Raw genomic sequence first — 72,089 nt, 5'->3', positions numbered from 1 at the left:
ATCATATGCAACCATAACCACACTAAAGAAATTTTTTTTATATCAATAAGCCACGGGAAATATTGAAACAGAAAACACGAACAATGATTTTACAATTTGTATCAAATTCAGTCGTCTTCCGGCACATTATACTCGCTTATCATCTAGCCATCTTACATTCAAGATAAATCGAGACTTTTATTTGTCCTTCGTACGCAAAATTTAATGTCGAATATTTATGATCTCTAACACTCCTTTTATCAATATCATAACATTAAGTTACAATCAAACATTGCTTTTAGCAAATCCGACGCTTATTACACTCAAATGGGAATTCTCAGATGTATTCATTCCTGATATATATATTATTTAGCAGAGCTGCCATGGCCTGATGGATATGGCGCTGCCTTGCAATCGGGAGGTCAAAAGTTCTAGCTCTGTCAGAGGCGGTACTTGTTCCTGAATACAGACCGATTGGAGAGCCGCCAGCTAGTTAAATAATGGCTACCGATTGCCTACCTGCCTGGTGCCTGACATTAAAAATAGGAATCGGGAAGTAGCGCTGTTCCGTGTCGCAAATGTCAACATGGCTGTCACTTTCCGTAGGGGTGACACTATAATGAAAAAAAAAACTTTACTTTCACTTTTACTCTTATACATTTAAATCTAAAGTGTGAATCATGTGATGAATATAATCGCAGTAAGTTCCTCCATCTCGTTTTAACTACGAACTTAAATTTCATTTTTCCAGTCAAGGATGCGTCTTCCATTCATTTAAATTTTGTTCCTAAAATAAATGAAATTCAGCAGGATTTTATAATGAAAATAAGTAGTTATATAATAAATTGTGTAAGAATAAAACTGCATTGCTCTATGGCTGTGTCTGGGGTGCTCCGTACTCTCGGGATATTAATCCTTATCTTTTAGTTTTAGGCCACCGTGCATATGACGATTGAACTGTCTGTTTGTCCGTCCGTACCATCTAGATTGCCTGCAACCCACATTAATAACACGATTTAGTTCATACTAACACTCATTAATCCTTTAGGCAAGACCATATATAAATGACCTTGACCCTCAAACTTAAAACCTTAATAAAGAACATTTGTGGTCATACATCCCACATAAATTACCCAAAATAGTACATTCTCTCACTCAACAATACCTGTTGCAAGACCTACAAACTAACCTATACTAATATATAGATGACCTTGAAATTCATCCGTCCGTGCCTACAACCCAAATTTGATGACCAGTTTTTATTCATACTCACACGCAACAATCCTTACGACAAGACCTACAAATTGACCAATACATGTACAGTAAAACACCGCTCGCTCGAGGTCGCAAGGGGATGAGCAAAATGCTCGAGTTATCCATGGTTTCGAGCGACCCGAACATTGACCAGCATAAGTAGAAAATAGAATTTTGTTTTACCAATTGTCATCGGGATCATTTGCAGAGTAAACGGTGATGCGTAATAATAACATACTTGTGACATTAAAAAAAACGTATCATGAACGTTATCTATGATAGACGTTTCAATAAGTAATTTGTAAATGGCACATATGAAGAAGCAACTAGGACTTTTTATTTTCATTTATCAACAAGTTCGAAAATTCTCCATATACACTTGCTCCGTTACAGATCCCTGTGGGATTTGTGTTTTTTCCGAGTGCAAATATCCTTTCGTAGATGAAAAGCTAACATGTTGTGCTAAAGCCCAGGCTATTTTCAAATCGTAAGAAAGTGCAGAAAATTGACTTCCCATTAGCAAAAACAAAAGAAAAGAAGAAGTCCAAGCGCATGCCTTTAGACGGGGCAACCCCTGAGCGTGAACCCTGACTATAGTGCAATGCAAATGCGACTTAATTTTCAAGCTTAGCCCGTTTACTTTCATTTTATTTACTTTAGGGAAAAGCTGTAGGTCGTCTGACGTCGTTTTAAAGGTCGTTTTAAACTTAAAACCTATAACAACATCTTTGGTCATACAACTTGGGGCACGATTTAACCTTTTGAACACTCACTTCCTTGTTCTTTTTTAATAATGTTTTGTCAAAATCATCCGTATCCCTGGCGAGATTGTACAAAAATGTGCCGGCCCTCCTAAGGATATGACCTTCATCTTTAAACTTCAAACCTTAATAAACATCATTTTTGGTCATACACCCAATTTAGTTTATACTCACACTCAACAGACCTTGTGGCAAGACCTACAAACTGCCCTCTTTATTGATCACATTGACCTTCATATGATCTTCACCTTTAAACTTAAAACCTATAACAACATCTTTGGTCATACAACTTGGGGCACGATTTAACGTTTTGAACACTCACCTCCTTGTTTTTTTTCAATATTTGTCTCTGTGTAAAGATCATTTTGGTACGACAAAATAATATCTAAATAGTATCCCATTATTAAAGCTGTTAATTTTATTTGACAAAGCGAATGCACAAATACAACATTATGTACGTGTTTTTACAAGTTTCTTAGAAAAGATCACAGATAATGTAGCTATAATAAACGTATATTCACCCGACGAATTATATAGATATAACAGGCTGTTTTATTTTAAACTTAGATAGGACGGAGTTTGAGTTATAAATAAAATGAAACTTGTTTTTAGTTAAAAGTACGCATGAATTATATGTAATTGCCCTTTTAGGCGTCTTAAACCGTGGATGAAATGTGACCATGTAAACACTTATGACACATAATTACAGAAGCATATCACAGGAGATATGAATTATCAGAAAGCAGACGACATTTAGAAAAAGAATATCATATTTTATAACTGGTTAAGTGGTGTGCAGGCACCACTAACTGACTTAACAGTCAAGATTATGCTTACCACAGACATTTTATGTCTGCATTTGCTAATATGAGATTTTTACAGTGAAAAGTACATTAAACAGAATAATTTTGTCCTTTTAAATGCATTAAGACATTTGACTTTTCAAAATAGTGGTTGACAAAACGTGTTTAAAAAACATAAAAATAATACGCAATCGAGCGGAACTTGCAGATTGTCATTATGGAGTAAATACCTTAATATATTACATACATGGTAGCTGATTATTTTCAAAATTGTAAAAGAAGCTGGCTCGTAGTATAAACTGTTATTATTTAACATATTAAAGAACGCAATTTCCTCGCAGAGGCTTAATAATAATCTATTAAGGGGAGCGGTGGTCTAGTGGATAAAGTGTCGGCCGCTCAATCCAGGGGTCGTGGGTTCGAGCCCCACTGGGGTCACGACCATGACTTCTCATATAGCACCAGTACTGGTTTTTCCAGGAGGCGGACTCGAGAGTGGTTCCAATAAGCTTGAAGCTTTCATCACAATCGAGCTAAAACAAATTAGTATAAACTAATAATAATCTATTAACTTGGAAAGCACAGAATTACATTATATGTTTGTCACATTACATGTATCCATATCAAAATAGGTCAAAGCGATATCAATTTCAGCTCGGTAAACAATGTCCATGACGTAAGAAATTGCGTGATTAATTTCTTCCGTCACATTATGTCTTCCTGATCTCTAGGAAAAGAATTTATATCGCAGCTGCTTCTCAATATCCGTAACACGAATCCTAAATATAGCTTTAATGGATAAATGCTGCACTACAAAATTATCTTTTGGTATGTCTGTTTCATGTTTTAGACAAGCTGTAATTCAGTTTCAAAGAAATTGTAAAAATTCTCATTGTTAGGACTTTACAAAGTTTTGATGCATATAGCTTTTTAAGCACTTTTAAGAACATCATCATTTAAATACAGCAAAACAGCCTCAATGCTCACGCGCATCTCGTTTACTAGAACAGAATGGCTCAATTATATATGTTAATACCAGACGCGATTCCAAATAAGCACAAAAAGTTAAGATATTATTCATTTGTTTAGCGAAAAGTAAATATAAGTTTATTCAGTATGCTGAACTGTTCCATGCTTTTCAGTAGATTAACGAAATATAAATATTGATTATGTTCAACTTGTTGCTTTGTATGCATTTATCAAAATTACGAACACAGCAACTCTATTAATGAACTTAAACTTTTTAAGTCAAAGTTTCAAAATTATCTTAAAATAAAACATTGATTATTTTGCATGAACATGAAATTAAACGCTGCTTTTAATTCAGATCAAGCTTTGAATTTTAAAGGATTGTATAATATTATTTTTTTAAATTTACTTTGTATGTTGACATGATGTTAAGGGTTATTTTTGGCAAATAATGAAATAAAAAGACATGCAAGAACAATGATATGTATGTTTAACATTTAAGGTCAAATCCTTTTCTCTTGTGAACATATTTTTTGTATTACATTTACCTACCACACAACTAGACATGTGGCGTGAGATGTTAATTTTATATTTCTTATTTTAATCTTAATTATTTAGCTGAATTATATTGAATTAACGGAAAATTTTAATCGAATTAATTCTAGTCACATTAAGTAGATTTAAACTGTTATGAAACTGTCCGTGGCAGGGGTACTGAAAATATTGTACTTACTGAACAAATATAGATTATTGTAAAATTTAAATGTTTTGTTGTATTACCAATAAAGACCATAAACTTTGTCTTGTATTCGTTACCATACTGAAATACTTTCATTTTTTGATACTAAATATATTCAGATGTAAAACTTCGTATCTTTTTGTCTTTTTAGGTACTGTTAAAATTAAAAAAGTTGTAATCAGATAGATTAAATAATATTTCTACTGTGCCTGTCATGATTCAAAGATGTGGCAAAAATATCAGAAGAATATATTCGAAAATAAGATTTAACACGAACACTGCGGAAAATAGTTTCATATACGGGAGTGTACGCATTCCGTATACTCCTAATAAACGGGCGTATACGGAAACATTTTTCCCGTATATGGAACATTCCATATACGGGAATCCCGTATTCTTTTATTGGACATTCATGTTTTTCTCACATGGATCCGTTCAATCATACTTAGCATAAATACGTTTCAACAGTTTATGTCAGTATTCAATGTTAGGGATTGTCAAGGTCCAAAAGTATGTTTAAGGCGTAGCTTTTAATCATACTTTCAGGAAAGATACCTTTTATATGGTATTCGTATATTAGACATATACGGGACCGTATACTCCCGTTTATGCACATATTTTTCGCAGTGGAAGCGGGCATATTTTATGTTCATAACAAATGTATGGCAATCACTTTATAAAGAATGGCATAATAAGTGTGTGTCAAACAAAATATCTGTATAGCACATGAATTAATAGAGTTCATACCATAGCAATAGTAATGTTCGTTTTACAAATCATTTTTATTGAAATTATGATTAAAAAAGTAACAAAACTAAAAAGCTAAACCTTTACTAAACCAAAATGGTTTCAAATTGTGTTTGTGTTTATATTTGACAGAACAATATCAGAATTCAAATATATTTTTGATAATAAGCATTTGCAGTATGTTGAGTTTTGCTTTGTAATTGCGCATTTCAGATCGCGACTTTAAACATGGTGTGTCGCGACGTCTAACACGTGGTATCGCGACTTAAGACATGGGGTGTTACAATATAATAGCAATCAATGTCATGAAAGTGCTACTTTCCCTACGTTTTCTTTTAATTATAACTTTTCAATTTGTTTGTTTTCACGGCAGAGAATAAATTGCTTTATGTGTTACATTTAGAATAAAATGCGTCGGTGCGGCGTTTGCGTTTAAAAACAGTGTGAACATATTTACTTTATATTTTTAGAAGCTTCTGATACAATAAAATTATCTCTGTGACGGTATTACTCTTGATTACTAAAAAGGCGAGAAGTTATGTAGACAATCGATTGAATCAAATAATAATTTATATATTGAATAATATATGAGGCTTAATTATTTTTGAAAAAGTTGAGTCCGAAAAAATACATGGAACTTCTACAAAAAGTTCAAGCACTTTTCCTTGGTTTAAGATTCCAAAGTTCGTTCACACGATATGTTTTGGCCTGACAAAAGAGTCATTATGTTCTGCTTGAACAGACAGCTGCCAATAAACCTAATTACAATGGCAAAACACTAGACTGAATCCCAGGAAACAAATTTTATGAGAACGAACAGAATTTAACAACTACCATTTGGTACTTGTTATAGCAAATTGAAATTGACAAAAAGTGCAGTATTCTACAAAGATTGCGAGAATATAAAATACTTAATAAAAATAAAAACCAGGACTCATCGAAAACAAATACCACGCTTCAATCCAATCGACACCGATGACAATGCATAAATATCCCTTGTAAACGTACTTGTGTTGGCACAGTGTCATGATATCACAAGTATATGGACAGCGTACTCTTATCGGCCGATCTTGATCACGTAATCGACTGCGTATAGCATGGGGACAAGCTTTAAACAGAAGAGCCGTGAACGTTGTCGAACTAAACCTAACACGACGTAAAAGCACCCAGACAATAGAACAATCATCAAGTCGGCTAGCTGTACGTGGTCTTTCTGACCGGGAAAGATCATGCCCATTTCCCAAGAGCTTTACACGTCTAGTCAGTTCAAACACTTTCCTTCTACAACAATCAAATGTCCTACTAACGTCAACAACAGAAATACCCCACGCAAAATCCCAATGGCTCTATTTTGCCCTACCGCTGACAGGCTAAGAAATCTTGCTGATACATGAACCAAAATAATTTAATCACATCAGTAACGAAAACGCATGCTTATTCCGTAGTGCACATTTAAGATTGGATCAACATGTAAACAGCAATGCAATATTAAAATTGTAATTAATTCTGATCTAAGTAATATGGTAACTCTCCATTATAAGCGTGCTAAGTATACTGTACATTTTTAATAATTAATTTGGTAATATCTGTGGTTGGCGTGCTGAGTAAAGTGTAATTTTTGAACAATTATAGAGCATTTGCAAGACTTTGAATGTTCTGTTGTTTTGTTCTAAAAAGCTTTAAATTTAAAAGCACCCAGGCAATAGAGCAATAATCTAGTCAGTTCATACACTTTCCTTCTATAACAATCAATGGTCCTACTCTTAAAAAAGGTACTGTAGCGAAAAGCTTTTGCAGTCGGGGTACTTCAGATACAAATCATCGGGATTCTTTTTTAATTATGTAACCATTTCACACCGACTTCTGAGATATCCAGAACTCAGCTTCTATTTCGAAAAACAACAGTCAGGATATATCAAACGATTGTTGCTTGCAAAACAAAATAAAATCACATAGATCTGTTTGATAATATTTGATGACAATTGAATGTATTTACCTTGCAAGTTCAATTATGAGGAGTTTATATAAATAGAAAGTCATTACAATGAGATCAATCAGAGGTGTGCATAACGACTTTGAGAGTTCATACGTAACATTGTTCAGCCTGTCTTTGGCAAATACATGTAACTTCAATCAATTTACTTTCTTAAACTAATGAATGCAACTTTCAGCGTGGTTGCTCTTAAACGATTAAGAAGTTGCAGGTCACAAAGTAATGTTACAAAATAGCCAGTGACTATTTACAGTTTGCATACATCTACTGTTATACATGTATATAGCTTATTATTCAAAGATGAATTATCAATGATCATTTTGAATGTATTGTTCTGCATTTCACACTTGTATGATTTTACGCCGATATTTGACATTAAGCATTTTGCAATTAGCATTTGCCATGTGGCAATTAGCATAGCCTTCCATAGGTCACATTAACAACGGCTCCCTGACTGTTTAATTATATACTGCTAGTAAATTTTAAGCACATGTTTACCTGATGGCTAAACCATACAGCCATGGGCAATAACAATGCCAATATAGAATGAAGCTTTTTGAGTTACTTCTATTGTTAATGAAGAAACGTATATGCGGTGAATATAACAGAACAAACATAGAGACGGGAGCCAGTCTAAACAAACCTTTATCGCTGCGTTATGATCCAAAGGTCTATATGTGTCTTGTTTGTCAAAACGCGTGACTGAAATTAAAGACAATTCCATTATTTTAACCTATAAAATATGAACAGGTCAAGACATTATTATCACTGAAGTGCGACTGGCCTTAAATCCCACTGGCGGCGTTACCAAAGGCGTGATACGTAAAATGACTAATGTCCTTCAAATCAAAACTCGGTGAATTTAACAAGGAACAAAATGTTTGGACGTCTCTAAATTTGTTGAGGCAACTTTAAGCATCGAGAAAGTGTCGATTTCCTCAAATGCGTTTCACTTTCTCGAATGAAAGGACATCCTCTGACCACTGGTAGATCCAGTCCGTCCCTGAATCTGTATAATATTTAAACTAGAACTTCAGCACCGCATTATTAATTGCTGTTCTTAAATATCACAACAACTGGGGGTAACCATGAAGGTTTTTATTGCAGCCATTTTGATTGCGTGTGTAGGTAAGTGGAAGAAATACGTCACGTGTAAGTAGTTCATTTTTCAAATAGAAGCAATTATTTAAGACTTTTGTAAAATAATTCCGAAAGAGTTTTCAGTACACTGAAAAACATTTTTAACAATTTAAAGCTGATGATTTGTTAAGGTAATAGAAAGAGCAGGGACTGTGGAAAATAAGTAGGCTATTTTATTTCAGGGCGTCAACCTCCGAAAAAAATAACCTAATTATTCGAGTCAGCTCCTTCATCATTTTAATTTGTATCTGGGCCACAAAATGTAGTGCTACTTATTCAAGCGGAAGCGGATAAAGTATTTTCCGTCTGCGATTTCAGCATCCTTTGGCTATATCAGGAAAAAAAATCAATAACTGGAGAATGTCGAAATCACATATGGGGAATACGTAAACAAATTGCCGATTGTCTTACGTGCCCATTACCTTAAATAACCACGCCTCTTCGTACTTTGGGAAATGCCATGATGTCTGGTCTTGTAAATACCAAGTAGATTTATTGATTTAATCAAATTGCGGGTAAAGTATTTGGTCATTTAACATGTTTAATCGCTTTGCAAAAAGTAGATTTAAATCATTTTGATACTTTGGGCTGATAAGATGGACAAGTCAAACTTCATTCGATCGAACTCTATGGGACCGGCAAAATATGTTCGATTCATCAGTAGTTCGAGTCATTGAACAATAAACTTTATACAGGGATTTTACCATGACCTGATGATGAGTTCGAGCGAAGGGCAGTGTTCGAATTATCCGAGTTCGAGCGAAAAATGTTTGACTATAATATTATTGTTATAGTGTCAACCACAGTACAACTGCAGATTACTGTATTCGTCTGACAATATTCATTACATTTTCAAAATATTAGATAATGAAAGTTTATTAATGCTACGATTCATTTTGTTGTGTAGCATACTTCTTTAGTGCCAGTGCACCGGTATGGTTTCTGTCCATTTTAAATTCACAACTCTTTGCCCTGTGATCCGTGTCTTGCGTAAAAAGAGATTCAGTTATAATTACTGTAAAACCCAATATGCCTTGAAACCCTATTGTAAAAATAACAGTTAAAAAATCTGTATCTCAAATCAAGAAAGACAGACACGTACTGCTTAAAGCTTTTATTGGTTAATAATTTGAGTTCTGTAAAAAAAAACACAACAAAAATACAGATGTATATCAATAAAGATCGTGAAGTTCTTGTGAATTCAGTGACATTCAGTGCCTATCAAATATTTGATATGGTAACTTAAACAGATAATTGTCGGAAAATTTCTACTTTTCCCCTCTATATTCTATAATGTAGGCAGTGCCTACAAACCGTACCTCTTACTAGGGAAGAGAAAGCCACGCCTCCTGGTCTGCTTGTGTAATGAAATGAAAATGGAATTTAACTATGATGTAACAGAAAATAAAATCCTTTAACAAGATATCGTGACTTAGGGTTGAAACAAAATGGTAAAGGTTCCATATTTAATGTGGGTAGTCAACGAAAATCCCTATCTGGAATGGATGGAACAATTTATTTACCTAGTGGAGACAACGGCATATATCATAGTTAACTCCAGCGTCTTGTCCGGGCACAACCAGCACAACACTGAACGCTAGCCAGTCTAACATTAAGTAGTGCTTAGTATCACCTATGTATCAAATTCACTAATAAATAAGTGAATTTGCCACTCAATTTTCAAATTAAATGTGATTGTATCTGGTGTTATTTGGTTAACTTGATTATACAAAAATTAATTATTTTAACTAAAACAATATTGAGTAATACTGAATAACTTCACTGAAAAAAAATATTGTTTACACGACAGCATAATTTCTGTTACAGTTTTCTTGCATATAGTTAAGGGGGAATAACCGTCTGCCATTGCACATAAAGGCATGAAATTAATTCGAAGATAGGTTTGAAATTCTGTGACACTTTACCCTCATGCAGGAACTACTGTTTAATAGGCAGATTTTGGTATAGGGATTAACCTTGTGTGTAAGCCTTATTCAAAAAGCGATGATAGATAAGGCACTTGATTTAATTTAGTGACCTGTATTTTGCAATCAAGATGACTAAGAACAGTTTTGTTTCGATTTCAAAAATGTATATATATGTATGTTTTCTAAATACAATTAAAAATACAAACCTTTGAAAATTTCAAGGAATGTAATTTCACAAAACATTATGCGCTACCTTAAATCAGTTATGGACTATTGACGGTAAGACACTCATAATAATACATCAAAGTACAAAGATAAGACATATTTGTACACCGGTGCTACATTGTTGTACAGGTGTAGCAAAAAGCTAAACCTCTCAAATTAGAACCTTTTACGGAACTATAATTGCTCCAGCTGGCTTACGGAAGGTCGGTGGTTCTACCAAAATGCTCGCTTGTGTTGAAATAATGCACAGAGAGGTACTTGGGATTTTCCTCCGCCACAAAAGCTGGAAAGTCGTTGATATTTTGTGCCGGGACTTAAAATTGTCGGGTATTAAGCGAGCACACAGAGGTTGACAAACTGCTGTCATAAATGTTCTTAACTATTTCATATCACAAGTGCTTAATACCTAAAATACATGTATGTACATTGTACTTATTTCTACCGCAGATTTTGGTATTGCCTTATTGATAAAAGTAACCTAGGCTACAAACCTGACTTAATCATGATACGTTAAAAATAATATTCCAAAACACAATTTAGGAATTAATTACTTTCATATAATTATGCTTGTATAGGAATTCAACAAACAATTAACAGTAAAAATGTCCTCTTCACGTTTTTCTCCGTTGATACTCATATAAATGCCTACTGTTATCAGACCATACAACAATACAATGTAGCTATGTAAACATAGCAATTAGTTTTAATAAAGAATAGCTCCTACATCGAACTGGATGATTTTGGAGAGGCTTATCAATGTTTTTGTCTTAATTTAGCGATCAAAATGAATAGGCCTATATGCAAATATTCTTAAGATGCTAAGAGTTCAGCGACCGACGAGAGGTTGTTACATCACAACCTGGTAATACAAGCAAATACAAGCGTTCGCCTTAATAAAACAATCAAGATGAACGGGCAGATATGCAAATATGCACAAATGCTATTAAGAGATCAGCGACCGGCGAGAGGTTGTTATTTCATGAGATTACCTCCTAGCAAAAACATGCGTTCGTCTTAATTAAGCGACAGATTTGCAAATAAGCACCAGATGCTATCAAGAGTAACAGTTCAGTGATCGGCGAGATGCTGTTATATCATGAGCTTATTAAATAGCAAATACAAATGAAGAAATACGTATTAATACCTATTGGCTTAAGTCAAAGAACATTACTACTTTTGGAAAGTTATTACATCTGTGATTATATATGCAGTCAATGTCAATGTTTAATGTTTGTTTCGAAATTCATCATGAAAATAAGATATTACTTTATATGAAAGTTTATAGAGTCTCTTATTTTGGATGGGAGACATTCGAATTCGAGAGCATCTGAGAAACTTCAACTGTCTTGACCGGGATTCGAACTTTAGACCGTTGGACTGGCAATAATCGAAACAAATTCGTCACAATAAAGTTTGAAAACACTGAATTTCTTAATGTAGCATAATACGAATTCCCTTTTTTGACAATAACACAGATGCCTTACACATTGAACTGCCATTGAAAATTGGACTAGAACTTGGTTTTATAAACCAAGGCACGGTTTCTCCATGCAATACTTTCGTAATAGGTTATCTTCTGTCTCCTTAAGTACCAATCTAAAACATTAGGCAGCAGTAACTGCCCCATATAAAACAACACCTTTGACCTTTTTAGACTTCTATGTGATTTACGGGTTGTGTTGATATTCGTTTCCATATTTCGTTGACTGTGCAATATAATGTATTTATCATGAGTAAGAACCAGACATGTAACGTTACGTCTTTTTCACATAAAGTATCTTCCATGTTTGCCTTAAAAAAGACAAAGCGTTGTAACGTGAATAAGAAAAACCGTAAACTTATTTTGATACCTTGTCGGTGTTGATCTCTGAAGTAGCATTTCATTTTCAAATTCCTTAAGAAAATGTCTAACATCTGTTTTCTATTCTGTATGTCAAACGCATGTCCCAATCAATTTGTTATTTCTATAATTAAACATGACAAGTTTACTAGCATTCCCTTCTAATTAGCTTTCTACTTTAAGAAACATTTTAATTACATTAAGCATCCGTAACTGAGGCCTTCACTTCTTAGACAAAAAACATTCGCAGAAAATCATTTGTTGTCATTCTAATTCAATATCTCATTCAAAGTCATGCGGATTAATTTAATCACATCAGAAACGTAACTTCCTACTGAAAGAGAAAAATAACATGCTCATTCTAGTGTGTACCCTTAAGGTAGTTCTTCATGTTTGGATTAAAATATTTTCTTCAATGTAAAATTTAATTTAACCAATAGTTATCAAAGCAATATTGTGTAAATAGAAATTCAACCAATAAAAAGATATATAGAGTTCTATGCTTGATTTTTCACTAGACCGACATAAACAAGTTGAACGAAAGCATGCTTTCATAATCGGAGTCTATGGGAAATCACAATTTTGATGACATTTTTGATTAAAGTAAAAGTCTAACAAAATGTAGATTTTAATAAAACTTCTCACAGTTGTAAATTTGCATAATACTATGTTCTATCATATGGTCAAATAAAATGCATAATATGTCTGTGTGTTTATATTAAGATATTCCCAGAGACAGAGATCCGCAAATTTCAAGCTTACTTGGAATAATTTCATGTGTCATACTTTTGTTCATATATATAATCTTATGAAAGGTAGAAACATTGCTGGTTTTATATACTAGTATAAACACAAGGGTTGCTATCTTTTCGTAAATTGATATACGATTCCTTTGTCAGGTAATGGCTTTATTTTGTATTTTATGGATAAATGACGTTATGCCATCACTTCCATTTTGTTAAACGTGCATAGCTACCTTAATTCAGGCGACAATATATTGTTGCTACTACACTTTAATCCTTTTGGTACAATTGCATTTGTAACGAAATTCAACATAGCTTCAAACAGAGCTTTTATTTCGTAAATCTAAGATGTGTATCTATTCAATAACCCAGTATGTGTAGATTTCCGTTTTGGAGGTCAAACGTTTTACTTACCTTCTTCTTGAACGAGAGGGTTGTTACGAATTATATTACTTCGCTTTCCTACGCCGGAAGTAAATCACAAGTTTTGACTTGTTTCATTCCAAACGTCCGCTGACAAAAAATTCTTCCTATAGTATTACATGGTTTCATTTAACAAAATATACTAGACTAATTTAAAACATAACCTAAATATTTTAGATTGTTTCAAACTGTCCTTAATTTATTTTGCATGAGCACATTCTTAAGGGTGTTTTATTTTCAGCTGCATGTGTACGCTTCCCAACACCTCACTTTCTACCCCCAGCTTCGACACGCATTGCTCTTAAAATCTTTTATATAGTCTCGCTAGAAAAAATAATGAATGTTTTGTTTATTCCTTAGTGTTGCCATGATGCAAATCACAAATGATCTAAATGCAACTGTCAGTTATCTGACATTTTATGCATTGCAAGTCAAAAATATGAACATAAAAATGAATCAATTTATCATTATTTGGACATTTGTCATAGAAATGAAAGGTTAAACAATTGTTACGGGATAAAATAATATAAATAAGACAAACATTGGCATTTTATGATTGAAGCTGGTGATAGAATGTATCGGATATTCGGAGTGAAATTCCACCTCTTGGCAGAATACTTTGACATTAAGTCATTGATGTTTTTTTTTCATTTCAAAAATGCAATCTACTCATATAGAAACATTGGTCAAGTATTTAAATAATTTTAAAATTGGACAAGCAGTAGTGAGACAACATTCTAAGACCCTTTCTGTATCCACCGTATGTTTTCATTTGTTAGTTGGGTTTGCTATAATTACTTTGCTTGGATTCTAAGCATCCAAAGTACAGTGTATCTCCTTTAGAGTTTATAAAATATTTCTTTTTAAAAATTAGTATATTCTAATGTATTATGTCTGATTCACAATGGCTTATGGCAATGCTAATGTAACAATATTGATACATAACAAACATAAAATAACTAAAAGAGTCCAAACAGTAATTATCTTTTATTTAAATTGTGTTGTTAAGGTTATAACAAGCGTATATTTTAATGTTTATAACGCTTTTTCTAATTGCAAATTAAAACTTTATCCTTATTTAGCAAAAAAAAAGGAAGAAAACATTTCCAGAATTGATTATTTGATAAATATCGCCGAGGATTTATATAGAACAATTATTAAGATATGTCGTCGAGGATATGTCAGCTAATGAAGCAGTATCTAGTTGGGCTAAGCGGTACAAACGTCTAAATTTGACCTCCCTAATGTTACGTTTTTATGTGAATTACTTATAACGTAAACGAATACACAGACAAATACACGATGACTAATTTGTATCAAACAAGGATAACACAAGTGATCACTCTGTGGGCAAGTAAAATTACAAACAGGAATAACACTATTGAAAACATTGCTGCAAAAGAAAAACAATGAAAGATTCACATGCAACATAGGAAACATCAATAAGTAAGGTTTTACGTCGAAATTGTTAAGTGCACCTTTCAATTACAATTATTCAAATTCTCAAAGTTATTGAGAAAAATAGACTGTTACTAATGCCATTTATCTTCCCTAAACATAAACACATCTAATGGCGCCGAGGGAGTTTTCTAAAATTGCAACACTTGAGCAAAAAATGAGCTTTGGGCATATGAACATTAAAACCACACAATGCAACACATCTGTCGTACATCATTATAAAGAAAATTGTTTCATTACGAGAATTATCATACAAATTCGTTTCAAAAGTATATAAGCTTTCAAGCAGAACTACATTGAAATGCAAATGGGCATGTGGTTGTCATGAAACAAATATTTGTTCTCAAAAAAGCTTCATTCAATTTGACACAAAGCATTTTAGAAATATTTTTATCTTTCATATTTATTTTAATACTGAAACGCTATTTCAGTTTATTCTATGTCGCTCAATCAGTATTAGATCTGTTTCAAAGCTTAAAATGATTCTGTATTGGTTATATTTACATAGGTCAACATTTTTGCAATAACACTCATCGCATGGTAAATGGATTAACTTAATCATCAGGTTCTAACGCACATACGCATATATTTTTTTGTCAACGACAATTGTACCGTAATAAAATGATGTTATCCTGCTCGTCATTGCACAATCAAATTTCAAGAAATTAGGTGTCGTTGGAAAAGGCATACAACAAGCTACAAGTTTTTATCATGTATTTGTGTCTACGTACCGATTCGAAAGCGCAGGAGAGCCTTATGCGTGCAAGAATTTAGAATTATTTAAGTCGAGATACTATTAAGTATTATTTTCAAACATAAAGTTTGGTCTATCATGTCATAGATGAAATATTTAGCTTTTTTCCTTTTACGAACAACCCTGCTTGACGCTCGAAATGTCGCTTTTTATATATTTTAACAACTGTATCCCCGGAACAGGTAATCCTGCAATCATTACTCGCACGGTAATGTAAAGAACTAAAAAGCCATATTTAATGTAGAAACAAGTGTTTGACATTGTATTTGTTAGTTACAAAAATATTTAGTAAACTAAGACATTGAAAAAATGATGTCAGCGTTCGTGATTATATTTTCATGTCGTCACCCACCTGTTACTAGGAATGCGGTTGCGTTAAATGCAGCGTCAGCAAAATCATTAGTCAGCGCGACCATTATTTCCTCATCTCTCTACATTGTGTGGGAAGCTTTTTCGGGATGAACAAATAATGACATCTATAACGAGACAATTTACCGCTTTTACAAGGGTTTTGCCTCTAAGCTCATTCGACAAGTTCTAAATAAGGTAACCATTGTGTGATATAACAGCAATGACTAACATTATCCTACTGAAGTCCAAATATGGTGTCGCTTCCAACTGTTTGCACAAGTACAAATTCTAGGCATCAAGATTATTTGTTAAGAGTACAAATTTGTAATAAATTAAGAATCGTCTTAGAAGAGGTAATGGACTTTTGACAGAAAACTGGACCTTGTATAATATATGCCATTTATTGTGATAATGGTTAATGAACATTTGATGGACAAATCATAGTGAGAGAATTTGACATTTTGATGTAGATCATTCGTAGTGATAGTTTAATAGACATTTGACAGGGAATGACATTGTATTTAATGTAAGCCAATCATTTTGATATGAAATAGCATTTAAAGTAGGATTCTTGTAATATTGACCTTTCGAGATTAGAAATGCCTTTCATATATTAACATTTCTGAATTTATTCATTCATAAAACTGCATTTTAAGCGTTACAATTTGAATAAAGATAATTTTCCTGTTAGCCTTTATCACTAAGAATAAAAGTCGACCTTCATGAGCCCATATGTTATTGTCATTTTCTTAATATCGTTTAAACATAAGAAAACATGGCCTTTAAACAGGAATATTATAAAACGACATCATCTCGAAACATTTTTACATTTAGTCAATACCTATATAACCTTAGTGATACTATTAACTTGCGATAATAAATCATTTATTGCGCTATACCTTTCATAAACATGCGATCATTACAAAATGTTAAAATGAACAAAGACGGAATTGTGCATTGGCGTTGGTCGAAAAATCGACTTGTGTAATTTTCATTGGTTCCAGGACTAGTTTGATTAAGGAAGGTTTGTCGATGTATTAACATTGTCCTGATCGGCGGATTAAATGAACCAGTAAACAGTTTTGAATCAAATGGCTCTCTGCCCTGTAAAATCAAAAAAGGAGCGGTGTTTTCTTTTCTTCCAGTGAGTGCAACTTGATACTTGTTGAGCTGACAGAGATCTTTTCATTACATTTTAACATTACATTTTAACATTACATTTTAACAATTTTAATATTTCAATGGATTTTCCTCACTAAAAGTTATCATGACTATAAATATACCTGGGCCTAGTTTACGAAAAATTCTGTTCTTTTTCATAGCTCATATCGTAATGTAATTATAAACGGCAAAAAGGTTTCTTTAATGAATTTAAAGTTAATGAATATTATAGCCATTAATCTGGTGATTTTTGCGGCCTCGATCAATACATCAGTTCTCGGTCAAATTACAAAGTCAATATGAAAGTTTGCTTTCACGACGATATCTTAGGAGAATTTTTTTTTTGGAAGTTGAAGTTTACTTTTGAATTCTGTAACATACACTTTCATAAGCTTTGGATTTTGTACTGTGATATTTTGTTTCCTGAGATGTACACAAAATTTGATTATTGATAATAAGTATTTTCGTCTTTCTTCTATAACGAAATAAAAGTTCTTTACAATTATGTCAACATAATTTCCCTCATAAAATTGTGAAATGTCTCATATTTTTCTTGGAAAAGGTTTGATGTTTCTACGAAAAAAAAGTTTACTGTAAAGAATAAGTTTTTTTTGTAAATTCTTACAAGTGTTTCTTGTTTTTACAATGCCGAGACTTACATTTACGTTTAGAACCACAAACTGAAGGAACACCTTTATCAAAAAAGGGTCCTTTAAAAAAAAACAAGATGTAACTTTAGTTTGATAGTAAAACCTGACATGCGCATTTGGGATGCAGACATACGAAATGATATTCATTGCTTCTTTAAATATAGTATAATGAAAGTTGACTTATCAAGATATTGAATTCGTATCAATTAGATTACGAAAATTCCTGTAAACCGTTTTAAATTACCAACGACATTTTTTACATCAAATGACATGGAAAGCTGATAGAAATTGGCTGTACAACAAAATTTGACATTAAGAAAATCATCAGTTTGACATTAAAATTCTTTGATCACAATGGCAGTAATTGCAATTTTAGGATATCTCTTTGAAGTAAGTTGATGACAGGCGTAATAACGTTATCAGATTACGTCTGCTTCATTGATTTGCTTTAAACTTGTTGGACAAAACATAACAGTTCTTTCAATACCCGTCTCTCTAATATATAACATGTGAGGGATATGTTGTTGTTCATCAACTATATTAAGAATCACAGCTGTGGCTGAAAAAAGAGAATCATTGTGTTTTATAGGTTTTCTTTGTTTTTCGTTATTCATATGTTATCGGTTTTAAAACATATCCTCTCCAAATTGATTCAACATGTTATAATGAAAGTGGTCGTTGTATAAGAATACTGATAAATAGGTTTTGTTAAAGGCGTATGCTAGAATTCCCTGTATATGAGATGGGCGAAAATTTTCCCAATAACAGAATTTCTTTAAACTTTGGATATTGAAGGACAATCATCTAAGAAACAAAAAAATGCAATAAAAATCATAGGTCACCGGATTCGAAAAAGAGTTATCTGCCCTTGAAAACGTCATTTTGTGGGGAAATGCCGTTTTCAAGGGCAGATAACTCTTTTTCGAATCAGGTGACCTATGGTTTTTATTGCATTTTTTTGTTTCTTAGATGATTGTCCTTCAATATCCAAAGTTTGAAGAAATTCTGTTATTGGGAAAATTTTCGCACCAAATTCTAGCATACGTCCTTAAGACATCCCACATTGCTTCGAAAGGAGATACATGCATTGACACTGTTTATTTGGTTATATAGTCAACATGCTGTTTTTACCAACAGTTCTTACCAGTTATAGCCCCTTCCTTAGTTTTCCTCAATTTCAGAAACGCATTGTATATCAGACTTTAGATTAGTCATGATATACCAAATAATAAACTCAGCTTTTTAAGCTACTTCGTCTTAAATTAATAATTTGAAGGACTCAAAATGTGTTCATTTTATACGAAAGTCACCCACAAGCCTTTCAAAACGATGAAATAATTTTTAAAATCAAATCACTATTAAAAATGATATGGCAGTTTGAAATTTAAGGAAATGACTGATCATGGAGGCAGCCATTTTAGTGTGTTGATGACGTCATTTGCATCCTGCTGAATTCTTTATTTAGCTAATAACCTTTTAGATAGATTAATTTCATATGTTTCGTGAGTGTAAGATGCAAAACATTTTTGTACCTTCCAGATGAAAAAGATAGATACCTTTTTTTTACAGAGATAAGTAAATGCAGTTTAAAATATGTACCTAGAAATTAAATAAATTCGCCATTTTGTTTCTTGTTGCCATGGAAACAAAATGGCTGACATTTTGATAAAATATTTAAATACTCATAAAATTCTCATTTATAAGCCGATTTTGAAAATTCTTTCACTTCTTTAAATTAATTGAAAAATCCTAACAGACAGATTTAACATAAGAACAACATTGCCTTTCCCTTTAAGTCAGATCAACAACGTCCCTATAAGCAAACATTATTACTCTGCTTTAGAGCGTATTACCAAACTTACCAGAAAATTTTGCTTTGAATAACCGGTATATCACTTGATGCAATGCATTCTGTTCCCCTGAGTGGAGTCAAACTTCTATATTGTCTTAAATGTAAAATCTGTGAAAAATGAAGTACAAAAAAGAAGATTAATATGTTTCATTACACATAGAGCTATTACTGTTACACTACACACTACCTTAAATTGCCAAATATCGTTGTATAAATTTCAACTAACATTTGTTTAAGAGCAATTAATGCCTTTCTCTTAACGGTTTTAAAACTATGACAGTTAAGTACAGAATAGGAAATATTTGAAATTATTCAAACCAGAGTTAACGTTCATGTGTTCTTATCATTTACCATTTGCAGGCAGTTGTATAACGTTATATTAAAATCGCATTCAGTATAGCCAAAGTCATTGTCATATGTAAAGGATAGATAAGAAAATATTATGATTTTGTATTTATTTTTAACATTAACTCTCTAATTCAAAAGTAGCTATAAAATCATTTACATTATTCTGCATAAAAATGATTTGCTATGAATCTAAGCTACATGGAACACAGGTCGCGGCTAGGGATCAAACACGCGAGCTATTGCTTAATCTTTTTAAGTGTAAATTATCTTATAAACCTACTTGGTCGATTTTATTCCAGTAATTTTGTTCATTTCATCGTTTTAAGCTCTGAGTTACTTTGCCTGTATCAAAGCGTAATGCACTGAATGTTCTTGCTGTAATCATTTCCTGGGACAAGATGTAAAATAAACCGTACGATATTATTTCACTCAAATCATAACGGATTGGTTTCATTTCATAATAACGTTTATGAGATATCTGAGGAAAAAAGATATAAATCACAATTTACCGCCTGCAACAAGAATTTTAATGAGCAAATCCAAACTAGGACATCATTTTGAAAAATCGAAGACGCTTGCACGTCTTATTACGTGAAATGGTAATGATTTATTTCTGTTCTAATACAACCTGGAATGCTTGAAACGGTCGTAAATATCATTGAGCATTTAAACACTTTAAGAGAAAGCAATTAGTGTAAAAAACCATTTCTTGTAACGCCAAGGAAAACTAGAATGATCTCGAAGAGAACGTTGTTTAAACATTAACACTAAATTATTTAGAGTTTAAATTGAACGAGTGTAAATGTTCGGTTTGGAGGGCTTCTTGGTTTTGGGAGACGTTTTGTCGATAATGTGCGCTACATAACAGGAACAGTTGTAAGATTAAGATGCAACTGGATTATTTTTTCATCCTGATTATGTTACTCTTGGTAACATCACTTTTCACAATTTTGACATGTCCGAGACATTGCGAAATGATGCAGAATTCTTTCCTTGTAAAATTACGTATCCTTTATGATATACGTATTGCAGGATTTACAAGTGATATATTTTTTTAAACTACTAATATTTAGAACGAAGACCTGTTCTTTACAACGGAAAAAAAACAACAACAAAACAAAATCAAAACAAAATAAAAATTGCCAGCGCCTTAGAAACATCAATACTTGTACGTAAAACCTTGTTTATTTTTGTAATACTTGGTGCTGTATGCAAGATCACATTCTACAAATCATATATTTTGTGTATGTTCTGCATTCTTATGAAAAAAAAAACGTTTCTAGCGGCACAAACTGTTCCTAGTAAATAATAGCTTTTAGCTGCGTAACAGAGAGCGCATATTCCAGATAACAGAAACTTAGTCTCAGAAAATGCATTTATCTCCTTTGATTCACAAGAAAAGCGACGAGGCATTGTTCTAACAGCATGAGTTATGCTTTGTTGAAACAAATTTCTGGGAGTATTTTGAATAACGATTGTTTATTTCTACAGCTGAAACAAATATTTCTAAAACATTACAGGCTGGAACAGATTCTGGAAATAAGCGAACAACTACAGACAACACGATAACACGATACACTTGTTGGCATCTCTGTCGATACGCCAACCAGTAATTCTAGTGACAATACAATAGAAATTGACTTGTGTTGCAGTAAGTGTTTATAAATTCACATTCAATTCAATAAATGGAAATCAAACAGTGCACTATAATAATAATAATAACGACTTTATTTATAGTGGATAACATATTTGGCTAAGCCAATTTACAATATGGTCCACATATACATGGCTATATACAAACATGAATAAAATTATGACAAAATAAAACACACAAAGTTATATGTTATCAGAAAAATAATATGAGAATGAAAGATTATATACAATACAGGACACTATATTTAATAATTGGAGTAACTATTAACAATGAAAATGGAGAGAGATGGAAGAGACAGTATTTCCTGACATTTAATTGCAATTATGACTTATTGTACTGTCAGAGTATTGCCTCTGAAGGTACGAACTTTAAAATTTCTCCAGGGTGTCTGAAGAACGTAAGTGTTTAGGTATATTATTCCAGATAACTGTTCCAGAGTAGTGCAAAGATTTGCGAAAAAATCCTTTTTTGGCATAGGTACTACTAGTTCATCATTTTCTCTAGATCTAAGTTCGCGATCGGATGTTTGCTTTTGAGTAAATTTTGAAGTAAGGTAATTAGGACATTGATCATGAATCGATTTATATACTAGGATTGCTTTTTTTTGTATTTAATTCGGTCAGAAAAAGTCATCCATTTCAATTTTGTAAATAATTCAGCAGATGGGGTATCAAATTTTTTGTCAAGAATAATTCTTGCAGCACGTTTTTGGAATTTCAAAACAGTTTCTAGAAGCTCGTCACTGCAGTTTCCCCATATAGTGCAGCAATAATCAAGATGTGGCAAAATATAGACATTGAATGTCAAAGATTTTCTTAAAAAAGACATTTTAGTCTAGCAGTTGTGCCAAATTTGCAAGACAGTCATATTTAATTTACTGTCACAATTGCAACTTTTAAGTGCTGTCTGGCTTCTCGTACTTAGACTTAGTGTTGTAATATTTTCTTGTCCTTTTTATTACAACAGAATTCTGCAGAAGGAAGCAAGCAGTTTAGAGGGCTGCTGCATATTTCATTACCTGTCATAAACTGACTCAATTCAACACAGTCTGCAGTTATGTCTATGATTTCAAATGATCTTTTAGAAGATTTTATTATGTTACAGTCTGTCGTAATCTCATATAATATTGTCAATTGCGCGCTATCATGCCTATTTCATGTTCTTCATTATGGCATCATTTTGTTTTCTGCAGTTTGTGCATATTTTGTTTCAGTTTTATTTATTAAAAAGATATGCCCTGATATAAGGACTTTTCATACGTACGCTTCATTTAAGTAGATACATATTTGTTCTGTTTCATTTTTGTGTGTATGTTGAAGATATAATAGATTCTACGTAAAGATACTTTTAGTAATATAAACGAAATCAAAAAGAACAATAGAATACCCAGATTAAAATTCTTTCTACACATTAATTTCCCTTTTCTTTCGCAACATTTTAATCTAAAATGAAGACAACCACTTCCAAACAGGGCCCTCTACCTCAGGAAAAGCCGCCATTGAGACAGCTTTTGTGTATGGAAACACATTTGGAATGCGGAAATAAATCTGAATACCGTTTTGAAGACTACCACTTAATTTAAAACTATATTATTGTCATTGGAGATAGGATTAAAACCATATTTTATGTGTATATTCATTCAACCGGGATATGCACTTTCTTCTTTATCTTCAGAAGTATGTTCATTTGTCCTAACGGAGAAAAGTGAATCTAAATCAAAATAATATATAATCAACAAAGAAACATATGAAATAATCTGATATAAGGTGAATGAAACAATGTTATGGAACCTAGGTATAAAAGACTTTCCCACATTTTTCGAAAATGTAATAAAATGGAGATGCTAAATTAAAAACAAGATTGTTATTTAAAATGAATAAAAAATATCTCTGCAGATATGATTTCTTATATAACAGGCTATGTGACAGTTTGACACGACACTATACTGCATTTCTGTTTCTGAATTTCATCTAAAATTGTCACTTATAAACTTCGTAAATGTCAAGGTAAGTTCATCGTAAATTTTTTTTCTTATATAATCAAGTGGAAACCAAAATTGTAGGATGGACCAGTAATAATTGCGCTTTCCTTAACATTATCATGACAATTGGTAATTGTAACATTTTTAAAGATAATTTCATCTATAATTGTTGATTATATTGAGGCTATCTTTAGTTTAGAAATACGTCGGAAATGAGATCTTAGTTTTTTATCGCAGCAAAATCTTATATTCAACGGCACATTGCCTTTCTTTATAGCGTATTTGAAAAACCTTAACGGAAGTGGTTCTTATAACAAGACAACGTTAGAGAACTAAAATGGCATAGATAAAGAACGCTGTAATATTGACACAGTTTCTAACAACAGCGATCACAGTAGTGCAAAGAGGGCGCTTTAAAAAAAGAAAGCGTAGGAGAAAATAAATAAGGATAAATAAGGAACATTGTAGTATTTAACATGTTTAGTCATAACGTGTTCAGCAACAGCAACAGTAGTACAAGGAGGTCGAATCTGTTGTAGAAATATATGGAAAAACATCAGTTTAAGTTGAAATTAAAGTTCAAAAATACCATGATCATGGGAATGACTGTAATTAAGTTTCCGTCATTCTTACTTGCATTCAAGAAGAATTAGTCTTTTCCTAGGAAATTGCTTTTTGTAGGAATTGTTTTTTATAATATAGGAAATTACTTTTTTACTAGGAATTTTTATATTTATTTTTCAAATAAATCGTTCTCTCTATTCTTCGCAATACCATTCTTCATACTTTATATGTTTGGCTGTTTATTAGTATATCTCACAAAACCATATGTCAATAGGTTTGTAACATTTTCACAGTAGCAACTTTATATTGGTTTGCAAGAGATATTTTTCGCTTATAATGTGTTATCCAGTAGATCGTTCAACAACACAGAAAAAATGATAAAAATTTAAGATATCAGGAAATGATTGACATATGTCCAAAGAAGGCTTTGACACGTAGTTACGGAAGCGCATGAAAGTTAATTGTTTTACTAATTTTCCATTCAAAATTTAAAAGCGTTTGTAACACAGTACTGATGGTAATCTGATTGAGTAATAAACTTTAAATAAACGTTCTATTAAATACAAATTCCTCTGTTGCGCAATTGTTAAGATTATTTGCCGAATCATCCTGGATTCGATTCTCTACTCAGAAATCGACTGCTTGAAAGTGTAAGGTCGTAAGTCAATAGAAACTATAAGGTCGTAAGTCAATAGAAACTATAAGGTCGTAAGTCAATAGAAACTATAAGGTCGTAAGTCTATAGAAACTATAAGGTCGTAAGTCTATAGAAACTATAAGGTCGTAAGTCAATAGAAACTATAAGGTCGTAAGTCTATAGAAACTATAAGGTCGTAAGTCTATAGAAACTATAAGGTCGTAAGTCAATAGAAACTATAAGGTCGTAAGTCAATAGAAACTATAAGGTCGTAAGTCTATAGAAACTATAAGGTCGTAAGTCTATAGAAACTATAAGGTCGTAAGTCTATAGAAATTATAAGTCGTAAGTCAATAGAACTATAAGTCGTAGTCAATAGAAACTATAAGGTCCGTAAGTCTATAGAAACTTAAGGTCGTAAGTCAATAGAAACTATAAGGTCGTAAGTCTATAGAAATTATAAGGCCGTAAGTCAATAGAAATTATAAGGTCGTAAGTCTATAGAAACTATAAGGCCGTAAGTCTATAGAAACTATAAGGTCGTAAGTCTATAGAAATTATAAGGTCGTAAGTCTATAGAAACTATAAGGTCGTAAGTCTATAGAAACTATAAGGCAGTAAGTCTATAGAAACTATAAGGTCGTAAGTCTATAGAAACTATAAGGTCGTAAGTCAATAGAAACTATAAGGCCGTAAGTCTATAGAAACTATAAGGTCGTAAGTCAATAGAAATTATAAGGCCGTAAGTCTATAGAAATTATAAGGTCGTAAGTCAATAGAAACTATAAGGTCGTAAGTCTATAGAAATTATAAGGTCGTAAGTCAATAGAAACTATAAGGTCGTAAGTCTATAGAAACTATAAGGCCGTAAGTCTATAGAAATTATAAGGTCGTAAGTCTATAGAAACTATAAGGTCGTAAGTCTATAGAAACTATAAGGCCGTAAGTCTATAGAAACTATAAGGTCGTAAGTCTATAGAAACTATAAGGCCGTAAGTCTATAGAAACTATAAGGTCGTAAGTCTATAGAAACTATAAGGTCGTAAGTCAATAGAAACTATAAGGCCGTAAGTCTATAGAAACTAAAAGGTCGTAAGTCTATAGAAACTATAAGGCCGTAAGTCTATAGAAACTATAAGGCCGTAAGTCTATAGAAACTATAAGGTCGTAAGTCAATAGAAACTATAAGGCCGTAAGTCTATAGAAACTATAAGGTCGTAAGTCTATAGAAACTATAAGGCCGTAAGTCTATAGAAACTATAAGGTCGTAAGTCAATAGAAACTATAAGGCCGTAAGTCTATAGAAACTATAAGGTCGTAAGTCTATAGAAACTATAAGGCCGTAAGTCTATAGAAACTATAAGGTCGTAAGTCAATAGAAACTATAAGGCGTAAGTCTATAGAAACTATAAGGCGTAAGTCTATAGAAACTATAAGGCGTAAGTCTATAGAAACTATAAGGTCGTAAGTCTATAGAAACTATAAGGTCGTAAGTCTATAGAAACTATAAGGCGTAAGTCTATAGAAACTATAAGGTCGTAAGTCTATAGAAACTATAAGGTCGTAAGTCAATAGAAACTATAAGGCCGTAAGTCTATAGAAACTATAAGGTCGTAAGTCTATAGAAACTATAAGGCCGTAAGTCAATAGAAACTATAAGGCCGTAAGTCTATATAAACTATAAGGTCGTAAGTCTATAGAAACTATAAGGCCGTTAGTCTATAGAAACTATAAGGCCGTAAGTCTATAGAAACTTATAAGGTCGTAAGTCTATAGAAACTATAAGGCCGTAAGTCTATAGAAACTATAAGGCCGTAAGTCTATAGAAACTATAAGGTCGTAAGTCTATAGAAACTATAAGGCGTAAGTCTATAGAAACTATAAGGTCGTAAGTCATAGAAACTATAAGGCGTAAGTCTATAGAAACTATAAGGTCGTAAGTCTATAGAAACTATAAGGCCGTAAGTCTATAGAAACTATAAGGTCGTAAGTCTATAGAAACTATCAGGCGTAAGTCTATAGAAACTATAAGGCGTAAGTCTATAGAAACTATAAGGTCGTAAGTCATAGAAACTATAAGGCGTAAGTCTATAGAAACTATAAGGTCGTAAGTCAATAGAAACTATAAGGTCGTAAGTCTATAGAAACTATAAGGTCGTAAGTCTATAGAAACTATAAGGCCGTAAGTCTATAGAAACTATAAGGTCGTAAGTCAATAGAAACTATAAGGCCGTAAGTCTATAGAAACTATAAGGTCGTAAGTCAATAGAAATTATAAGGCCGTAAGTCTATAGAAACTATAAGGCCGTAAGTCTTTAGAAACTATAAGGCCGTAAGTCTATAGAAACTATAAGGTCGTAAGTCTATAGAAACTATAAGGTCGTAAGTCTATAGAAACTATAAGGTCGTAAGTCAATAGAAACTATAAGGCCGTAAGTCTATAGAAATTATAAGGTCGAAAGTCAATAGAAACTATAAGGTCGTAAGTCTATAGAAACTATAAGGCGTAAGTCATGAAACTATAAGGTCGTAAGTCTATAGAAACTATAAGGCCGTAAGTCTATAGAAACTATAAGGTCGTAAGTCTATAGAAACTATAAGGCCGTAAGTCTATAGAAACTATAAGGTCGTAAGTCTATAGAAACTATAAGGTCGTAAGTCTATAGAAACTATAAGGCCGTAAGTCTATAGAAACTATAAGGTCGTAAGTCTATAGAAACTATAAGGCCGTAAGTCTATAGAAACTATAAGGTCGTAAGTCTATAGAAACTATAAGGTCGTAAGTCAATAGAAACTATAAGGCCGTAAGTCTATAGAAACTATAAGGCCGTAAGTCTTATAGAAACTATAAGGTCGTAAGTCAATAGAAACTATAAGGCGTAAGTCTATAGAAACTATAAGGTCGTAAGTCTATAGAAACTATAAGGTCGTAAGTCTATAGAAACTATAAGGCCGTAAGTCTATAGAAACTATAAGGCCGTAAGTCTATAGAAACTATAAGGTCGTAAGTCTATAGAAACTATAAGGTCGTAAGTCTATAGAAACTATAAGGTCGTAAGTCTATAGAAACTATCAGGTCGTAAGTCTATAGAAACTATAAGGTCGTAAGTCAATAGAAACTATAAGGTCGTAAGTCTATAGAAACTATAAGGTCGTAAGTCAATAGAAACTATAAGGTCGTAAGTCTATAGAATTAAGCGATAGTCATAGAAACTATAAGGTCGTAAGTCATAGAAACTATAGGCGTAAGTCATAGAAACTATAAGGTCGTAAGTCTATAGAAACTATAAGGTCGTAAGTCAATAGAAACTATAAGGCCGTAAGTCTATAGGCTATAAGGTCGTAAGTCTATAGAAATTATAAGGTCGTAAGTCATAGAAACTATAAGGCCGTAAGTCTATAGAAACTATAAGGTCGTAAGTCAATAGAAACTATAAGGCCGTAAGTCTATAGAAATATAAGGTCGTAAGTCTATAGAAACTATAAGGTCGTAGTCTTAGACATAAGGTCGTAAGTCTAGAAACTATAAGGCCGTAAGTCTATAGAAACTATAAGGTCGTAAGTCTATAGAAACTATAAGGTCGTAAGTCTATAGAAACTATAAGGTCGTAAGTCTATAGAAACTATAAGGTCGTAAGTCATAGAAACTATAAGGCCGTAAGTCTATAGAAACTATAAGGTCGTAAGTCTATAAAACAAGTCGTATATAGAAACTATAAGGTCAGTAAGTCTATAGAAACTATAAGGTCGTAAGTTATAGAAACTTATAAGGCCGTAAGTCTATAAATAAGTCGAATCATAATATAAGGTCGTAAGTCATAGAAATATAAGGCGTAAGTCATAGAAATATAAGGCCGTAAGTCTATAGAAACTATAAGGTCGTAAGTCTATAGAAACTATAAGGCGTAAGTCTATAGAAACTATAAGGTCGTAAGTCTATAGAAATCTATAAGGTCGTAAGTCTATAGAAACTATAAGGTCGTAAGTCTAATAGAAACTATAAGGCCGTAAGTCTATAGAAACTATAAGGTCGTAAGTCTATAGAAATCTATAAGGCGTAAGTCTATAGAAACTTAAGGTCGTAAGTCATATAGAAACTATAAGGTCGTAAGTCAATAGAAACTATAAGGCGTAAGTCAATAGAAAACTATAAGGCGTAAGTCTATAGAAACTATAAGGTCGTAAGTCTATAGAAATTATAAGCCGTAAGTCTATAGAAACTATAGGTCGTAAGTCATAGAAACTATAGGTCGTAAGTCTATAGAAACTTATAAGGTCGTAAGTCAATAGAAACTATAAGGCCGTAAGTCTATAGAAACTATAAGGTCGTAAGTCTATAGAAACTATAGGTCGTAAGTCTATAGAAACTATAAGGTCGTAAGTCTTAATAGAAACTATAAGGCCGTAAGTCTATAAAACTATAAGGTCGTAAGTCATATAGAAACTATAGAAAGTGCTGTCTAAGTTCCTAATAGAATTACTTCTATAGTTAAGTAGCATAGAACTATAAGGTCCTAATAAGTCATAGCAGCGCATAACTATAAGGTCTGTTTAAAGTCAATAGAAACTATTAAGGTCCGTAAGTCAATAGAAACTATAAGGTCGTAAGTCATAGAAACTATAAGGCCGTAAGTCTATGAAACTATAAGGCCGTAAGTCAATATGAACTATAAGGTCGTAAGTCAATAGAAACTATAAGGCCGTAAGTCTATAGAAACTATAAGGCCGTAAGTCTATAGAAACTATAAGGTCGTAAGTCTATAGAAACTATAAGGCCGTAAGTCAATAGAAACTATAAGGCGTAAGTCATAGAATAGAAAAAACTATAAGGTCGTAAGTCTGAATAGATATACTATAAGGTGTAATGCATCAGAATAGGAATACATAATTAAGGCCGTAAGTCTATAGAAACTATAAGGTCGTAAGTCAATAGAAACTATAAGGTCGTAAGTCTATAGAAACTATAAGGCCGTACGTCATAGAAACTATAAGGTCGTAAGTCATCTATAACTACTATAATGGTCGTAAGTCTAATAGAAATATAAGGCCGTAAGTCTTATAGAAATATAAGGTCGTAGTCTATAGAAACTATAAGGCCGTAAGTCAATAGAAACTATAAGGTCGTAAGTCTATAGAAACTATAGGTCGTAAGTCAATAGAAACTATAAGGCCGTAAGTCTATAGAAACTATAAGGTCGTAAGTCAATAGAAACTATAAGGCCGTAAGTCTATAGAAACTATAAGGTCGTAAGTCAATAGAAACTATAAGGTCGTAAGTCTATAGAAACTATAAGGCCGTAAGTCAATAGAAACTATAAGGCCGTAAGTCTATAGAAACTATAAGGTCGTAAGTCAATAGAAACTATAAGGTCGTAAGTCTATAGAAATTATAAGGTCGTAAGTCTATAGAAACTATAAGGTCGTAAGTCTATAGAAACTATAAGGTCGTAAGTCTATAGAAACTATAAGGCCGTAAGTCAATAGAAACTATAAGGCCGTAAGTCTATAGAAACTATAAGGTCGTAAGTCAATAGAAATTATAAGGTCGTAAGTCAATAGAAACTATAAGGTCGTAAGTCTATAGAAATTATAAGGTCGTAAGTCTATAGAAACTATAAGGTCGTAAGTCTATAGAAACTATAAGGTCGTAAGTCAATAGAAACTATAAGGCCGTAAGTCTATAGAAACTATAAGGTCGTAAGTCATAGAAATTATAAGGTCGTAAGTTATAGAAATATAAGGCGTAAGTCAATAGAAACTATAAGGTCGTAAGTCTATAGAAACTATAAGGTCGTAAGTCAATAGAAACTATAAGGTCGTAAGTCTATAGAAACTATAAGGCCGTAAGTCTATAGAAATTATAAGTCGTAAGGTCTATAGATACTATAAGGTGTAAGTCTATAGAAACTATAAGGCGTAAGTCAATAGAAACCCATTTAAGGCGTAAGTCTATAGAAACTTTAAGGTCGTAAGTCAATGAAACTATAAGGTCGTAAGTCTTATAAAATTATAGTCGTAAGTCTATAGAAAATATAAGGTCGTAGTCTATAGAAATATAAGGCCGTAAGTCTATGAACTATAATGCCGTAAGTCTATAGAAACTATAAGTCGTAAGTCAATAGAAGCTATAAGGTCGTAAGTCAATAGAAACTATAATGCCGTAAGTCTATAGAAATTATAAGGTCGTAAGTCTATAGAAACAATAGGTTGTAATCAATAGAAACTATAAGGCCGTAAGTCTATAGACATTATAAGCGTAAAGTCTATAGAACTATAAGGTCTAAGTCTTAGAAATTATTAGGTCTGTAAGTCTATAGAAACATAAAGGTCGTAAGTCTTAGAAACTTAGTGTTCGTAAGTCTATAGATTATAAGGTGAAGTCAATAGAAATAAGGGCCGTAAGTCTGATGAACTATAAGGCCGTAAGTCTATAGAAACTATAAGGTCGTAAGTCTATAGAAACTATAAGGTCGTAAGTCTATAGAAATTAGATCTATAGAAATTACATAGCACTTACGACCTTATACTTCTAAGGCATCGAAATATTGTTTTCTTGGTTTAGCATTTCTTAACTTTAAGATAGATTAGAAAGAAAATCCTATGTTTTAAAGTTCATGATATAATCATACTTCAGTTTTAATGAAAGATAATTTTAGCCATAGTCTGGTGCCCAGGCCCTTTAAACCTTCATTAAGCAATTTTATTTGTTTTCTAAATTCCATATATGAAACCAAATCTAATTGCATGTCCTTAAGCAATAATGGCAAACATTAATTGCAATTTCAAAAATGTATCTTTCAAAAGGTAGCTTATCAATTCATGTCAATTAATTCTAATCCCGTACTTGAAAGATTTTTTTAAGTGATTCCTTATATTTTAGTGCCAATGATCATTCAAATATGGACCTTGTCTTCAATGTGAGGAGAACAAATCAACAGCCGTTCACTTATTGCCACTAGATGGTGCTTTGGAAAAATAGTAAAATCATTATTACTTGGAACGTGTCTTACGTTCTTCTCAAACGAGCCACTTGGTCTTGCTTTGGCTATGAAACGGATTTCCACCAAAACTTGTGCTTTGCATGAAGTGTGTGCCTTGTGAGTGTACCCTACTGGCTTATGAAATAAGGAATACATAATAAGGGACCAAACTGATGTGGTACATAATAACTGTTGTTATATTTTCCTGTTTTGCATGTTCATGTTGTTATACTACGTTGTATTGCATGTATGGAGAAATTAGGCAATGCACATTTGTCTTCATTCCACATTACACTGTGTTTCCTCTTTCATCTAAAAGCACTGATTTTCTAAACTGACGTTCTTCTTCTGACATCACGACATTGCGCCAGTTAATAACTTTTTTTAAAATAAGGCAATGTAATCTACTGTTTGATCTACCTTCTAAAGAATTCCCGGTGACAGAGGGGAGGTGCGGCTGCGTAGCTGAATAGTTAAGGTCGCTGACTTCAAATTACTTGTCCATCGTCGATGTAGGTTCAAAACATCGATGGGGCGTAGAATTCTTCATGTGAGGAAGCCAGTCAACTACTATATGAAAGATAGATGGGACAGCTGCCTTCCTGTGCCAGAAATAACATCGAAAGGATCCCTTGTGGTCTTCCTCCATCATCCAAAGTTGGAAAGGTTTACTTTATTGTGTCGTTGTGACTCTAAACTTACCCACAACCCACCCTGAAAAAAAGCAAACCTGGAGGACTGTTATAGGAACTTTTAAACTTTTTATTAGTTTTAAATTTATCGACAGAAAGCGAATTTGTTGTGGGTGTTTTGCATTGAACATTTAAGGATAACATGGTGTAATAGCCATATTTCATATCTTGTAACTGGATGGTAATATTTAAATGAAATTTGGTTACTTTAAAGACATTCAAAATTAAAAACGTTTCACCGATAGATTTATCGAAGTTTATCATTTTTTGGGAAGATAATCGGTATTGAAGTTAACATTGATGCCTATGGGAAATATATAATTTCTTTGATCATGAGAATCTGAGCTTGAGTTTCGAGAAAATTTTGTGGTAGAAAGCTGCATTATATGATTCTGATACAAATATCAAAAAGAAATCTAAAATTCCCCGTAGGAAAAAGGAGCAAATAATTTTTTTCTAGATTTCAGGGGAGATAACTCATGAAAAAACAAAATTATCAGGGGAGGTAATCTAAAGGAACTTTTGGAGAACTTCTGTCACTATATAACTTGTCAACATTTCTATCGTTTGACATTTTCAAAGCTTACATTATCAAGTTGTATGTACGCTTTTGGTGAAATGGAGGCCTATTACGGGTAGTCATCCTTAAGCCGATATGGACAATAAAAAATAACAATTTTTACAATATCTTAGGTAGCATAAAGGCTATATTTCCTTGCAAGTAATTGTAAAATTTCAAAAAGGGAAATTGTCTGATTGCTTTCCACACTCGCAAACCTTTATAGTTTATAAATGGATACAATATAAAACCGCAATTTACGAAAATTATTGTTATTGATAAAATGGATCAAACATCCGCATTGGGATTAAATTAATTTAATAGCATTTCCTCATCTAATTTACAACTACACAATATTCTGGAAACTGGGCAAAGGGGTGACACTATATATATAAGTTAATCGAAAACAAAAGTGCATTTTCTGATACGTTTTGCAGAAGTAGGTGCGGTTCCATACTTACCTTGTCCCAGCGGGAATGTCAACACAATTAAATATATTTCATTTAAATATATAACATCAGAATTTAGTGAAATGCGATAATGTGTGGGATCTATGCATACTATACTTTCTCACACTTTCTGGAGAAGATTAAATAAAAGCAAAAAAAAAAAAACAAAAAAAACGCAACAAATAATATTTTCTATAAATGCATACCTCCTCGTATATGATAATAGATTTTTATAGACTAAATGTGTAAATAGTTCGACGGTGGTATATATAATTTCTGGGTGAATTTCATCTATACCCATCAATTAAAAGCTGCGTAAATATCTTTATTCATATATCGTCTATCACAAAACTGATGATTACCAAAGTAGGATGTTTGAAATCACTTGTTTAAAAAATGAAATCTTACATATCTTGATCGCTCAAGATAAGATGTCGTGCGCACGAGATAAGATGTTGATCGCTCAAGATAATTTAATCATAAAAAAATAATTGCATGTCCTAAACATACCACCGTACAGATGTGACAATTTTAGAAATAAGAGCTTTTGTCACTTATGCAATTAACAATTGGCAATTTATACTTTACAAATCATGGACGGGAAAATCCATTCATTCCATGGGAGACTTTCTTTGTCGAACAAAAGAAAAATAAATTTAGAGGACATTGCTATTTTCCGCTGGGTCAAACAAATTTGTTTTTAAATATAGGCTTAGTAATTCAAAACCAAACTTGTTAGCATTGTAAAGGGCAAAGTACTCGTGTATTTGTTCGTCTGTTATTTAAAAACGTTTGCCTTAAGCATTCATAAATACAAAATACGAATTTACCAGAATCCTTCACGTCATTTTAAAGGTCATCGATTATATGTGTTACAACTAAAAGTAGACTTGAACTTTAACTCTAGAAAGTTGATGAAACTCTTCTGTGTGACTTTATTCATTTTGTTTTTCAAATCTCCAATTGAATATTTATCGGCTGAAATGATTACTCGAATGCATAACAACATTACCGAAAACGAAACCATAGAATGCCAAAGAAAGAGCCGAGTAAACAATGCCTCGTAACTATTAATTGAACGGTCGCGAGTTAGCAACCCTATTGCGGCGTTTGCTTTCTACGATGGTTTGAAAGAATAAACCTTTCTTAAGTCCACATCTATGTCATAGAAAACAGAAACAGTGGTACAGTTAGCTTTGAGAAACCGAAACATAAGAAAATATCAAATAAAATAATAGCAGAATTTAAGATAATTGTCTGCCATCTTAATTAGCAATTCTTATTTCAAATTAGCTTTATAAATTCAACTTTGGAGATGTTTATAATTATGCTGTTACGAATCTTTGAGCTGAAACTAACCCCGTATTGAAACCTAACCAGAAATCGTGGCAGAAACATGTCGCGCTAAAATGCAACTGACTCACCTTTTACTTTAAAATGTTCGTGATCCATTTTTCATTTTATCTGACAAAAAAGTTACCCGATAACTCAGTATGAAGAGGAGTTATACACAAAAGTTTCTAATGTGTACCGCTTTCTGAAATATTTTCATTTTGAAAGCAAATAAGCTGTATAGAGTCGTTATTTATTGACCTTCTTCTTAGTGAATTTAAACCTTCTATGTATGTTTTTCATGAAGTTTGTTAAATAAAAGTTATATTTGCTATTCAACAAAATTAATGAAAATAGAAAATCCTGATCTTGATATTCGAGAATAACCACGTGCTTCGAACAACACGTGACATAATCAATTTCTCACGAGAGTTAGTGCCCAGATGTTGCGGTTCGACACTGGTTAGGTAACCAAATTGGGTTACGCCATACATTAATGGGTGCAACCATCACAAAATAAAAATATCGCCAGTTTAATTAATATAATAGCCAAAACTAATGTAAGACTAACTTTTATTAGCCGAACACTGCCCTATAATTTGGATTGATTTTGCGTGCGAACATATATGTCATTTTATGTATTTCTTTAGTACGATAGTAACATTGTTACATGTTTTCTAGTAACATTGTTACATGTTTCCTAGTAACATTGTTACATGTTTTCAGTTTACACGTTAGTTGCCATTTATTACACGGATATTGAATATACGTATGCAATGAGCAGTACATTACCTCTATTAGATTAATCTCTGACCATATTAAAATTACGCATAAATATAGGAAAATACTAACTTTTCGGGTCATATCGTTAGTACACTGTTATCGAAAGGCAGAATTGTGTACCTCCCTTTTTGATCGAGGTTTAATCATAGGATATGACATTTGCGCGTCAGAATGGGAAAAATATTGACGAATCTTGTCCTAACATTGGTACATGGCTATTGAAAATGCCTATGCAATCAGCAGTATTGTTTACCTTATTCACATATCTCTGATCGAGGACGTAGTCTTACACCCAGTATGAAATTTGCGCGTCAATATGTGCAAATATTGACGTCCCAGATCCTATCGTTAGTACATGGATATTGGAAAAATAATGAACTACCTTTTTTCACATCCCGTAGAATAATTCTGACACATGCAAGGTATATTTCTATTGAAAAATGGTTGTTGTAAAATTAATCTATTATGCAAATTCAACATAAAGACAATTTCCTCATTTCCAATGCACTGAAAAAGGTAGTAAATCATAATGATAAGTACTCTCTACCAAATCTAAATTGGAAAATTGCATACAAAAGACGTTGCGTGTAGACTTTAACGAATATTGAAACAGGTTTTCCAAGGTCCAAGAACAGATGATGTTTGGCATCAATAATTATTTCACAATTTTGTTTGGCTAATACTCATTTTTATATTGCGTGCTCGAGAGACAAGTCGGAGACGTCATTGGTCAGTACATGTGTGTTTCAGTTTTCATTGATTTGACCCTATAGCAAACCGAGTGAAAATGCACTGAATATAGTTTAACATCAGGTGAGTGATCTTTATGTTGTTATTTTGTTAGGTCTAACTGTACTTTATAACTATCTGGTAGCATTTTATTAAACTACTATACTGAATTTGCTATCTTAGTGGTAAGTTGATTAAAGACATAAAGACAATTTCTTGAAACAGTTGCCAACAAGATATGTACAATGGGTAAACAGAAAGTCATTAAATAACTCTGAATGAATGGTTACTGTTCAAAGTGTAGAAAATCTTAAACAATTTACTCCAGATGCCTACGTGGAAAGATGAAAACATTCATCACACTAATGTGTACGGACGTATGATTTGAGTAAAATTCGAAGAAGTAATTATATAGTAAACATACTTCGCGTTCTTGATACTAAGAGTCTCTTTTTGCAGCAGGTTGATAATTGAGATTATGACGGACAGTTTATGATATGCACAAAATATTAGATATGAATAACTACTGAAATAGATCCTAATCTTATTCAAAGGACATAGCAAGCAAACCTCTATCAATATATATAAATAGCGTTAGTATAACTCGCATTTTATGGATATCAGCCTACATTCAAAGCGGCATTGAAGATCCCATCCTACTTTATCACGGATTGATGATCACTACCAATTTTAAGACTGTTGGAAAATCTCATCCTGCATCTAGGCGGGCTGGAAAGTCCCATTTATCCCTCCAAGTATATCATCAAAAGCGGAAAAACTAGGTACATGTATATATCGACTTTTTATAATGCAGCTAGATGACGTCATCTACCCAGCTGCCCGCCCGTGACAAAATAATTCGGGAAGCGGCATCTGGGGTCTTCCTCCAACATGAAAAGCTTGAAAGTCACCATATGACCTAATTGTTTCGGTATCGATGTTACTATAACACATATCTGGTATTTGATTGTTAGCTATGACTAAAATCCATTTACTGTGATAAGTACAATCTGTGCGTCATTGAAACACAAAATATTTTAAATTATTCTGTATTAGATTTTTACCAAAAACGCTGTCATGTTCTGTTTAGGAAACTGATTTGACGTGAAGACAACTAAACATGAATTTTTTTATTTTTTTTCGTTACTAGTGCAAAAATGTTCACAAAATTGAGAAATGGAGAAATGACCTAACGCAACGGGAAATCAGACAAATCTGATAAATGCTAATTTGAAATTACAAGTTGCAATTTCCTCACTATTAAGTGCAAAATCAGTCTGAGAATTATCAGTTTGATACAGACAAGGTATGGAAATGGCACATATTCAAAAATACGATAACTTTGCTTTTATTCTTCTTGGTTGCATTCTATACTTCCAAAGGATCTTTTTACAGATTTTATTATTTTATCCTCCTTCTTTCCCATCTGTTTTACTTCGTTTATTTTATTTTGATGAAAAGTCTACCGTTTTCATTAATATACATTCACTGCTCTAAGATTTTTGTGTGTGTGCGGGGTGGGGTGGGGTGGGTATGGGGAATTGTGTTCGTGCCTACCTATCGGGAAAAGACAAAGTTATACGGGTAGATTTAGATTGGCACTATAGCAATCTCTGTACCACCAGGCACCTTGGTATGTAACAGTACAGTTGCCACTACTAGAATCAGCATCGTGATCGTAAGTAGTAAAGTTACAGCCATTATGATATGGACCAAACATGTTACTGCCGGAAACTAAATATATATAAAGAAACACACTAATGTAAAATATGGCTGTATTTATTTCAATGAATATGAAAACTTAAATAAGGCTTTAAAGAGGTACGTTATTTTTTATATTTTAAAGTATAAAACAACATAAAACCTTTAATATGATTATTGGATCACTACCCAAGATAATTGTAACTGCAGATAGATATAAGCTGCTTACATATGAACGTTGGTTCAATACCCAAAATATTTGTAAAAAGTACTGCAGATATATATAAGCTACTTACATATGACTGTTGGTTCAATACCCAAAATAATTGTAAAAGTATTGCAGATAAATGTAAGCTGCTTACATATGACTGTTGGTTCAATACCCAAAATAATTGTAAAAGTATTGCAGATAAATATAAGCTGCTTACATATGACTGTTGGTTCATTTTTTTGTTTGTTTTGGGTTTAACGTCGCACCGACACATTTTAGGTCATATGGCGACTTTCCAGCTTTGATGGTGGAGGAAGACCCCAGGTGCCCCTCCGTGCATTATTTCATCACGAGCGGGCACCTGGGTAGAACCACCGACCTTCCGTAAGCCAGCTGGATGGCTTCCTCACGTGAAGAATTCAACGCCCCAAGTGAGGCTCGAACCCACATCGATGAGGGGCAAGTGATTTGAACTCAGCGACCACTCGGCCACGGAGGCCCCGACTGTTGGTTCAATAACCAGAATAACTGTAAAAGTACTGCAAATAAATATAAGTTGTTTACATATGACTGTTGGTTCAATACCCAAAATAATTGTAAAAGAATTGCAGATAAATATATGCTGTCTTCAAATGACTTTTTCAAATATCTTTTGCTTTCCTTACAATTTGTTTTAGCAGTGAAGCTATCGAAAAATATGCAACCCCTTAAAAAGTTGAAAATTTTAGTGTTGTATCCTTAATGTGAGAGAGAATTTAACTAACTGTTTGTTGCTAAATGGTTATTGGGTACCGTGTTTATATATAAAACATGTAAGAAATAATTTACGGAAGATAATTGTAATACGAATGTATAACCGTTATAACGGAAACTCTTTTTAAGAAATCAGTGTAATACAGATGTATAAGGCCCCCACATTTGGAAGTAAGAAAGTACACAATGTCCTGTAAACCACGTACAACGTGAACATCACTTTTATACTCGTATAGTCTATTCTCGTTTTCTTCTCATCATCATCATGCTGGATTTCAAGGAAAAGATACCTAAAAATCTGTGGTAATTCATAGACTGCAGACTCACTGTCCCTGGTGTCAAGTAATTTCCATTTAGATTGGCACTATAGCAATCTCTATACCACCATCCACCTTGGTACGTAACAGCACAGTTGCCACTACTAGAATCAGCATCGTGATCGTAAGTAGTAAAGTTACAGCCATTATGATATGAACCAAACATGTTACTGCCCGAAACTGAATATATAAAGAAACAGACCAATGTAGTATATCGCTGCATTTATTTCAATGGATATGAAACCTTAAATAAGGCTTTAATCAGGTTTATCATTTTCTATATTTTAAAGTATAAAACAACATAAAACATTTATCATATTGGTTCAATACCCAGGATAACTGTAAAAGTATTGCAGATAAATATAAACTGCTTACATATGACTATTGGTTCAATACCCAGGATAATTATAAAAGTATTGCAGATATATATAAAATGCTTACATATGACTATTGATTTAATACCTAGTATAACTGTAAAAGTATTGCAGATAAATATAAGCTGCTTACATATGACTATTGGTTCAATACCCAGGGTAATCATTAAAGTATTGCAGATAAATATAAACTGCTTACATATGACTATTGGCTCAATACCCAGGATAGCTAACTGTAAAAGTATTGCAGATAAATATAAACTGCTTACATATGACTGTTAGTTCAATAACCAGTATAATTGTAAAAGTATTGCAGATAAACATAAGCTGCTTAAATATGACTGTTGGTTCAATACCCAGAATAATTGTAAAAGTACTGCAGATAAATATAGACTGCTTACAAATGACTTCTTCAAATGTCTTATTTAAACCGTGTTAGCTTTTCTTATAATTTGTATTTAGTGGTGAAGCTATCAAAAAATATGTAACCCCTTAAAAAGTTAAAAAAAAATTAGTGTTTGATCCTGAATATGAGAGAGAATTCAACGAACTGCTAAATGGTTATTGGATACCGTGTTTATATATAAAACATGTAAGAAATTATTTACGAAAGATTATTGTAATACGGATGTATAACCGTTATAACGGAAACATTTTTTAAGAGATCAGTGTAATACAGATGTATAAAGTTATGAAACGTTCAAGAATGGGAAGAGCTCTTTCAAAATTGCAATCGAAATGGATTAACACCAAATATAAATGCATGTTTATTAAGCATCTTTGCTGTGTTTTGTATAACAATAATCAAAGCAAAAGGCTAACATGTGTATATCCTATTATTGTCGCAATTGAAATCATGCAACAACGAATGTATACCTTTGTCTATGTTCTACTCGCGCTAAAATTAACTAGCAAAATCCAATTCCAGCTAGTTTAGGATGGTTTTAAGTGTCTTAATTCAAGATGCCTCGACCATATACCTAAAGAGCTGTTCCTTCCATTAATCGTTATAAAATGTCACCCTATATGGCTTCTGTTTTTGATATAAATGGGAAGAACATTTTAAAGCAAATGTCATTGCGTTACTATGTATACTTATACGACATGCCAAACATGATTTATAAGTATGCATGTCTAATGTAATAAAGGAAATAATGTGAACGGTTCCTTCAAAATGGCCAAAAAGATGGACATTTGGAATGGTCAATCTGGCCAACATATCATTCTTATAGTTCTTATTGTTCCCTGTAGATGTTGTTACAGCTGCCATTATCTATCAAGCTGTTGGAATGATTCTAATTTCTAATTTATGACTAAATTGGTACAGCAAAAACATACCTGACGCTAAAGCGGTAATTAAACACATACAAGCTTAATTACTGGAAAATGTTTGAAGAAGACTAAAGGAATTTAGTGAAATTTAATCAACATAGAGAGCTGAAATGATGAGTACAACATGTATAATTCGTCCTTGAAATTTTACATTGTTTCCATATTTCTGTCTATCAATGTTGCTACTAAGTGGAACCCGACGAGACCCGAAAAACTGATAAATAGTAACAAACTCACCTAGTGCATGCAACAATTAATAAATTTCGCATAACTATACAATTTTTTTGCAATATTTTTTATTCTATCTTAACAGAATGACACTAGGTATTGGCATAGATTTGTTGTTTTGTTGGTGTTTAGAGCTGTTTCTAAAAATTAAGGCATACTCTATAGTAGTCAGCTTGCCTTGTCATATTTTATTAGTTGCTATTAATACTTACCTACTTTCTATAAACGTAAATGTGACACTTTGCTAAAAAGATGTTGACAAGAAATGACTGATGTCTAGATAACAAGATGTTATATCTGTTTTGCTTTGTCATGATTTTTAGAAGCATAGAAAAATGAAGTAGTTATCAATTATGTGAAATTGTAAATAGAAATAATAGATTATAATACTAACTTCGCGAAGAAGCTATAGTTGATCCAATATGCAGGGTATACGCCGGTCCAGCGGAAAGGGAGAAATTGTCGAATGTTTCAAATCCTGTTGTTCCATTTTTTGCTTCTAAATCGATCCGCAGGTCGGTACGTCCTTGAGCAGCCAACTCTTCAATGTAGCTCAGACCTAGTTTATATGCGAAAAGTACCAATTTGAGAATATCCTGGGAAAAATTTCCAAAAAGCTGATAGAAACTGCTTACAATGTAATTATCTTAAACTGATAGACCTCTTGGCAAATCATCATTGTTACGCCATTAACAAAATGCAGTCCGAAATATTTAGGTAAAAAGAGAGCGAATCTTACTTCAGTCGCAAATATTATCCGTAATTTGTTTCTGATCAATTCGTAGGAGTCTTTCAACTAGATCGAGGTCCGTCATAAATTCTTTTAATTTATGCGGCGATGATAGCATGAGAAAAGATAGTAAATGGTCAAAGAACTGTATGCAGTGAGGTAATAATATTTTTTGAAAATCTGAAAACTTTGTGACACACATGTACTTGTTTTGTTATGATATTCTGATAAATACTTTAATAGATGATCATAGTAGTTAAGAAATAGTATATTCTAAATCAATCCATAGGTCCTACCATCTCCTCAATGTACCTCAGATTTAGTTTAAACATGATAATTACCAAAATACAGGGGAAACACTTTCAACAAAGCTGACAAAAATCTGGTAAAAATTTGATTAAAATTGCTTAAACTGTCAGACCTCCTGTGTAGTCATCATTATTACGCAATTAAAAAAATACAGTCCAAAATATAGAAAAGGGTAAATCATATAATAGCTGGGACTTTTAATTAAAAATAAACTTCATTACAAAAAAATGTACTTTTATATTATAGCGTTAGGGAAATCCATAAATATCATAGAAACATTTCACTTAACATCTTACATGTCTGTTGTGACGTTAGTATGTTGTGCGGGACGCTATGCTTGGGAAATGCGTAAGAATCCTTAAAAAGAATAACAAAAACGTAAATCTAAAAATTGTGTTTGTTTCAGATGTTAGAATACGGCGACACAAAAGTTAACATTTTCAGTTCCTGTGCATTTCGAGATAAGATTGCATATCATGCTCATTTAATGAAAAGTATTTTGATCTTACACTGAAACAAATATCATCTACAAGGTTGCGTATCGGAGCACGCGCTTTGTGAATTCTTTAGTAGAAAATGCAGTTTGGTTTTATCACAACAGCAATCTTTAACTGCCGTGTGACGAGTGTAATATGTCTTCCCATACTTGGATTCAGTGTTGTTATATTTTCTGGTCCTTTTGGATCATCTAGTTCATACAATATCTATGTAACAACTCCACTTAAGCTGGTGCTAGGAGGCGTGAGGGGTGTTGCACTTTTCATTATCGCTCATGAACAGATTCAATCAAACACAATCTGCTATTATTTTGCTTGGTTGCATTCTATGCTTCCAAAGGATCATCATACAGATTTTATTATGAGTCGTTCAAAGAGAACAAAATCCATTTTAAATCTCAAGTAATTAATTTTCATAGCGATGATTGCGTGAGAAAAGAAAACATGTTTCAAGAAATTGTATGTAGTGAGATGCTCTTTGTGCTATAAAATTCTTAAGAATATTTTGATAGATAATCATAGCAATTATTAAATAGTATTTTCCAAACAGTAATTCCTCGTTGAATAAATGTTAACTAATAATATATTCTAAACACTGATTTATTTTTGAAAATCTCCGTGGCCTAGTAGTTAATGTCGCTGACATCAAATCACTTGAATGTCTCTCATCGACTAGGGTGCGAACCCATGTGGTGTTGAATTCTTTATGTGAGGAAGCCATCCGGCTGGCTTACTGTATGTCGTTGGTTCTATCCAGGTGCATGTCCGTGGTGAAATAATGCACGGAGGGCTACCAGGGTCTTCCTCTACCATCAAAGTTGGAAAGTCGTCACATTACCTGATTGTATCGGTGCGACGTTAAAAACAACAAAAATAATGAATAAAATCATTTTTTTGGAGTTCAAATGCGAAGGAAATATATCACGAGGGCGCATCTGAACGACGATAATTTTATTCAAGAGCAAACCACTGTTTTAGACACATTATTTAGCTTTGTAGACATTATCAACGATTATTGAAGATATTCACCAACTTTTTGCGTGATGTATGTTTTTCTTCCAGCACGCTGGTATGACGCCTGACGCTATGACGTAAAATTGTGACGTACAAACAATACATGTGTTGCATAAAACACACAATCATCTTTATTTAATAGGCAAACAAGTCGAGTCGTGTTAGAATAAACTGTAAAACAAAATATAAACCGTGGTCATACACATAAAGTAAGACTTACCAAGCCAAAATTCAGTTTTCAAATTTCCAAATCCTTGCTCATACTCAGAAAAATTTCTGTAAAAATCCACTGATCCATTAAAACGGTACTGAAACACCTAAGTGAAAAGGAAACAAAAATGAAATTGGTTTTACTCCGTGTCTAGATAGAACATAACCGCAACATATTTGATTATTTACAAGGTATATACAACTGTAACATTCAATTAATTGGAAGGAAATTTATGCATCCATGCAATGAATTCAAGTTGGTTAGAATCATTGAAATGCGTGTAGTTTAAGTGCTGAAAGTTGATGAACATAAATAAGTCGTTTGTTATTTGCGGAAGAGGTAATGCAATATATACGGGCCGTTCCATTACAAAGCCTGTATCAAAAATTTGGGATAATGAAATGTTGATAAATTGACTGGTCATTTTAATTGTTGGGGTTAAACTAATTTCAACATAAACATTTTGGTGTGGAATAAGTAGTATGCAAGGAAGTGAAACACAGAAAATATGTCCTAAAATATCATGGCATATTTTTGAGATATTGCATCAGTAACTTCTTACATGTATTGTGGCCATTACTATGGACGATATGTTAGTAGTATAGAGATTGTCACTTATGGCCTGATTATGAAATTTAATTAAAAAATTTTTTTTATAAAAATCAACAATTTTTATAAATTATTTAATTAAAACGTATATTTTTTTAAACAACAACTTTTTAATTTAAAATCAACAATTTTTATAAGTTATATTTTTTTAAAAAACAACTTTTTAATTTAAAATCAACAATTTTTATAAGTTATATTTTTTTTAAAAACAACTTTTTAATTTAAAACAACAACTTTTTAATTAAATATACTTTTAGTAGCATAAACATCGGAACTTTAATAAAAAAAGAAAACTGATTGAGGAAATATGTAAAGAATTAAACTGGTAATTTGTATTAAACGTGCACAATGTTCACGCTTATGTTTAACATTAAGAGAATTTCTACGTATTACGTCACTTCCGTGTACAGTGTTCACGTTTATTTTTAGATTTAGTTACTACGCACTTCCGTGTACAATGTTCACATCTATTTTTAGAATTAATAGAATTCCCATGTATTATTACCACTTCCGTGTACAATGTTCACGTTTATTTTTAGATTTAGTTACTACGCACTTCCGTGTACAATGTTCGCATTTATTTTTAGAATTAATAGAATTCCCATGTATTATTACCACTTCCGTGTACAATGTTCACGTTTAGTTTTAGATTTAGTTAGTACGCACTTCCGTGTACAATGTTCACATCTATTTTTAGAATTAATAGAATTCCCATGTATTATTACCACTTCCGTGTACAATGTTCACGTTTATTTTTAGATTTAGTTACTACGCACTTCCGTGTACAATGTTCACGTCTATTTTTAGAATTAATAGAATTCCCATGTATTATTACCACTTCCGTGTACAATGTTCACGTTTATTTTTAGATTTAGTTACTACGCACTTCCGTGTACAATGTTCACGTCTATTTTTAGAATTAATATAATTCCCATGTATTATTACCACTCCCGTGTACAATGTTCACGTTTATTTTTAGATTTAGTTACTACGCACTTCCGTGTACAATGTTCACGTCTATTTTTAGAATTAATAGAATTCCCATGTATTATTACCACTTCCGTGTACAATGTTCACGTCTATTTTTAGAATTAATATAATTCCCATGTATTATTACCACTTCCATGTACGATGTTCACGTCTATTTTTAGATTTAGTTACTACGCTACTTCCACACATTTTGAAAGTAGTATAGGAGTTGTTTTAGGTACATTTTCATATTATTTATTAAAATAGTTCGTAATTGTTTGTTCGTTTTGATTTACATTCTTAATATTTAAAACCTTATACAATATATCGTACAATGATACTTTGTTTTGTAACATCTTTATGAAAAATAAACAATAATAACCACAAAGTGTACTTGTTTTGTCTTGATATTGTATGTTGTTATGCTTAACTCCGGGTATATATTCAGTTACCTCCTTCGGCGGAGGAAGTCCAAATGGATCGAAATACAAAGTATTTAAGTAACAAACCCAATGTGTTCCAGGCCCAACAGAGTCGTCCAAATTTATAATTCCACATTCATTTTTCAACTTTGATTTTAGTAAACCTGCGGTCTCCGAGAGTTTCACTCTTGGTAAATTATTTCTACTAAATACAACCCTAAAATTTTTAATTTTTAATTTTTTAACCCATTGTTCAATTTCAAAGTTAGAAATTGGTTTGTTTATAAATTTTATTTTTTTTTACTATAGGAATTCGTCTGTACGGCCTCCTTTGGGAATCAATCTGTAATCCTTTCCCACTTAACAAAGATGTAATCAAAGGTATTCCTAAACTAGCAGCCAGCATACCCAAAAAAACTGCCATTTTGTCTCTGTTTTTTGTGTTAATTTAATCACTCCAGACCCTACTAGTTGCTTTCTTTGATTAGGTGTAAGATATGGTGATATCATATTTCTCTTATCATTAGCTACCGAAATCATACCATTCCCAAGTAACTTACTAACACCAGTACTAGCCAGCCCAGAGAGGGCTCCGATGCCCAGAGGAGCTAATATTTTTGGAGCTATTTTTGCTGCCATTGGAAGAATTGTTTTACTTAACAAACCAGCTAAAGCTCCTAAAAATCCACCATTTTGACCTTGACTGGACATTTGTCTTTTTGAAATTGTAATTTCTAACCCCTTCTTATTTACAACAGCTTTTTTAATTTGATTAATTTGTGTTTTTGTTAAAAGTAAAGGGAAGTTTCCATGCAGTTGTCCATATTTTAATCTAAAATTATATGGAGTTTTATTACTATAAGCTTTTGCTAAATTTTTCTTTTGTCCATCCGTAAGGTTAACTTTATATTCAATATAATTTGATGACATTATATACTTTATATTTATTTTAATTTTAATTTTATTTTATTTAAACAACAACAAGTTCGTTACTAATAGTATTTATTTCAACTGTTTCCTCATACAATACAATTGCATAAACACGAATATTAGCTGCTGGTGGAATATTTAATTTAGCTGTTAATGTAATATGCTTAGGATCTTCTGTTATTACTTCCTTTTTATATTCCAAGTTAAAATGAACAAATCCAAATAAATTAAAAAAATTTGATCTATTTAGCAGACTTCCAGTAGTCTTATTGTTTTGTTTATAATAATAATTAATTACATCATCATATATTCTTGATATACTTGTGTATTCTGTTTCTGGATAAAAAACACCATTACCAACTTCAAGACGACAGGAGCTCAAAGTACAATTATTATTTGCTGCATTAACTTTAAATGTATCTAATAAATGTGGATTATGTTCTTGTGAATTACTTTTGTCAGGTCGTTGTAAATAAACAAATACATGTTGTGGTTTTGTTACACCAGCCGTTATTCTAAAGGTTATATTCGTCTGTTGTGTATCAGTTGATTGTGTTATCATTTCCCGAAGGTATGACCATCTTGCTTTTGTAAATCTTTCAGCAATTAGATTAAGTCCAAATTCATTGAAAATTAAACGTGGAACCCATAGAATTAATTTTGTTACAATTACTCTGCCAACACCAGCAGCATTAACTCTAAAAATTAATTCATCATCACCTGTAAGCTGTAGTGTTATTTGAATTTGACTTGGAGGTAAAATATTAGTTTCTAAACCCTGAAAAAATGAATAATTATTTAGTGGAATTTTAGCATTTACCTCATTACCACCTTCAATTATTGTCTTCCTAGGAGCAAAACCACTATTATATCCAGGTTGATCATTCCTGCTCTCAGCAGTAGCAGTAGTATCTAAATAAATATATTCGTTTGTTCCAGTTGTTTTTACATAATCTTCAGACAATTCAATCAGACTCTTTACATTTATTACTTTATATAAATTATTACAATCATATATAATTTTCCCATTTTGTTTAACCACTAACTGATCAATTAATGAAGCAGCATTATTAATTAAGGCAATTTGATTATCATTTCCGCCAGCACCATAATTAGCACCATCAGCAAGTTTATTAACCATAAAACTTACTTCAAAATAACCATTAAACCAATCAAAATATGAGCTTCTATCATTAATTGTAAAGTGATATCCGTTTTTTTGTTGCTTAACAGTAGGTCCTAAAACAGTTATTAAAGGAGTATCTAATTGGATAGGAGTTAATTCATATCTTTCACAATATTGTTTTGTTCTAAACATGTATATATTATATATTATTTTATTTTTTATAAATTAATTTGTTAATACGTTTACGCGTCCCCGATCCTGACAATATTCTATTTATTCTCGTATGAATATCCACCTCATTATTTTTACTGTTATTCTTTTCTTGTAATTCCTTAACAATTAAATCACCAACTGCGGGAGCAGGTTTCTTTTTAAATTTTTCAACAATTTTATTAGCAGCTAAATTTCCAACTTCCATTCCAACCTTTTTTGTTCCACTTTCTAGTGCAGCTTTTCCTGCTGTTTCCAAAGCTTTTTTTCCAGCTGTGCTAATTGAAGATGCAACTCCACTTGAAAACAATTTTACTAAAGTGTCAATGATACCCGAACCATGTATATTTTCTTCTCCCGTGTGAGCATCAACATAAATAAATATTCCTTTATTTTTGTCATAAACTTTCTTGTACATTATATAAAACTAAATTTTAATTAATTTCTTTTAATATTAATGTAAAACTTGTTTCAACCTCATTAAAATTAATTATTCTACCAAATATATCTGTAATATATATTCTTATTGAATTTATAATATTTTTATTAATTTCAGAATATCCAACTCTTTGTGGTTCTTTTGTAAACGGATAAGCTCTTGTTAAATCTGCAGTACTTAAAGCATAGATAATATCACTGAAATTACCATCAACAAATGAATTATCAATAAGATCACAATGAATATAAATTGTATCCACAGAGTTAGTTATATTTGGTGTTGTAGTTCCCCATTCAGTATTTCTCAATGCTTTTTTTCTCAAATCCAAGCAATGTATGAAAATTTGACATTCTTAAATCCAACATAAAATTATTTTTAATTGAAATCAAAATCTTAAAACTACTTAAATCAAATTCCAAACTTATTGGAGCAATGTCTGATTTATCAAATTCATAATCATCATTACTTATTAATGTTTCCCTTATATAATTATTAATATCAGTGTAACTGTAAGAACCATTTGTAACTATAATATCTTTCCAATCCTTACCATTATTATAACGAATTCTTTTATTATCATATTCATCACTAATATTATGCCAAGAATAAGTCATAGTGTTAATACTATCCAAGCCGACAACATAAGTTTTATTTTTATCTAAAATTAAAGAACGACTAAATCTGATTGTAAAATCACTTGGAGTATTTTTATTATCATCTTTAACTGTTTCAGAACTTAATACTATTTTTTGTTCCATTTATATATTCAAGAAAAATATTTTTTATATAACATTTCATGTTGTTTTGGTAATAATTTATCCATTTTTAATAATTGATCTACTACCCTAATACCTTCATTTTTTAGTTCTTCATTATTATTTCCAGCATCAATCGAAGCACAAATTAACTCCAAGTCATTAACCAATTCTTCTGGATTACATGGACAAACGTTATAACCATGTCCCCTAATTACTTTTTTAAATTTCATAGATCTTTTATTGATAGGCAATCCTGATTTTTCTGTTAATTCTTTAAATATTTTTCTAGAATGAATTGAATGTTTTTTATTATTGTTATATCTTTTATTAATCAAATCAATTAAATCATTATATACTTTAGTGTTAATTACTTCTTTTCCAGTTATTCTATCCTTAGCAATTAATTTGTTTTGACCATAAAGTTTATTTAAGTTAATAATTAAATTACCATATTGACCATTTGGTGAAACTTTATATGGATTCAGAACCTTCGGTTCTTTAAGAAAACTTTGTTTTTGATTATGATATCTTATTCCCTTTCCAAATACTTTTGAGTCATCAATCATTTTTGATAAGCGTTTACCGTATCTTTCAAGATTTTCTCTGTCTGTTTTTAACTCCAAAACATACTCACCTGCAGTCATAGGTTCTGCATCTGTAAATTCAATTATTTCATCCGAATTTTCTTCTTCGTGTTTATTTATTTTACGAGTACATTTCTTTAAACTTTTAGTAACCTCTTTTCTTGTTTTTATCCAATTATCTTTATCTTTTTTTCTTATTAACTCTGATAATACAGGTAAGTTCCAATCTGATAATACATCTTTATCGATATTTATATCTAAATTTCCCTCAAATTCTTCAGTGTCTTCAAACTCATCATCTTCATCATCCAAACCCATATGATCTTTCGGCGGTAATAACGGTAGCGGTTCTTGGAATGGCTGTGGTAAACCCTGGTATGTTTGTATGTCTTTCATTTCATCACCTAGTAACGCTAATTGTTGTTTTATTCCAGGTAATGCTTTTAAGTGGCTTGATAATTGTTCTTTTTGACTTTCTATTCCTTCAGTAATTGGTTTATAAATTTCAGTGTACATATCACGATTTGTAGCTTTTCTAATTTTTTCTTTCATTATTTCTTCTCTAAGAGCCCTCATCTTTTGTCCGACTAAGTTTTTTCTTATTCTTATTTCATTAAGTTTTGATTGCATTTATATAATAATGTAAGATAATGTAAAATAATGTAAGATAATGTAAGATAATGTTAGATAATGTAAAATAATGTAATATTATTATATTATATTATATACAAATGGAAATTCCAAATTTTGATACAAAAAGTAATAAATCCAATAACTTTAAACAACATTATCCTTTTATGCCGGATTCATGTTTTAGAATGTTAATATGTGGGTCTTCTGGATGTGGAAAAACAAATACATTAATGCATATACTTCGAAAACCTCTTATATATTATGATAAATTATACCTATATGCTAAAATCTTAGAACAATCTAAATATCAGGATTTAATTAAACTTTTAAATGGAATTGCAGAAAAAAAATAAAATAAATCCAAATGAAATACTTGAATATTCAGCTGATTCCAACCAAATTGAACCCTGTGAGAATCTTGAATCAGAAAAACAAAAAGTAGTAATATTTGATGATTTTGTATGTGAAGATAAATAGGTTCAGAATGAAATAACAAAATACTTCATTCAAGGACGCCACAAAAACTGTTGTGTTATTTATTTAAGTCAGTCTTACTATAAAACACCAAAAGATATTCGGATTAACTGTTCACATTATATTTTATTTGAAAGTCCAAGTAAACGAGAAAATGATATAATTTGTAATGAACAAAATATTAACCCTAACTCTTTTGCTAATGCAACAAATCAAAAATATGATATCTTATATATTGACAAACCAAGGAAGTTTTTAAGAAAAACCTTTACTGGTAATATATAGATGGGAGTTTTTAATGATGTAAAACAAATTAATCAACCCGACAGTATAAGTAAAGTTAAATTTGATATTGATTTAAGTGATTATGCTACTAAAAAACAATTCAAAAAACTTAAAAAAGAATCGGAATCGTATCTTCACAGAAATAAGGAACTTGATAACACAATGAACAGAGCATTAGATATGGGAGGTAATAACCTTATTAACCTAGGAAATCCAGATAAGCCCAACGATGCAGTTTCAAGACGGTTTATGTTTAAAAAAGTTCAGGGTGTAATAGATGACTATAACCTTGAAGATATAAAAAGTATAAAACAGACACTAGAAACAGAAGTAAAGAATATTGAAGAATTAACAAAAGATTTTAAAAAGAATTCGTTATTAATAGTTCAATTTCAAGATAAAATTGAAAAAGAAATGAAAGCTATGGTTGATTCTATTAAAGAACTTGAAGAGAAATCTGATTTGACAGATGAAAACATAAAAGAAGTATTTCGAGTTAATTTAAACATTTTATTCACTCAAATTCAAGAATTAAAAGATAGTATGATTAAACATGAAGAATTAAAAGATAAGATTATTGAAGCCTAGAAAAAGTTACAAAATATGTATCAGTTAGAAATCAGAACAGAAATAAATAAACTAAATACTGAAACTGAAAATAAGCAGAAAGATTTATTAGAATTAATTTCAAATAAACTTGCAGAATATAAATCTGAATTGGAAAAGCAGCTTCACAAAGAGGTGATGATCATGACACAGCATTAGATAACCTTAAAGAAGAGCTTAATTCAAAAATAGATGACTTTAAAAAACAAATTCGAATTTGGATTAGTACTGTTGACAACCGTCATAATTTAAAGTATGCAGACTTAAGTAATATTACAAAAAAATTACAAGAAGATATAACGCAGTTTAATGTTAAAGTTGAAGAACATAAAAATGAACTGGACCTTGTAGTTGAAAAATCAGTTAAACAAGGAGAAGCAATTAATGATCAGCTAGAAAATTTGAAGAAACAACTCCAGATCTTGATTAGTACTGTTGACACACGTCATAATGTAAAGTACGCGGAATTAAGTACACTTACAGGTTTATTACAAGAAGATATCAACGAATTTAATGATAAAATTAAAAAAATAATAAATGATCTGGACTCTGTAGTTGAAATATCAGCTAAACAAGGAGAATCAATTACTGCTAATACCCAAGTAATTTCTACTAATACCCAAGAAATTACAAAAGTAAAAAATGTTTTCTTAAAACAAGAAACACAATTAGCTAGAACAAAGAATACTCTTGACAATTTGTCTGCTTCTGAAGTTGCTACAACAAAACGAGTTGATGATTTAGCTGAAGTAATTCTCGAACATGAAAATAAATTTACAGAATATAAATCTGAACTGGAAAAAGTAAAACGTGAAGTGTTTATTTTTGAATATAACAGCGGTTATAATGATGCAGAAATACCAGGTTCCTGGACACCACATTCATATATAAAAATGAAAAAGTATTTTGATCGCCACGGTGTCTGGATATATTCATTATATGAAAATATAATTAATAGTGGTGCGGGCTATTTTAGTGCATTTAATTTGAAATCTGGTAATGTCGTAGATTATAAAGATTTTATAAACACAAACCAAGAATATAAACTAGCTGTACCGGATGTGTTATTAAAAAATGTGTTTTCAGTCAAAAAGGCTGGAACTTATATAATAGATATTAGGTTTTATTTAATGTCGTTTGATCAGGTGGAAAATGTCAAATATCACATTTTCTTTTTAGGTGGTGGCAAGATGGTTTTACAGGTAAATTTCCCGGTGGGAGTGTAAATATAACGCCCGAGATAGTTGGAAGTAATCCCCCCCCTAAGCATTTTATGCAGATATCAAAAAAAAATTAAAATTTATTTAACAGAAAGGACAATGTTTGACATTCATCCTTATGACGATTCATCATCTACAGAAGTATCATTTAATCTTATGGCGGAGAGTCATGTCAAATTCTACATATTGGAGGAATATATAAATTATAAAGAAAGTAAACTTTTGAATTAAAAACTTTAATTAATTACTGTATTTTTATTTAACTAGAGTAATTAATATAATGGGAATATTCAATAATATAAATGAAAAAGTAAGTAAAATAGAAAGACAAATAATAAGAAAACCTCCGTTGTTCTTAACATGTTATACCGAAGATACTGATAGTGGATTATTTCAATGGAAAACTGTAAATGCTAGTCCTGGTTTAGTTCAAAATGGTAGTAATGTAACAATTAATTTTAATTGTATTTTAATTATTCTTGTTGATGCAATTAAATTAGATAAAGGAGAAGCTAAATTACAACTAAAACAGAATTCTTTGAACGTTAAAAATATTCAATTAACAATTTATGGTTCTATTATTTAAGTAGAAACTTATGTTTCTCCTAAAACAATTATAAAAAATCACATCATAAAGATGTTTTAAAAAATAAGAAACTATGTTCTTTCTAAAATCACATCATAAAGATGTTTTAAAAAATAAGAAACTATGTTCTTTCTAAAATTAAAATTAAATCATAAAGATGCTTAAAAAATCAAAAATCACATCATAAAGATGCTTAAAAAATTACATCGTAATGATGTATAAATCTTTTTTTTATTTGTAGGCTTGGGTAGTAATCCCATACTTAAGAATAAATCTTTTATCGTCATAACATGATAACGACGTTTTATTTATAACATAACTAGAAACATTATGTTTTTTTGATCTTATAACTTTAAATTTATGCATACTTTGTGTTGAGTTAAACAAAGTATCTTTGTAATCTTTATGAACTATTGTCTTCTTGACAACACTCTTTTTTATACCTTTACATTTTTTAGTATTAATATTTGCTTCATTTTCTAACAAATAAGAATACATTTTACTACGTAATCCAACAAATTCGGTTATTGGATTACCAGCAGCTTCATCTTTAAATTTTCCTATAATTTTTTTATTATCATTGAAGTAAAATTTTGAATTATTTTTATAATCGCTATTATCAAATAGCTCTTTATCTTTATAGAAGTCTTTATAGACGTCTTTTGTTTTAATTTCATAACATAATGAATCAGTGTCAGTAAATAATAACTTTGCTGATTCATTATATTTTTCTTTTATATAATTGTAATGAAAATCGTACATTAGATATTTAGATAAATCTAATATACACATTCCAACATAAGAAGGTCTATTCAATAATAAACTTTCTTTTATTTTTTGAATCCCAAATAAATTATTATTAAATTTTGTTGCACTAACAATCGATGGTTTGGCTATATACTTCAATAAAATATTTTCATCATGAGTCAATTTAATATTAACTCTTTTTCTTAAATTTTCCATCGTTTTTCCAAAGACGGAGTTATTCATCAACTTAAAAAAGTCCTTTTCAAAAGAATTTTTTGACTCAGATCTTTTTTGAGTATTGAATTTTATATATTTTTTTAACCAAGGACTTTCATCAAAGGTTAATATTTTATGTATTTTAGTCACCTTTAATCCTAACTGAGTATACAGTTCAAGATTTCTGTAATGCAATACATAATTATTTTTTTTTCTTAAAGTTGGAACTAGTTTTTTAACATCACTATTTCCAATTTTAAATATTTCTTTAATATTTTTACTGTAACCAGACAACCATTCATCTGGTATTTTAATTTTTTCAGGAGCTAGTGGGTAATCATTATGTAAAGAATGTAATTCTTCTGGATAGTCAAGATCACATTCAACTATAAAATTGGTTTTACCCTTTGCTATTAATTTCTTAAATTGTTTTTCGGTTGTCCATTTAAAGTTACCTGTGGGTAAAGACTGAGACATGGCCCAACCATATAAATTATTAGCATCTAAATACATTATATATTTATTTTCCTCTTTGGGATTATAATTTTTCATATATTTATTATTAGCTTTACTATAGCGATTAGCTATATAACTAATACCACCTCTAAGGCCTTTTTCAATGAACAGATACATATCAATATCTGTTATTAAATCTAATTTAGTTTTTGTCATTTTTAACATAGCATCCCAGGCTAATCCAGGACTACTAAAATAATGACATGGATCTAATTCATAATATTCAATGCATATTTTTCTGAAATTTTCAAAAACGTCAGTCAAAAGTAAGACATCAGTTTTTAAATATAAATCATGGTATTCGCCAAGATTTTTAATTTTAAATTTTTTCCAAATATTCCCAGCGTGTTCATATTCTTCGTTGGAAATATGTGTTTCATTCAACGCAGAATAAAATTCTTCTTTGGAAGGTAATTTTGTATTATTAAATTTATCGAATGAATCCATATAATCATATGGATAAACACCCTTTGTTTTTAATAAATTAATTTTACTTTTGGGAAATTCTTCCAGAAGATATTTAAATTCTGGAATGTTTTTTCCTAAGTTATCTAACGACTGAGACATAAATTGAAACGAATCAATAAATACTAAATCGCTAATCATAACAGCCATATATTTTTCCATATTATTAGGAATAACATCGACTTCTTTTTTAAATTTCCCTATTTGCTGCATAATAAAATGGCTGTCATAACCTCTTAAATTATGAAAAACAACAGGAATTTTATGCGTTAGTCTAAAATTAATATTACACTCTGAGTGAGCGCTTCCTCTAAATTTTCCAGTTATATGACAATGGTCCCGGACTTTTATTGTATCTTTTGTGTATTCTTTTCCACAGATGTGGCAAGATTTCTGCTTTTTAAATACAATTTCATCTTTTTTAGACATTCTTAATTCTTTATTAAAATTATTTTTTAATATTTCTTTACAACGCTTTTCTTCTTCAAGCATTTTTTCTATAAATTTATATACAGCATCAGGTCCTCTATAAACCTGGGTTGGTTTGGTATATTTATCGTCATAGCAACAGACGACTTTATATCCATAACCACAATCTGTATGTGTTTGGTATTCTTCTGTAAATGAAGGATCTGGATTTGGCTGAGCACTAGATACCTTTTCTGTTAATGCCTCAAAATCGGCATATATTACAAAAGGTGCTTCTAATTGTTTTTGAAAATTTTTAAACTCAATTTTACTACCTTCAGGTGGCATTTTAATACCTTGAACACCATTAATAGACAAACAATTTTCTTTATGTCTATTCAGTATTTCTTCTTTTGTAAAATGCTGTAAACATGATTTACAAAAATATTTTTTATGCCGGTTTTTTGTAATATTATTCATTAGTCTGTTAAAATCTTTAATCCAGACATAATGATTTTTCTCATCGTTATTAATTAATAATAAATCACAGTGGTCTTCAAAACCACTCTTTGATATATATAATGGATATATTCCATTAGGTTCCTCATAACCAAATACATTAAATGAAATGCTATTTAAATTTTCTATTTTATGTATTTGATTCAATGTCACTGGAGACTTTATTCCGGTGTAATCAACATCGTCTATATGTTTTTTATATTTTGAAACTTCTTGAGGATTTTTTTTAATAGGAAATTTATATGCCAAATGGCACCACCTGAAACATTCATTGTCATTGTTCTTTATATTTATTAATCCTTTCTTTGGATGTTGTAGCGGTTTCGGTAATTTTAAATAGCTTGATGCTTTTAAAGGATTATATTTGTATCTATTTATATAATGAGAATCGACTGACTTTATTCTCCAGCCGCTTCCTTCGGAAATCCAATTACCGATTCTATTTATTATTTCGTCAAAGGCTTGACGCAAAGTTTTTTTTATTTCGTTTTTGTTAATAACTTCTAAAGCTTTTGATTGAAAATAGGCTGATTTATATATTGTATCAGCCTTATCCATTTTTGCAAAAGTTATTTTTAAAACAACGTTTATTTTTATACCTTTTAAAGTTTTAAGTTCAGATTTAAGTATTTCATAAGAGTCGTTTATAGTTAAATATAATTGATTCTTTGGATCTTATCTATATTCAATTTTAATTTTAAATTTCTTATAATATCCTTTTGTGGATCTCTCGATTTCCATCTATATATTATATTTAGAAAAAAAATCTCTAAGAAAAAACGCACGTAAAGAAATTAAAAAAATAAAATTTAAGAAGAAATAAAATATTTAAACTTATATCTTTTTCCATTATTTTTTGATATTCCACATTTTACTCGTTTTTTTTTCCTTTGCAGCACATTGTTATTAACCCAGAATTAATACTAAGGTCTTTAAACGCTGCATAATTGCTTTTATATGTTTTTTCTTCATTAGTATCACAATCGGTTACAATAACTTTTTTAGGATTGTTTCGATAATTATTTGGTCTGGGACAATCACATAACTTTTTAAAACTAGAGGTTTTAGTACCCGAGGGTACAGTATTTTCTTCTTCAGTTAATAGACAACCACATTCCCATTCAAATAAATTCCTTTCTAATAGATAAGGATCTATAACATTTTGTAATTTATCAATAACGTGATTTTTATATTCATCGCTAGTTATTTGATCAAGTTTTGATTTAATAACATTTCTTCTTTTAAGAACTTTTTTATATGAATTTTTGTCTGGATTCATTATTTCTCCTAAAGTGCTAGATAATTTTGGTATAATCATTCTATCTACCTTTCTATTAACCATCTATATATAATATACTTATAGAATAAAATCTTTAAAATACACACGTAATATTTAATACTACTCTTCTTCTTTTTTACTTTTATATCCGTTAAGTTTAAATTCTTTCATATATCTTTCAAAGGGCATTAAATAATTTTTTTCTTTCTGCATTTCTAACAGTATTGAAAAAATATCTTGAATAACTTTTTTCTCTTCTTCTTTTCTAGGATCATTAGGATTATGAACAGCTAAAGCCGCAGTCCGTGCTTTTGTTATTAGTTGTTTTATTTTGTGGTGATGCAATTTTAAAATAGCTTCCTTGTCGTTAAGTTTCAGTCTATTAATAAATATGGTAATTATTGATGGAACAACACCAACAGCTGCTACAAATACAGGAATAGCTGGAGTATGTTCTTGGATTTGTATTATTAATTTTATAAATTATAAATATTTCCTCTGTCCAGTTTGGTGTATATCCTTTTTCAAAATGTCTTTTAAGTTTGCTTAAACGAACTCGATCACCAATTTTAAATTTTGCTTTACTCCTTGGTATCTTTAAATTACCATATAAGTTAAAGTAAACAGTACCTTTATTTAAGTTTTTACTGGCTTTGGTTGGTGTCATTTTAATACTAGAGTGTTTTGTTTTGTTATATTTATCAACCATATCCTGCAAATTATCTAAATAAGTATAAGTATTATTTGCTGTAAAATATTTCCACATTATTCTTTTTAAACTTCTATTAAATCTTTCGATTACTACAGCCTTACCTTCATTAAATGTATGGTACATGTTAATTTTATATTTATTCAAAAATGATTCAAACTTTTTATTATAAAATTCTTTTCCTTCATCTACCCATAAATTTTGTGGAATCCTTGCAGTCTTCGGGGACTTTTGTCCCTGAATTCTATCTTCAGAAATTATTTTTTCAAATGCTTCGGTAACAGATTCTCCGGTTTTATTCTTTAATGGAATAACCCAAGCATATTTACTGAATATATCAATAACGGTTAACAAGTACTTTACACCTTTATTATATTTTGAAAAAGCTTGCATGTCAACTAAATCGGCAGACCAAGTATCATCAATATCATTGACAATCACTCTTCGTTTCCTAAATTTTCTTTTAATTGGTTTGTGTAATTCTTCTGCTAATTCATCACTCCAATTTATTTCGGGGGTAGAGTATACCCCCTTTTCCCGTTTTTTGACTTTTGACCCAGCCCAAGTTTATGTTTCGTTTTAATTATAGGTTTCACAACTAAATGTTTTGCAATCTTTTCTCCAAATGTTTTTGATTTAGTGTTATTTAAATTGGAAAGCATTTTTTTGTCACATGTACCCTTTTTTACACCGCTGTCATAGCAAAAGTCATGGTCCATACATACTGCATCCAGTTCGTTGACAGGAGGTCCATTATCTAAAGGATTTCCTGGCCCACAATAGTTATATCCTGGAAGTGTTAACCCTTTTTTAGGTAATAAAGGTAACACTGCTTTATAGATGTCTAAATTACCTGCTGTTATAGTACTTTTAACAAACTTTGATTTCATTCTTCCACAAGACGAACAAGTAGCCATTATCATTTTTCTCCCGTTTTTTGTCGTAACATAATGAGGATTTATATTATCAGTAAATCTTCTTTCTTTCAAACAATATATTTTATTTTGTAAACTCATCTATATTATATGTATTTTAATTTAAATCACACAATGTCAAGCCAAAACAAGTACACTCTGTGGATATTATTGTTTATTTTTTCATAAAAATGTTACAAGATAAAGTACCGTTGTATGATTTATTGTATAAAATACTAAAAGTTAACAATCAAAGAGCAAACGAACAAACAATTATAAATTATTTTAATAGGTTTTAAATTGTTGTTTTAAAAAATATACGTTTTAATTAAAAAGTTGTTGTTTTAAATTAAAAAGTTGTTTTAAAAAAAAAATATAATTTATAAAAATTGTTGATTTTAAATTAAAAAGTTGATTTTTAAAAAAATATAATTTATAAAAATTGTTGATTTTAAATTAAAAAGTTGTTGTTTAAAAAAATATTATTTTTTTTTAATTAAATTTCATAATCAGGCCATAAGTGACAATCTCTATACTACTTATGTTGTATTGTTCTACTGCTAATATACTATAATAGCATAAATGTTTGCTTTGACTATCAGAAAAAAATTCCCCAAAATTTAGATTTCCAGCAAGGACTGATCAGCTATGCTAAGTATTTTACTATCTTTGGCATCGAAATGTCAAAATTCAGAAGAGAGATGGCTAAATTCAGAACAGAGAATTTCATATACATATTTCTAAAACACAATCTTTGGCTTTGGCGTTAAAAGGGACTTGACATGAAATATGTGCATCTGAAAGCCAAAAACAAGAAACAAGAATTAATATAAGGGATATGTTAAAAACAACTGTATCCATAATGTCACTGCAGATGTGTCGGGTAATTAATAACCTCAATATTTGCTTGAAATTCAAAATTCATAGCAGTCACTGCGCTGATTTTATTTTAGGAAAATTTGCAGTGTTGGATTTTTATGAGGATTTCTTTCCTGTATTGCAAGAGTAGCTAAAGATTATAAAACAACAATAATACATTGTTTAAGATTGTTATATATTCGGTCTAAATTGACCTTCATTTACCTTTCCGCTCTGAAAATTTGAAGAAATAAAATTCAGTAATTCAAGACTTACAAGCATTTAGAGACGTGTCATTAAGAAGGTCATAAATGCAGTATAACGTCATTGTGAATGACGTGTATCATTCATGCCATTTTTACAACAAATTTTGCGTATCACTAAATGAATATGATATATTTGAGTATTTAGAAACAGTTTAAAATGGTTTTACTAAAAATTAACTTAATTATATATTTTGGGACTCATCATGGTCCTTTTTACCTCTATATTCTCATGGTGCTTGTTTTGAGTAGTATTTTAAACTCTAAATGTAATTCTAATGTTTAATTGACATACCGTCCAACCACCTCCGCTTGTGGTCATGTCGCAATATACTTTAACAACCTGATGACTTTTCCATGTTCTAAGTGTATAAACCCCGTCTTCCCTATTTCCACCGTACCGCAAAATGTCGAGGCAATCATCTGTTTTTACTAAAAATATCAGAAGGTTAAGATACTGACAAAACAATAACAAGTCTCGGTTTGATTCATTCAATATGTTCATGATGAGAAATGAAATGCGTAATACTCTTCGCATCCCTTAGCACTAGCTTAGGCTTAAACATGTATATCAATATACGTTTTATTTGTTATCATAGTTGTAGTTGGATTGATTATAGTAATATACATTCAAGTAGCAAAATTGATCAGGGTGTGTCTGGGTTCATGCTTGAAGACATGCCACAGAATAACTGTATTCTTTTGTATTTCCATGATGGTAACTATATATCATTTACATGATAAAAGGAAAATTCAAGTATTTAATATTTACAAATTGAAAGTGACATATATTAGGCTAAGAAATATGTGTAATGTCTAAACATTTCATTGAATGAATGTAGCAGTATGCGGATTATTTGATGTATTAAGTTGACATTTTTTGTTTTGTTTTTTTAGAGAAAGTTATTTATCCATGTTTTTAAAACTATACTGAAATGAGATATACTGAAATGAGTTTGCAGATAAAGTTGAAAAAAACACACTTATTCAGGACGGACCTAAATTTCACACCTGCCATCTTGTAGGATTGCTTTGTTTTCCTAGGTTTACTTTGTCAAAATGCTTATGACTTGTTTTCTGCAAGTAATTAGTTCATACAGATTTAATTTAGGTCGATTGTGAAATAAGTTCTACAATTCATATCAATCACTGTCGATTGAATACATCGCCACGAGTATAAGAGAAACGAGAAGACAAGCTAGTTTTCCTTTAAATGCTGAATGCCAAGCAAGGAAGCTGCTGGTATCTTTTTTCGCGTCTTCGGTATGACGCCGCCGGGGATCAAACCCACGACACTCCACACTCGAAGCGGAAGCTTAACCACTAGGCTATCGAGGCGGTTTAATTGAAATTAATTGAAAACTTTTCCACCATCTGAGAAGGAATTACGTTAACATGCTATCTTCTGCCGTATCGTCAATGATGACATTTGCCTAACCTGGCATTGAACTCACGACCTCTCGATACGTAGTTTTGTGGTGTACCTAATAAACTAACTGGGCAGGTTACATAAAACTGTTATATCGTAACAGTCTATTCATAAAAATAATGAAATTTGCCACACCTCTGGCGTCCTATAGCACCGGATTCAGAGGAAATATTATATAAAAGAATATTGAATAAACTAAATAATCCCACAGGATTAGAAATAATATTAGTAAAACATCCAATTTACTATATAATTAATGCCTCTGCATGGTTTAATATCTGATAAACCGCGGTTCAAAGTTCAGATGCGCATAAACTGAACACCATAGAGAGTGTTTGAATATAGGTTACAACAAACTAAACAGGTGTTCTTCTTTATGCTATTATTATAAAAATGTCAAGCATAGATCTGTCATGTGATTTCAGCAAAATTGCAAAGAAAGTAAGGAAAATAGCTCTACAGAGCAAAAAAAAAAAACAAAAAAAAACAAAACAAAACAACCCCCAAAAATCTGAGGACTATTTGAATCTGCCATTATGCGACTACCAGTTTTTTTCCAGCCATTTTCCTACTTAGTGTCTGTATGCCTATAAGAAAAACTAACCTTTCTCTAAGATTGTGCCAGTTTCATTTGAAATGTACATGCAACCTAAATGCATGAAAAAAAAAACAAGGTTTTCGCTCGATACCAACGGTTTCTAAGGTTTTATAGCATTTTCAGTAACGTAACACAACGCGTCAAATTTTACCAAAAATAGCTGACGCGACATCATTTTCAATTGTTTAGTTATCGAGCGGAAACCGTTCTCAGTCTCAAGGTCACTGTGAATTTGACCTCTGACCTACTGATGCCAAAATAATAAAGTTTTGATAAAACCACACAATTAAAATAACAATATAGTAATTACTACGGTACATAGTATCCATACGAACGCTTCAACTCTATACCACTGTTTTCTGTGGTCAAATGACAGCAACAATACCCGATAATCGTTCTGTATTAGAATACAATTACAGTGCAATTGTGTACAGCGGGACCAAAATTGTCGTTTTGAATTCAGAATTCTAAGATTTCGGCTGTGTCAGAATTTGTTACATTGAAATAAAAAAGGATATACTCAGGACCGACACATTTGTTTGGTCTGCACAGAAAATCGGTTGTCTCAGATATAATTTAATACATATATATTTTTGTTTTTGAATTACAAATGTACGTTGCAAAAGCGATTATAGCTTTCATATCTGATCTTGTAATAGTAATACAATTATGTCCAATTTTACTTCAAAAGCAAAATATAATTCTCAACAACTATGTTGTTGTGCCTTATGTTTACATTTATATGAGTAGTTAGCTTTCCCTTTATTGCAAACCTAGCACGGAAATGATGTGCTGCTATTATACAGTCAGTAAACTCGTGTATGCATGCAATAAAATATAGTTGAGAAATCAGAAGGATCGTGTTTATTGCATATTGTAAAGGAAATGACCGTAATTAAGAGAAATGAGTTATAATTGTCGATTAAGTATCGATGTAAATTGACAGAATGTATGCATATAGAAATATAGAACTTACCGCGGTCACAGGTGGATCCAGCAAATCCAACATTGCATGAGCAGCGGTAATTATTGATACCATCGATACATGTCCCATTACCACACGTAACTGAGCTACATTCATCTATATCTTAAACCATAAATATATGTATGTATATTGTACTGATAACATGTCTGCAGAGATATTTTACACTAACCGCACAAGAAGTGTTTTTAAACGCGCATGCCACCGATGATGGCCTCAGGGGGATCTATTATCCTTAGACGTTTGACGTCTGTATGTCAAAGCATTCTGTAATTATCAATCGGAAATCCTTAGTCGACCGACAGACAGACGCAAGTGTGTACAGACAGACGCAAGTGTGTATAGCGAGACCAAAATTGTCGTTTGGGATACGGAATTCTCAGATTTTGGCTTTGTCAGAATTTGTAACATTGAAAAAAGAAGGATATATCCAGGAACGACACATTTGTTTGGTCTGGACAGAAATTCGGTTGTCTATGATAAACTGTAGATAACATATTTTAGATACAATATTACGTTGCAAAAGCGATAGCATCTTTCATATATGATCCTGGAAATTAGGGAATGAAATTGTAATAAAATTATGTCATATTTTACTTCAAAAGCAATATATAATTCTAAACAACTATGTTGTTTTGCCTCATGTTTACATTAACACGAGTAGCCAGCTTCCCGTTTATTTTAACCCTAGTACGGAAATGGTGTGTCGCTATGAATCAGTCAGTACATGTACACTCGTTTATGCATGCACTAAAATACTTAGTATGTGGCAGAAATTTAAAAAAAATCCTGATTACTGTTTATTGTAAAGGATATTGTCGTAATCAAAGAAATTGTTATTTTCTACGAAATATTGATGCAAGTTGACAGAATGCATTCTAATAGTATAATACTTTATCATATAGAAATATAGAACTTACCGTGATCACAGTTGATTCCATCAAATCCAACATTGCACGAGCAACTGTAGTTACCGATACCATCGATACATGTTCCATTACCACACGTGACTGAGCTACATTCATCAATATCTTAAACCAAAAATATATGTATGTATATTTTATTGATTATATGTCTGCTGAGTAATTAAAAACTAAGCTCATATAAGAAGAAGGTGTGTTTGTAAATCATGCATGCCCCCGTCCCATGATAGCCGCCAGATATCAACTATGACCTTTGACCTCAGGGGTTATATACTGTCATATTCTTGACGCCTATAGGCCAACGCATTATTCATTTATCACTATGAAACCATTGGTCGACAGACAGACATACACAAACACTAGTGTTCTTCAGGTATAAATGAAAACCGATTTCAAGGTCAAGCTCAAGGTCAGAATGACCGTACCCATAACAGGTGAACAACAGACCTCAAATTCGATATGGGTCATCTGCCAAGCAAGTTGGAGGTTCGTTGTACCGCAGCGTCCTTCAGTTATCGTTTTTAGTCCCAAGGTAACTCTGACCTAGACCTCAGACCTGTATCCCAGAAACCAATAGAGAGTACACTCGTGCATGCATGCAATACAAAATGGTTGATAAATCAAAAGGAATCCTATTTATTGCGTAATATGAAGGATATGGCCGTAATCATGAGAAATAAATTAAATATAGATGCAAGTTGACATAATGTATTCTACTATATTTAATCATATAGAAATATTGAACACATTCAGTTGGTTCCATCAAATCCAACATTGCATAAGCAACTGTAACTACAGATACCATTGATACATGTTCCATTGCAACACGTAACTGAGCTACATTCATCAATATCTTAAACCATAAATATATGTTTGTGTATATCATTGATTTTATGTCACACTTGACGCACCTATGAACAAATGATTTTTGAGAAACAGTCATGCCCCATATGGTTACCTTCAGATATCACTATGACCTTTTTCCTAAGGGGTTATCTAGTAACCAGAGGAAAACATTCTTAGAAGTTTGACGCCTGTATGCCAAAGCTTTCTTCAATTATCACTAGGAAACCTGTGGTCGACACATAAACAGACGCAAAAATACCAGTTACAGCTGGTAACCGATTTCCAGTTCAAATTCAAGGTCACCATGACCTTGCCCATGTCCTTTGAGGATCGGACCTCAAAATCGAATAGGGTCATCTGGCAACCAATTTTGAGGTTCGTGTGCCGAAGCTTTCTTTAGTTATCATTTCAGTCTCGAGGTCAATATGATTTTGAACTTTAACCTACTGACCTCAAAAATAATGACCAATAATTACCCTATGAAGTTTGACTACCAGATCACCAGTTATCGAGCGGAAACCGTTTCCAGTCTCTCCCTTTAACAATTACTGTTATATACATTGACAAGAGCACGTTTTATGTTCTACATACCAGTGTAATCCGAACGAATCCTTTGGATGCATAGAAGCTATGCAAAAAAATGGCAGACTCGTATAGATCGAATTTTTTTATGAGTGGTTTTTCTTCTGAGATGTTTTTCCTTGTTTTTTCTGGATGGAACCAAATTATATGTGCCTGGTTTATACTATGTAAGTACAATATCAACAACCACTGCTTTTCAAGGTATACACATTAAAAGACACTCACCTGTTTGACAATTCAGACCGCTATATCCGGTGAAACAAAAACAGCTGTATCCATTAACCAGGTCAGTGCAAGAACCATGCAAACATGGATTTGTGTCGCATTCATTTATATCTAAATAATCAATGGTATTGTAAGACAGCCATTTTGGTTGAGATTTGAGTCAAATTGTTTTAAGTAGAAGTCTATAAAGTATAAATGTAAAACATATGCTTTATGAACATAATTTTATATTAGAATATTAACTTTAACTTCCAAGCATAGTTATCAACGTGTTTGTCGCCCGCGATGTAGTAGCAGACGACATTAAGAAATTAAATTTCCGTCGTGTATGTTCGCCCGTCTACCACATTTTTTCAAATGTTTAAATAAAAAATATTTTTTATCTCTTGGTTATGAACAAATTCCTTATATTAAATTACACATACCGAATATAGACTGCTCAAACTCTGTCTGAACACGTCTACTACTAAACCACTACATACCCGCTGACGCATTAACACAATAGGGAAGTTGTTGTTACATAATATGTCATTTATAGTCATTCAAACAGGACATTATTCGACTTCCAGGTTAAAAATATACCGACTGATCATTGCAAAACCGTGTACGTCGACTGTGTGATAGTATTAGGGCCTATGGAACCATGTACATACGTAGCCTGGCTGAGTTTGTATAGAATTGTACATGTAACAGAAGTTTAACATTTCGAAAATGACTAAATGCCCTTGATTAAAATGTGGAAATTCATACATAAACACTGTTATCGACATGAAATTCTGGTTTTGACGAATAAAAGAGTAATTTTCTTTTAATATTTTATCCTTGTATAGAGTTACTGTAGTAGTTTCCCTTTGTTGTAAAATCGCCATTTGCACAAATGGAAAATGTGCTCGGGGAAGAACCATGCAAACATGGATTTGTGTCGCATTCATTTATATCTAAATAATCAATGGTATTGTAAGACAGCCATTTTGGTTGAGATTTGAGTCAAATTGTTTTAAGTAGAAGTCTATAAAGTATAAATGTAAAACATATGCTTTATGAACATAATTTTATATTAGAATATTAACTTTAACTTCCAAGCATAGTTATCAATGTGTTTGTCGCCCGCGATGTAGTAGCAGACGACATTAAGAAATTAAATTTCCGTCGTGTATGTTCGCCCGTCTACCACATTTTTTCAAATGTTTAAATAAAAAATATTTTTTATCTCTTGGTTATGAACAAATTCCTTATATTAAATTACACATACCGAATATAGACTGCTCAAACTCTGTCTGAACACGTCTACTACTAAACCACTACATACCCGCTGACGCATTAACACAATAGGGAAGTTGTTGTTACATAATATGTCATTTATAGTCATTCAAACAGGACATAATTCGACTTCCAGGTTAAAAATATACCGACTGATCATTGCAAAACCGTGTACGTCGACTGTGTGATAGTATTAGGGCCTATGGAACCATGTACATACGTAGCCTGGCTGAGTTTGTATAGAATTGTACATGTAACAGAAGTTTAACATTTCGAAAATGACTAAATGCCCTTGATTAAAATGTGGAAATTCATACATAAACACTGTTATCGACATGAAATTCTGGTTTTGACGAATAAAAGAGTAATTTTCTTTTAATATTTTATCCTTGTATAGAGTTACTGTAGTAGTTTCCCTTTGTTGTAAAATCGCCATTTGCACAAATGGAAAATGTGCTCGGGGAATTGTGTTTTTACGTTTTTTTTTGTTCATTTATTACCATTTAGAAAAAGATTGTCGATTGATAAATTTTGGTGAAAATGAACTGCCAATAATGTAAAAATAAAACCTCTGCCAATACTAATTCGTACTTGAATATTCAATGAGACGCTACAATTTATTAAAGACTCTGAGAAACATTTTGACTTAGCTATATGTGAAATAAGACATCACCACCAATTCAATGCACATGTTCTGAGGTGCTTTCAAATTCATGTACAATACTGCAGATTCCAATTTCTGAGACTTAAAATAGTACATGTTTCAGTTTTCAGAGATATCATATACAAATAATTCCAACTGAGTTTTCAATAACGAACAATCGTGGATTCTTAATCCAGTTATTTTTAGAATGAGCATCTTAGTAAGACTATTTTCGCAGAAACGTCTTGTATAACCAGACAGACATACGCAATCAAAAGTGTCCCCTTTTGATATTCAGATGGTCGAGACTGGCATACATCTGTATCATTTTAATATTTGTTCTTGAATAAAATCATTGTTTTTGAGTTTGGATGTAAAAAAATAATATCATGAGGGCGCAGACAGAACGACAATCAATGATCATATTCAAGAGCAAATCATTGTTTAAAATATTATATTATTTCTATTATAACATGTTATCTAGGGCTATTATTTACATTATCTACATCTTCGAATATAGTCACCAAATTTTATCTGTTTTGTGGGGTTTTCTTTTCCAGCGCACAATTACAGTTACAATGACTTACAATTGTGACTTACGAAAAGCGCATGTGTTGAATAATAACACTCAGTTTCAATGTTGTTTTTTTTTTTTGTTGCATATTGAAAAAATCGGGTCGTATTACAATAATATGCATTTATTAAGTTTTCAAGCCAAATATTTTTCAGTAATCAGAAAACATGCATTCACACTGAAAACAGACATAAAACGTGCATGTTACGTCTCATAAAAGTAGTCTAGCGCACAAAATAATACATAAAATGTAACATATCCTACCGCAATTTTCGTTTCCACACGATTCTATATCAGTTGAGTTTCCTTGACAATATCTTCCAAAAGGAGACGGTGTTGGATTTGAGCAAGTCCTTGACCTTGTTCTGAAACCACCATCACAGGCAGCACTACAGTTACTCCACATCTCCCAGTTTTCCCAGCTTCCATCTTTGTAGTAGTGAAATGAATATTAAATAAATGTTACATTAGAAGGTGATGGTTATAGCTTGTTACCTATTACATAATATTGTATATTTTTTCTTTACGAGACCATTATGAACACATAGGCAACTTATTCTAGCATTTTACGTAAATAGAAAAAGCAGAAAATGACTACGGGTTGAGTTTTGAAAAGACTCTGTTTTTCTGATTTTTTTTTTGTTTGAAAATACTTCCTGAAACAAAAAGTTAGAGACCAGAAAGAAGACCGTATTTTTTTTTATTAGACTGGTTTTCAAACTAGATTCTTTTTGCCTTGCTTGCAAAAGTGTCCTTATAATGTGAGTAGCAGCCTTTCCATCATAAGAATTATGCGTTTTAAAAACATCACTTCATTTATAGCGACAGCTTCATCTCGGAAATAACTTTTTCGTTAAGTAAAGCGATATGTTTAGAACACATATCTTAAACAGTTAAGGAACATACCTGTTTTAGTAGTAGAAGCGAAAAGAATTATAACGCCAATAAGTGTCCCAATGACTGTAACCGACAGGAAAACGAGTAAAACATATATTATTTTCTTCTTTGAAATAACTTTACATCGCTTGGCGTCAACTTCCTGATTTGTTTTACTATTTTCTAAAGTCTGATATAACTCGCAATCCTTAGTTTTCTGTAGCGATTCATACACACCAGTCGTTATATCCGTTTCTTTGATAATGACCTCCTCTACTATACTGTTATTTCCTGTAAAAGTTTCATTTATATATTCAGCAGCCATTTCAAAAGAATATCTCATTTAAAATATTGTACTAAAGTGACGAAAATCTTACTTCCTGCTACTTCCTGTTACACTTGATGTACTTCAAGCTGTGGACATATCATCACAACATCTAACAGTATATACGTTCTGCATATTCGTTATAATTGTTGATAGATATAATTAAATGTCATTACTTCTGAAGTTGTGATACATAATTATGAGACTTTAGATCATATACAAAGATTACAAATGAATTTGAATATGTCACTGACTGAGCCCATCTTTGCAATGAGATACCTTGACACGTTGGGAACCTCTCTCTTTCTACCCCTTTCGTGGAATATATCATTTTCATTGTCAATCCAGTTACAAATGGCACCTTGCTATAAGAAAGTTTGAAAATCGTCTTATTAAAAGCCGTAATAGCTAGAGCTTTGATATTTTTCATGTGATATAAGGGCTGATTTTCTACCATAGTTGTTCAAATTATTGCCTTAGGATCAAAACTTGCCACGTCCCATGTGTGACATGTAATAACTATAGGCTTTATATAGGAAACTTCGAAATTCGTCTCTAAAGCCATAATAGCCAGAGCCTTGATATTTGGCGTGTGATATCAGGGTTTGATTCTCTACCGTAATTGTTCAAATTATTGGCTAAGGGTCAAAAACGGCAACGCCCCTGGGTGTGTCGTGTATTCTATACGCTTATATATAAGACATTTTGAAAATCGTCTTCTCTGAAGCCATTCTAACTAGAGCTTTGATATTTGTCATGTGATACAAGGATTTGACTCTCTACATTATTATTTAATTATAGCCCTAAAATTAAAAAAATACCACGCCACAGTATTTGACACGGACCTACTATAGGCTAATTTATAACAGTTTGAAAATCTTCTTCTCTGAATCCATAATAGCTAGACCCTTGATATTTAGCGTGTGATATCAGGGTTTGACTGTTTACCGTAATCGTTTCAAATTATTGCCCTATGTTAAAAAAATTACCATGCCCATGTGTGTAACATGTATATTATTTAAGCTAATAATAGAAGAAACCTTGAATATCTTCTTTTCTGAATCCAAAATAGTTAGGAAGTTGAAGCCTTTTAAACAGATGAGTGCTTATGCTTATGGGTCAACGACCCTCTTGTGTATTAAAATCTGCAAATTCTGAATATTTTAAAGTAGATTTAGGGCGACAGTTGGGGGGTCAATTTGTGGTATGCAAAGAATTTCAAATTGGATAAATAGGACGAATATCAGTCACATCAAGGCAGGTAGTCAAGACGGCGGCTATATGTTCAACCGCAGAGTACCTGTGACAGAAATGAAAGTCAAAACTGTTGGTTGGCATTCTGTCAATTGCTTGATTTGTGAAGTGTCGTATTATCTGATTGAGAGATCAACTTTAAAGCACGACACTACAATGAAAACAGGTGAGTCTCTGAATATTTTTGTACTGAAGATAATGTAAATAGTTTAAAGGCTTGTAATATTTTTGTTTCATCCCTTCAACAGAGGGTATTGTCTTACACACCGGGCATTTCTAGGTATTTTACCCATCATGATCAGCCTGCACTTCCGTGTAGTCTGATTTTGATCTACACTGTTCGCTATTCCAGTATCATTTTGGTATGCACCCATTTTAACAGTTAATGGTTCTGTCCAAATTTAAAGATGGACAAGTAGAATTTTAGCAGGGTAAGGGTTAGAAAGAATACGCAATCGAGCGGAACTTGCAGATTGACATTATAGCACAAACACCTTAATATATTAAACACTGGGTAGCTGATTATTTTGAAAATTATAAAAAGTATAAAGCGTTATTTTTTAAGATATTAAAGAACGTAATTTCATCGAAGAGGCTTGATAGTAATCTATTAATAAAATCTGAAAAGTAGATCCCTCGGAAGCACCGAAAACAAGGCAAACAGTGAAGAAT

At 31.6% G+C, this 72,089-nt stretch overlaps 1 protein-coding gene across 2 annotated transcripts; it reads right to left on the bottom strand.

Annotated features, from left to right (window-relative positions):
• Nucleotides 1–37,593: 37,593 nt before the first annotated feature.
• On the bottom strand, nt 37,594–70,220 carry LOC123542254 (neurogenic locus notch homolog protein 1-like). Of its 2 annotated transcripts, XM_053531697.1 has the most exons (9): nt 69,869–70,220; nt 69,227–69,391; nt 66,486–66,596; nt 64,830–64,940; nt 63,904–64,014; nt 61,196–61,332; nt 44,165–44,261; nt 41,789–41,953; nt 37,594–39,640 (listed from the first exon to the last, which is right to left on the bottom strand). In XM_053531697.1, exons 1-9 carry the CDS (start codon nt 70,179–70,181, stop codon nt 39,381–39,383), a joined length of 1,470 nt encoding a protein of 489 aa, XP_053387672.1. In that variant the 5' UTR covers nt 70,182–70,220; the 3' UTR covers nt 37,594–39,380. The 2 variants fall into 2 exon arrangements, with proteins under 2 accessions (XP_053387672.1, XP_053387673.1); XM_053531698.1 differs by lacking the exon at nt 66,486–66,596.
• Nucleotides 70,221–72,089: the final 1,869 nt, after the last annotated feature.

The sequence above is a fragment of the Mercenaria mercenaria genome, chromosome 19 (assembly GCF_021730395.1).
Source record: "Mercenaria mercenaria strain notata chromosome 19, MADL_Memer_1, whole genome shotgun sequence".
NCBI classification, from domain to species: Eukaryota; Metazoa; Mollusca; class Bivalvia; order Venerida; family Veneridae; genus Mercenaria; species Mercenaria mercenaria.
Note: the sequence above shows the minus strand (reverse complement) of the source record. Positions and strands in the feature narration are given on the sequence as shown.

Coding starts and splice junctions, on each gene's coding strand:
- LOC123542254 (XM_053531697.1), bottom strand. CDS start 70,181: ATGAGATATTCTTTTGAAATGGCTGCTGAATATATAAATGAAACTTTT. Junction 41,954..44,164: donor GAAAACTGAATTTTGGCTTG/GTAAGTCTTACT, acceptor CATATAAACTAG/GTCTGAGCTACATTGAAGAG. Junction 39,641..41,788: donor AACTATAGCTTCTTCGCGAA/GTTAGTATTATA, acceptor TTATATATTCAG/TTTCGGGCAGTAACATGTTT.